The sequence below is a fragment of the Pseudophryne corroboree genome, chromosome 7, assembly GCF_028390025.1.
Source record: "Pseudophryne corroboree isolate aPseCor3 chromosome 7, aPseCor3.hap2, whole genome shotgun sequence".
NCBI classification, from domain to species: domain Eukaryota; kingdom Metazoa; phylum Chordata; class Amphibia; order Anura; family Myobatrachidae; genus Pseudophryne; species Pseudophryne corroboree.
The window spans coordinates 444,233,103-444,305,191 of NC_086450.1; the positions used below are offsets into that span (position 1 = coordinate 444,233,103).

General features: G+C 46.6%; 1 protein-coding gene across 6 annotated transcripts; it reads left to right on the forward strand.

Moving 5' to 3' along the window:
• Positions 1 to 22,784: 22,784 nt before the first annotated feature.
• Positions 22,785 to 48,731, forward strand: MSRB1 (methionine sulfoxide reductase B1). Of its 6 annotated transcripts, XM_063934955.1 has the most exons (6): positions 22,785 to 22,842; positions 23,001 to 23,045; positions 24,290 to 24,387; positions 29,125 to 29,267; positions 29,411 to 29,525; positions 45,377 to 48,731. In XM_063934955.1, exons 3-6 carry the CDS (start codon positions 24,333 to 24,335, stop codon positions 45,406 to 45,408), a joined length of 345 nt encoding a protein of 114 aa, XP_063791025.1. In that variant the 5' UTR covers positions 22,785 to 22,842; positions 23,001 to 23,045; positions 24,290 to 24,332; the 3' UTR covers positions 45,409 to 48,731. The 6 variants fall into 6 exon arrangements, with proteins under 6 accessions (XP_063791025.1, XP_063791029.1, XP_063791027.1 ...); XM_063934959.1 differs by lacking the exons at positions 22,785 to 22,842; positions 23,001 to 23,045 and adding an exon at positions 23,527 to 23,795; XM_063934957.1 differs by lacking the exons at positions 22,785 to 22,842; positions 23,001 to 23,045 and adding an exon at positions 23,528 to 23,789.
• The last annotated feature ends 23,358 nt before the right edge of the window (positions 48,732 to 72,089 follow it).

Genomic DNA, 72,089 nt, shown 5'->3' on the forward strand with positions numbered 1-72,089 from the left:
AAATTGCGCTACGACCTGACGTGCACACACACCTGGTCTTCTGATCGCCGACCATCATGAGTAGATCCAATACTAATGCTAAGAAAAAAGCTGGAGGGGACATCTCGCAACACTTTCATAAAAATGATAAGTCCTCCTCCTCTTCGGATCCCCCCTCGCCCTGTCTCTCCCAACTGGATAAAGACGTGGCTGCCCCGCCTACTCCGTCAACGAAAGAGGACTTTCTCGCCCTACGTTCTCTCATAATGGACTTTAAGGAATCCATGGAATCCAAATTAGATAAAGCGGTTGCCTCAATCAGGTCCGACCTCTCATCATTGTCTTCTAGAACCTCGAAACTGAAGTCCCGACAGGACTCCCTCCAAAAAGTCCAAACTGAGCTTATCCGAGACGTCGATCATATCATTCAAGACCTATCGGATCTGCGGACAAAAAACGAGGACCTGGAGAACCGGGAAAGGAGATGCAACCTCCGCATAAGCAACATACCAGAATCAGTCCCCCCGGCAGATCTGGAGGCATACCTTCACAGACTTTTCTCCTATGTCGTCCCCGATATCGGACCACGGCAACTAAATCTAGAAAGGGCTCATAGAGCTCTGAGACCTAAGCCACGTGCGAGCGACCCTCCTAGAGATGTCATTATACGCTTTCTCAGCTTCAAAGACAAAGAATTGGTTCTTCACCCGACAAGAGGAAAACCGCATATACTATTTGAAGATGCTAAACTGCAGTTCTATCAAGATTTGGCTCCATCCACGATCATTAAAAGAACTTAGGGACCCAGCGAGTGCCCTCCGCACTCGCGGTATCCGCTATCGCTGGGGCTTTCCCTTCAAACTGCTCATCGACCTCAATGGAAAGACGATAGTCATCAGGGATCCTACTGAAGGGAAAGACTTCTTGGCCCACTTAGAGGACTCTGGTCCCCCTCCCGCGAATCATACTAACCCGTAATTGAACGTTCTACTCTCATGGCCCGACACTGATCGGGTTCCTCTCCTGAGACTGTCTTTTTGATCTTGCAAGTATTCGTTTACACTTCATACCTTATTGCATTTGTAATGTCGAGCAATGTTGTGGCTGTTTTTTGGCCCGTTTTGCCCCCTTGGGCGCGCCCTGGGTACACGGATGGGGACCCCCCCCTTTTTTTTTCTTTCCCTCTCTCTCCCTCCCTCCCTCCGTGTGCCTGTATTTTCTTGACTACATTGAAGCGGCTACTTCTTGTTTTATGTGATGTATTCAATACTTTATGTATCTGCTAAGTAGGACCTCTGTCCTAATATATATATTTGTACGTGCACATGTACATGTATTTTTGTTTTTTATTTTTTTATTTTCCTTTTTCTTCCCCCTTTCTTCTCTCTTTTCTTCTTAAGAAACCACTGGTGGGACCTGGCCCCCACCACTCTAACTTTCTTTCCCTCACTTACTTGCTCTCCCTGCTTTATTGTTATAGGTGTTTTACCTTTACTCTCTCTCCCCAATCTCCCTTGAGGTGACCCGAGGGGAAATCGGTTTCACCTCAAATTGGACCACTTTGGTCCCGACATCTGTGTGCTTATTCCTCCGCTGGAGGTGAGGACTCTCCACGCAGACTCTCCCCGTTCTCACCCCCATATCTCTCAGTTTATATTCTATTCTTCCTAACCCCTGGCAGGTCAGGTGTTTTAATCCCCCCCCCCCCTTCCTTTTTTTTTCTTTTTTCTTCTTCTTCTTCTTTCCCCCTCTCTCTCTCTGAGTCTAGGACACCATGTCTCTAACTCTAGCGCCCCTGAACGCCAAGGGCTTAAATACTCCCCAAAAACGCTCCTCACTGTTCAGATCCTTACAAACCCTCCGCTCGGGTATAGTTTTTATTCAAGAGACACATTTCAAGGCCACTGCACACCCATCCCTAGAATCTAAACAGTTTCCTACTGCCTTTTACTCCTCTAGCCAAACTAAACATAATGGAGTGGCAATCATGCTCCCCAGTAAAATTCCGTTTACCCTTGACTCGGTTCACAGGGACTCCGATGGGCGTTATTTTATTCTGATTGGCAAATTGGGTTATCTGGAATGTACAATAGCTAACATATACACACCGAACGTTGGCCAAACTTCTTTTTTTAACTCTTTCTTCACAGAACTGACTAAGATTAGAAAGGGCTACCTACTTCTCGGTGGTGACTTTAATGCTGTCCTGGACAATTCTTTGGATAGATCCTCCTCCACGCCCCAAGCACAAACCAATCTTTCTAGCCGTTCTCTAAGTCAACATGTCACAGAGTCTGGTCTTTTCGACGTTTGGAGGGCCCTCAACCCCACATCTCGGGACTATACATTTTTTTCAACACCACACCACACTTATTCCCGAATAGATCTCCTTCTCTGTTGTGCCTCCGTAGCTAAACACATCGTAAACTCCACTATAGTTTCCAATCCGTGGTCGGATCACTCCATTGTGACTGCTTCCTTTGATTTTCTAGATATCCCTATCCCTCCGTGGCGTTTGAATGAAACGTTACTAAAAATCCTGCAATTTCAAGACAAGATTAACTCTGCCATAACGGACTATTTTTCTCTTAACAATGTTGACCCTCCTTGTTCTCCCTTAGTCTGGGAAGCACACAAGGCTGTTATTAGAGGCCACATAATTAGCTATGCCTCGCATAGAAATAGAGAACACAAATTAAAATTAAAGGCCCTCACGGATGAGGTTCACACTTTAGAGACCCAACATAAACGAAGCCCCACTCGAGTTCTATTTAAACAACTAACTACTGCTAGGGCAGCTCTGAATGCTTTGTTAGCGGAAAAAACAGAGAAATCTCTGCGCTGGCTCCAGCAAAAAATTTACGAAAAAAGCAACAAAGCCGATTCCCTCCTGGCTAATAGGCTTAAAGCTATTAAAGCCCTGAAAGATGATACAGGGACTCTTCAGTATAGCCCGTCCGTTATTAACTCCCTCTTTAAAATATACTATGAAAAACTGTATAACACCTCGACCTCCCCAAATACCTCACCCCCGGGTACTCCCTCGATCTCAGATTTTCTCACCTCCTGTGAACTCCCTCGTGTGGACTCGGAGACCTCGGTGGGCTTGGATAGGTCCATCACTAAGGATGAAATTAAACTAGCTCTTCAATCGCAAAAACCATCTAAAGCCCCGGGACCAGTTGGTTTTCCAATATCATATTATAAGACTTTTCAGTTGACTTTGGTCCCTTATCGCGCCCAAATGTTTACTCTGGTTCTGGAAGGGTCACCCTTTCATTACCAAACTACTAAGGCCACGATTACAGTCATTCCCAAACCTGGAAAAGACTCTCAATCTGTCACTAATTACCGCCCCATTTCACTCCTCAACACTGATTTGAAAATCTTTGCAAAAATCCTGGCCACTCGACTTTACCCAATTCTTCCTTCCCTGATTCACCCTGATCAAGTGGGTTTTGTCCCCTCCAGGCAAGCACTGGATAATACTAGACGAACCGTCGATGTTATCCATCACATTAACGTTCACAAACTACCTTCTCTAGTGCTTGCCCTGGACGCGGAGAAGGCCTTCGACAGGGTTTCCTGGCCATTTATGTACCAAACCCTTATGCAATTCGGTCTTCGAGGAAAATTCTTGCAAGCTATACAGGCCTTATATCATAACCCATCCCCTGCGGTCCACGCAGGTGGACTTTTATCAGACCCTTTCTCTATTACTAATGGGACCAGGCATGGGTGCCCTTTATCACCCCTCATATTTGCACTTATTATCGAACCTCTTGCTTCTCACATCCGCGCTAACCCCGACATATCAGGGGTATCAATCAATCACTCTCAATACACCCTCTCCTTATTCGCGGATGATATTCTCCTAACACTAACCAACCCACTCATCTCCCTTCCAAACCTTTTCCACGAACTCAATACCTATGGCTGTCTCTCAGGCTATAAAATAAACCATTCGAAATCTGAGGCGCTTTCTCTCCATATACCAGGTGCGGTTAAACAACTACTGCAATCTAATTTTTCATTCTCTTGGCGAAAAAAATCATTGCAATATCTAGGTGTTCAAATAACAAAAACATATGGTTCACTCTATCGTGCTAACTACCCCTCACTTTTCAGGTCGATTCATAGTGATCTTCAGCTTTGGCGGTCATATTTCCTGTCCTGGATCGGCCGCATCACCGCAATAAAAATGAACATGCTCCCAAAACTGCTTTATCTTTTTCAGACACTCCCAATAAGGGTCCCGTCTCTCCAATTGTCGTTCGGTAAATTTATTTGGGACCACAAAAAAGCACGGATAAGGCTTGATATTCTAGCTAAACACACACGAAACGGAGGACTTGGTCTTCCTATAATCCAACGTTACTATGATGCGGCCCGTCTTGGTCAGTTGATTGCTTGGCATTCTCCTTGGTACACTAAACGCTGGGTCGACCTGGAAAGTGATCTGGCTGCTGTCCCCTCGGTTTCTTACTTCCCATGGCTGCACTGCACACATCATGCCCAAGCTATCGCTTCCTCTCCCACAACAGGGCTAACTTTGCAACATTGGATGCTACTTAATAAGAGATTGAAGCTAGCCACCTCCCCGTCTCCTTTAACCCCCCTCTGGTTTAAGTCAGCCTTCTCACCGGGACATTCACCCTCGATGGCTCTCCCCTGGATCTCATTGGGGATCACGCGAATTCATCACATTGTGGATAGGCATGCTCCAAAGTCTTTTGCAGATTTACAAGAAAAGTTTGGAATCTCTAACTCTTTGCATTTTCAGTATTTACAAATTCGTCATTTTATTTTATCCCTCCACCTATCGTACCCACTGCAAATCCCGACCCCCCTAGAAAGATTTTGCATGTACCACTCCAACGATAAGGGGACCATCTAATTTTTATATAAATCTATATTGACTCCGGACCCCCCCCCCCCCCCCCTCCCCCTCCCCCTCCCCCCCCTCCTATTGAACCTCATGAACAGAATTGGGAAACAGATTTAGGGTTACATTTGGCTGCGGAGGAATGGGACTCAATACGTACAGCGATATCTAAATGTTCCATTAGTGTGGCCATACGTGAAAATGCATATAAGGTCTATACCAGATAATACTTAGTACCTGAGAAACTTCACCGTATTTATCCAAATACGTCCAATCTTTGCTGGAGACAGTGTGGGGAAGTGGGATCATTTTACCACATCTGGTTTGTCATGCCCAGTGATTACTCGTTATTGGGGTATGGTTAGGTCTCTTATTAATACCCTCACTGAACCCATGACACCCCCTTCTCCAATGAATTTACTATTATGTGCCCCCATAGACAATGTCTCTATAGAAACGAACAAACTGATTCTTCATATCTCAGGTGCGGCTAAATATCAAATAGCGCGTAATTGGAAAGTTGCTACAGCCCCTGACAAACGAGAGCTACTGAATAGAATATGGTTCATCTCAAGGATGGAATATATAACCAGTCTACAAAATAACACGATACTAAAGTTTCACTCCGTATGGCTCCCCTGGTATAGGCTTCACAATACCCCTCTTCCAGGTCTTGGTGGAGGCTCTGACCCCTTCCCATTCTCTCCCCCCTTTTTTTTTTTTTTTTTTTTAATTATTGCCCCGACCAGTTAGGGACCTTCGCTTTTCATCTCTCACCATTACCATTTCTTTCTTCTTCCCTACTCTCCTCTATTACCCCACTTCCCCGGTTTATAGTCTTTCTCTGATCTATGTCTTTAGTCGTTTCTCAACACACTTTCTAGACACCTTTTCTCTTCTTTTCTATAAGAACATATGCTAGTTGACAGTGTCTCTTTAAAGTTAGATCATCGTTGTATACCAGTTGAGTTCATCTTTTTGGCTCACTTTACTTGTACATTTTCTTTTTTTTAAACAGAGATGCCTTATTAGACAATGCAGGTGTGCATATTTATGTGGGCATATATGTGTGCGCAAGCGCGTGTACACATTCACCCTCTTTCTTTTTTCCTCTCTTTTCTTTCCCCATTATTGTATACCTGTATTGAACCGTTTACTCAACCTTTCCTGACATTTGGTTGCTACCATTTGATTATTCACTGTCATCTCTGTAACTGTTTGTATTTTCAATAAAAACTTTATGATTGGGAAAATTACCTTGTTTGCTATGGTCACTATAACAGTCAATAGTGGTAGGATCGAGGACCTATGGACCCCCAAATCCCAAGGAGAAAAACTGGCACAGAGCAGGGCAAGTGGATCAGATAAAAATTAGGATTTTGGTTACCTACCGGTAAATCCTTTTCTCGTAGTCCATAGAGGATGCTGGGGCCCATATTAGTACCATGGGGTATAGACGGGTCCACCAGGAGCCATTGGCACTTTTAAGAGTTTAATAGTGTGGGCTGGCTCCTCCCTCTATGCCCCTCCTACCAGACTCAGTCTAGAAACTGTGCCTGAGGAGACGACATACTTAGAGAGAAGGAATTACACAGATAGTGGCGAGATTCAAACCAGCTCACACAACAGGCAAATCCGGCTAACATGCCGAAACAACTCAGCAACAGCTGAAACAGTAAATAATGCAGAACTTACCTAGGAACCAGGGAGTACTGAACTAGAAAACCAATGCAGGAAAACGCAGCGCTGGGCGGGCACCCAGCATCCTCTACGGACTACGAGAAAAGGATTTTCCGGTAGGTAACCAAAATCCTATTTTCTCTTACGTCCTAGAGGATGCTGGGGTCCATATTATACCATGGGGATGTACCAAAGCTCCCAGTACGGAGGGAGAGCGTGGAGGCTCCTGCAAGACTGCTTGACCAAACTTGGTCATCAGAGGCCAAAGTGTCGAACTTGCAAAACTTGGCAAACGTGTTCGACCCAGACCAAGTAACTTCTCGGCAGAGTTGTACAGCCGAGACACCCTGGGCCGCCGTCCAGGAAGAGCCCACTTTACGAGTAGAGTGGGCCTTTACAGATCTTGGACGCGTCAACCCTGCCGTGGAATAAGCATGCTGGATAGTGAACCTGATCCAGCGTGAAATCGACTGCTTAGAAGCAGGACACCCAATTTTCTTGGGATCATAGAGGACAGAGAGTCACTTTTTCTATGACGAGCCATCCTCTTCACATAAATTTTCAAAGCCCTCACAACATCCAAGGCCTTTGAAGCAATTGAGGAGTCAGTAGCCACTGGCACCACAACAAGTTGGTTGATATGAAAAGCCGATACAACCTTAGGCAGGAACTGTGGACGAGTCCTAAGTTCCGTCCCGTCTTCATGGAAGATCAGATAGGGTCTTTTACAAGATAAAGCCCCTAATTCCGACACGTGTCGTGCAGAAGCCAAGGCCAACAAAGTGACCGCCTTCCACGTGAGAAATTTGATTTCAGCCTCCTGTAGAGGCTCAAACCAATCCGACTGCAGGAACTGCAACACCACATCAAGATCCCAGGGTGCCGTTGGCGGCACAAAGGGAGGCTGGATGTGCAAAACCCCTTTTAAAAAGGTCTGAACCTCAGGGAGGACAGCCAATTGTTTTTGGAAGAAGATGGACAAAGCAGAGATCTGGACCTTGATGGAGCCCAATCTCAGTCCCATATCCACCCCTGCTTGCAGGAAAAGGAGAAAACATCCAAGTTTAAACTCCACCGCAGGAAACTTCTTGGACTCACACCAAGAAACATTTTTTCCAAATGCGATGGTAATGTATAGACGTTACCCCCTTCCTAGCCTGTATCAGGGTAGGAATGACCTCACTCGGGATACCCTTCCGAGCTAAGATCTGGCGCTCAACCACCATGCCGTCAAACGTAGCCGTGGTAAGTCTTGATAAGCAAATGGCTCCTGCAGTAGCAGATCCTCCCGAAGAGGTAAAGGCCTTGGATCTTCCAGCAGAAGATCCAGTATATCCGCGTACCAAGCCCTCCTTGGCCAGTCCGGAACAATGAGGATTGCCAGAACCTTTGTTCTTCTTACCAGTTGAAGAACTTTTGGTATCAGAGGAAGTGGAGGGAACACATACACGGACGTGAACACCCACTGTGTTACCAGTGCGTCCACCGCCACTGCCTGTGGGTCTCTTGACCTGGAACAGTACCTCTGCAACTTCTTGTTGAGGCGGGAGGCCATCATGTCTATGTGAGGAACCCCCCACCAACCAGTTACCTCCTCGAACACCTCCGGATGGAGGCCCCACTCTCCTGGATGGAGATCGTGTCTGCTGAGAAAGCCTGCCCCCCAGCCGTCTACTCCCGGAATGAAGATTGCTGACAGCGCCATCGCGTGCCTTTCTGCCCAGAGGAGGATTCTTGACACCTCTGACATGGCAGCCCTGCTCTTCGTTCCGCCTTGTCGGTTTATGTAGGCCACTGTGGTCATGTTGTCCGACTGCACCTGAACAGCACAATCCTGTAGAAGGTGTGCTGCTTGCAGAAGGCCGTTGTACACGGCTCTTAGCTCCAGAATGTTTAATCGGGAGAAGGGATCCTTGATCCAACCACCTTCCTTGGAAGGTTTCCCCCTGAGCGACTGCTCCCCAACCTCTTAGACTTGCATCCGTGGTTAGAAGGATCCAGTCCTGAACTCCGAACCTTCGGCCTTCCAGAAGGTGTGGTAGTTGTAGCCACCAGAGGAGCGAAATCCTGGCTTTCGGTGACAGTCGTATCCTCTGGTGCATGTGTAGGTGAGATCCCGACCACTGGTCCAAGAGATCCAGCTGAGAGACCCGGGTAGGCTTTAAGACATCCCGGACCATTGATTGAATCACCAATGCTTTCTCCACCAGCAGAAACACCCTCTGCACTTCCGTGTCTAGGATCATCCCCAGGAAAGACAGCCTCCTTGTCGGCTCCAGATGAAACTTTGGAAAGTTTAGGATCCAACCGTGCTCCTTGAGCAGATGTGTCGTGTGAGCAATGGATCGCAACAACTTCTCCCTGGACGACGCCTTGATCAGGAGATCGTCCAGATACGGTATTATGTTCACCCCTTGCTTGCGCAGGAGAACCATCATCTCCACCATCACCTTGGTGAAGACCCTCGGTGCTGTGGAGGAGCCAAACGGCAGCGCCTGAAACTGATAGTGATCGTCCAACAGTGCAATCCTGCGATATGCCTGATGCGGAGCCCAGATGGAATGTGGAGGTACGCATCCTTGATGTCCAGGGACACCAGGAACTCCCCCTCCGTCAGACCTGAGATGACAGCTCTCAGAGTCTCCATCTTGAATTTGAACTCTCTGAGGTAGGGGTTCAAAGATTTTAAGTTCAGAATCGGCCGTACCGAACCATCCGGCTTCATTACCACGAAAAGGTTTGATTAGTAACCTTTGTTTCACTGATAAGGTTGAACTGGAACAATGACCCTGTAAACCACCAATTTTTGGATAGCTTCCAGAAGAATTGTTCTGTCTGCCAGCAGAGCTGGCAAGCCTGACTTGAAGAATCGGTGAGGTGGGAAATCTTGAAACTCCAGCCTGTACCCTCTGGACACTATATCCAGCACCCAGGGTTCCAGGCCAGACGACACCCAGACATGGCTGAAATGCCGGAGTCTTGCCCCCACCTGACCTTCCTCCAGGCCTAGTTGTCCACCGCCATGCGGAGGACTTTGGGGTATCAGAAGCAGGCTTCTGGTTCTGGGAGCAGGATTCATTCCTTTAGCACGACCACCTCTGAAGAAGGTGTTCGAAGGCTTGTTCTTTCTAGGCCTCGCGGGCCGAAAGGGCTGTGATGTGGCTGGTGTAAAAGGCTTCTTCGTAGCCGGTGCAGCTGAGGGGAGAAAAGGAGACTGTAGCCGTGGCAATCCACACATCTAGCGCCTCCCCAAAGAGAGCCTGACCTGTATATGGTAGGCCCTCCACACTCTTCTGGATTCCGCGTCCGCAGACCAATGGCGCAGCCGAAGATCCCTGCGAGCCGAGACGGACATGGAGGAGATTCCCGCAGCCATGGAACCCAGGTCCTTCATGGAATCTACCAGGAACCCTGCAGAATCCTGAATATTATGTAAAAATAAATCAACGTCACCTTTATCCATTGTAGCAGATTCCTCCTTCAGAGTGATCGACCACCTGGCAATAGCTTTAGAAATCCAAGCACAGGCTATAGTAGGCGGCAGTATAGCCCCTGAAGCCGTGTAAATGGATTTTAGCGTAGCATCCACCTCGCGATCTTCCGGGTCCTTCAATGCGGTAGATCCCGGGACTGGTAATACCACCTGTTTGGACAGCCTGGAAACAGAGGCGTCGACAATCGTCGGAGACTCACACTTTTTTCTATCTTCTTCTGGGAAGGGAAAAGCAACCAAGACCCTCTTAGGGATCTGGAATTTTCCCAGGCTTTTCCAAAGATAGTGTTTAATTCCTTAGATGCTGGGAAGGTGAGGGGGGGCTTTTTACTGTCCGTGAAAAAAGCCTCCTCAACCTGCTCAGGAGTTGTGTCAGTAATGTGTAACACATCCCTCATGGCTTCAATCATCAACTGCACCCCCTTAACAAGTGATGCCGTCTCCCTCGACACATCCCCATCTTCGTCTGCAGTGTCAGAATCGGTGTCCGTGTCATCCTGCATAATCTTTGCAAGTGCACGTTTGTGAGAATGTACCGCAGGGGACCCTGAGGAAGCAGTATCAGACCATACAACCATAGAGGATTGCAGCACCTGAGTGTCATGCTCAGTTCTAGCAACCCTATCTGAAATCTGAGAAATAGTCCCTCTAAGAGAGGCTAACCATTCCGGCTCTCTAGCTGGGATCTGCGCTTCAACAGTGCAATCCTGATTACATGGGATGGGATCTTCCTGGGAAGATAAATCCTCTGCAGCATATGAAACAGAGGGGCAGATGTATTAACCTGGAGAAGGCATAAGGAAGTGATAAACCAGTGATATGTGCAAGGTGATAAAGGCACCAGCCAATCAGATCCTAACTGTTCGTTTACATATTGGAGCTGATTGGCTGGTGTGTGTATCACCTTGCACATATCACTGGTTTATCACTTCCTTATGCCTTCTCCAGGTTAATACATCTGCCCCAGAGTCTCTAGACATGTTTGCAAATACACACCAATCACCCCACACACACACACACACACACACACACACACACACACACACACACACACACACACAGGGTACTGGGTAGACAGAGTTTCCCCCCCAAGAATGGCAGAGAGACACAGAGATTGGAGCCAACCCATACACAGCGCTAAGATAGGTATAGGGAGACCCTAAACCAGCACTGACTGTGTACCATAATAGGTGACAGTCTTTACACAGCCTCCCCTACCTTCTACAACCGGGTGGTCTTCAGTATGCCGGCTGTCGAGATCCCGGCGCACAGTATACCGGCGCCGGAATCCCGACAGCCGGCATAACGACCCCCCTGGAGGGAGAATTAAATAGCGTGGCTCGCGTAGCGCGCCACCGTGCCCGCAGCATGGCGAGCGCAGCAAGCCCGCAATGGGCTCATTTGCGCTCGCCACACAGCCCCCTGGTACCGTACAGATAGCTGGGGGTGCTCTGGACGGACTGCTCTTCCACTGGCAGTGAGCTGCAGACAGGAAAATGGCGCTAAACGCTGCTGGGTCCGCTCTGAGAAGCTCCGCCCCCTTAATGGCACTGTCTTCCCGCTCTACTGAGATTATACTGGCCTGAGGATTTTGTGCTGGCTGAGATCCGCAGACCCCGCAAGGTTTGATTTGGTCAGTGAAGGGTCAGGTGCTAGCTCAGGGCACCCCTCCCAGCACCGCACCGAAGTACCGCCCGGGAGCGCAGTTAATACTGCGCTCCTACCCTTAAACCGCCATCTTCACACTGACCCCCCGCTTGTGAGGGGGGACAGTGACTCACTCGCCACACTTCAGCTCTGCAAGGGGGTGGCGGCCTGCTGCTGGGGTGAGCGTTGCCAGCAGCCTCCTGTAAAACAATAAACTCTAAATAAACTTTTTCTAAGAAAGCTCTGTAGAGCTCCCCTAGCTGTGACCGGCTCCTCCGGGCACATTTTCTAAACTGAGTCTGGTAGGAGGGGCATAGAGGGAGGAGCCATCCCACACTATTAAACTCTTAAAGTGCCAATGGTTCCTGGTGGACCTGTCTATACCCCATGGTACTAATACGGACCCCAGCATCCTCTAGGACGTAACAGAAAGTGGAGTTAATATAATTGACAACCTTACCCCAAAATCTGCGTATCTTGGGGAACTGCCAGAAGTTATGAAGGGGGGGGGGGACTGTGACATCACTAAGCCCCGCCCCCACACCGGGAAATGCCGCGATTTGCGGGTCCGCGGGAAGGGGGCGGGGCTAAAATTACACGATTTGCGTCATTTTAACCCCTTCTCCACCCGACGGACCCGCGAATGCGGGAGGTTCTCTCTCCATCCTGCTCGCATCACTAGGGTGCGAGCAGGATGCGGGAGACCTGCCCACTCTTCCGGGGGTGCGGGGGGCTACCCCAAAAAACGGGAGCCTCCCGCAGCTTCCGGGAGAGTAGGTAAGTATGCATTAGGTGCGCTTGCACTTAAGACAATCACCAGACTCCCCCAATACCATGCGGCTTTGTCTTGCCTAAGAAATATAAACACGAGTGAGAGAGTCTTAACATGTGCTTCTTGTAACCACGAGCAGCGTAAGTACCTCACTGTAGAATCATAATGACTAAGCAGAGTGTCCGCATTAGTTATAGAGCGTATAACGCGTTTCCATGCTGACACGGTCTGTTCCGAAACCTGCGCAGCGCAGGAGTATGGCTCTACTAAGAAAGCCATTAAACAGTGTAACGGATCAGGAGAGCCTGTATCAGGTAACTCTCTAATGATAGCTCTTGAACTTGTAAATACATAAAAAATAGTTTATGGGGAATCTGATATTCATCATGGAGAACAGTAAAAGGAAAGATAACACCACTAGGTCAAATATATTTCTAATTTTGCCTCCGAGGCGGGTTTATTTCACCCCTACTCGTGGCAGCTTCACTCCATACAGGGCCGGACTGTCCATTTGGCAATTGTGTCATATGCAGGAAGGGCCGATGGACAGGTGGGCCGGGCCGGTCCCACAGAGAGCAGAGAAAATCCGCGCGCAGCCTCTGGCTGTCTGTTCCGTGTGGCTCCATGGAAATGGGAGAGTTTCGTAAGTCCACGCTCCTTGACTTGCGGCACGACCCCGTACGTCATGTCCACGCGCCCACCGGTACGTGCGTTTCCATGGTAATGGGGGCTTGTCACGAGTCCATGCCCCCCCTGACTCGTGGCACGCCCCCGTGCATCGTGTCTGCGCGCAAACATCCCGGGGGCACGTCACAAATGCCTGGGCTGAGTCAGAGCTCAAGTCTGTCCATCCCTGACTCCATACACCCAAACAGCTTATTCCTCCATATAATATATATAATAAGAATTTACTTACCGATAATTCTATTTCTCGTAGTCCGTAGTGGATGCTGGGAACTCCGTAAGGACCATGGGGAATAGCGGCTCCGCAGGAGACTGGGCACAAAAGTAAAGCTTTAGGACTACCTGGTGTGCACTGGCTCCTCCCCCTATGACCCTCCTCCAAGCCTCAGTTAGGATACTGTGCCCGGACGAGCGTACACTGGCCCTCATTCCGAGTTGATCGGTCGCAAGGCGAATTTAGCAGAGTTACACACGCTAAGCCTACGCCTACTGGGAGTGTATCTTAGCTTCTTAAAATTGCGACCAATGTATTCGCAATATTGCGATTACTAACTACTTAGCAGTTTCAGAGTAGCTCCAGACTTACTCTGCCTGTGCGATCAGTTCAGTGCTTGTCGTTCCTGGTTGACGTCACAAACACACCCAGCGTTCGCCCAGGCACTCCCACCGTTTCTCCGGCCACTCCTGCGTTTTTTCCGGAAACGGTAGCGTTTTCAGCCACACGCCCCTGAAACGCCGTGTTTCCGCCCAGTAACACCCATTTCCTGTCAATCACATTACGATCGCCGGAGCGAAGAAAAAGCCGTGAGTAAAAATACTTTCTTCATAGTAAAGTTACTTGGCGCAGTCGCAGTGCGAACTTTGCGCATGCGTACTAAGCGGATTTTCACTGCGATGCGATGAAAAAGAACGACCGATCAACTCGGAATGAGGGCCACAATAAGGAAGGATTTTGAATCCCGGGTAAGACTCATACCAGCCACACCAATCACACCGTACAACCTGTGATCTGAACCCAGTTAACAGCATGATTACAGAGGAGCCTCTGAAAAGATGGCTCACAACAACAATAACCCGATTTTTGTAACAATAACTATGTACAAGTATTGCAGACAATCCGCACTTGGGATGGGCGCCCAGCATCCACTACGGACTACGAGAAATAGAATTATCGGTAAGTAAATTCTTATTTTCTCTGACGTACTAGTGGATGCTGGGAACTCCGTAAGGACCATGGGGATTATACCAAAGCTCCCAAACGGGCGGGAGAGTGCGGATGACTCTGCAGCACCGAATGAGAGAACTCCAGGTCCTCCTCAGCCAGGGTATCAAATTTGTAGAATTTAGCAAACGTGTTTGCCCCTGACCAAGTAGCTGCTCGGCAAAGTTGTAAAGCCGAGACCCCTCGGGCAGCCGCCAAAGATGAGCCCACCTTCCTTGTGGAATGGGCTTTTACAGATTTTGGCTGTGGCAGGCCTGCCACAGAATGTGCAAGCTGAATTGTACTACAAATCCAACGAGCAATAGTCTGCTTAGAAGCAGGAGCACCCAGCTTGTTGGGTGCATACAGGATAAACAGCGAGTCAGATTTTCTGACTCCAGCCGTCCTGGAAACATATATTTTCAGGGCCCTGACTACGTCCAGCAACTTGGAGTCCTCCAAGTCCCCAGTAGCCGCAGGTACCACAATAGGCTGGTTCAGGTGAAACGCTGAAACCACCTTAGGGAGAAATTGAGGACGAGTCCTCAATTCTGCCCTATCCGTATGAAATATTAGGTAAGGGCTTTTATAGGACAAAGCCGCCAATTCTGACACGCGCCTGGCTGAAGCCAGGGCCAACAGCATTACCACTTTCCATGTGAGATATTTTAAATCCACAGTGATAAGGGGTTCGAACCAATGTGACTTTAGGAACCCCAAAACCACATTGAGATCCCAAGGTGCCACCGGAGGCACAAAAGGAGGCTGTATATGCAGTACCCCTTTGACAAACGTCTGAACTTCAGGAACTGAAGCCAGCTCTTTTTGGAAGAAAATCGACAGGGCCGAAATTTGAACCTTAATGGACCCTAATTTTAGGCCCATAGACAGTCCTGTTTGCAGGAAATGCAGGAAACGACCCAGTTGAAATTCCTCTGTAGGGGCCTTCCTGGCCTCGCACCACGCAACATATTTACGCCAAATACGATGATAATGTTGTGCGGTTACTTCCTTCCTGGCTTTGATCAGGGTAGGTTTAACTTCATCCGGAATGCCTTTTTCCTTCAGGATCCGGCGTTCAACCGCCATGCCGTCAAACGCAGCCGCGGTAAGTCTTGGAACAGACAGGGTCCCTGCTGGAGCAGGTCCCTTCTTAGAGGTAGAGGCCACGGGTCCTCTGTGAGCATCTCTTGAAGTTCCGGGTACCAAGTCCTTCTTGGCCAATCCGGAGCCACGAGTATAGTTCTTACTCCTCTACGTCTTATAATTCTCAGTACCTTGGGTATGAGAGGCAGAGGAGGGAACACATACACTGACTGGTACACCCACGGTGTTACCAGAGCGTCCACCGCTATTGCCTGAGTGTCTTTTGACCTGGCGCAATACCTGTCGAGTTTTTTGTTGAGACGGGACGCCATCATGTCCACCTTTGGTTTTTCCCAACGGTTTACAATCATGTGGAAGACTTCTGGATGAAGTCCCCACTCTCCCGGGTGGAGGTCGTGTCTGCTGAGGAAGTCTGCTTCCCAGTTGTCCACTCCCGGAATGAACACTGCTGACAGTGCTATCACATGATTTTCCGCCCAGCGAAGAATCCTTGCAGCTTCTGCCATTGCCCTCCTGCTTCTCGTGCCGCCCTGTCTGTTTACGTGGGCGACTGCCGTGATGTTGTCCGACTGGATCAACACCGGCTGACCCTGAAGCAGAGGTCTTGCTTGGCTTAGAGCATTGTAAATGGCCCTTAGTTCCAGGATATTTATGTGAAGTGACGTTTCCAGGCTTGACCACAAGCCCTGGAAATTTCTTCCCTGTGTGACTGCTCCCCAGCCTCTCAGGCTGGCATCCGTGGTCACCAGGATCCAGTCCTGAATGCCGAATCTGCGGCCCTCTAGAAGATGAGCACTCTGCAACCACCACAGGAGAGACACCCTTGTCCTTGGGGACAGGGTTATCCGCTGATGCATGTGAAGATGCGATCCGGACCATTTGTCCAGCAGATCCCACTGAAATGTTCTTGCGTGGAATCTGCCGAATGGAATCGCTTCGTAGGAAGCCACCATTTTTCCCAGGACCCTTGTGCATTGATGCACTGAGACCCGGTCTGGTTTCAGGAGGTTTCTGACTAACTCGGATAACTCCCTGGCTTTTTCTTCCTGAAAAAACACCTTTTTCTGGACTGTGTCCAGAATCATCCCTAGGAACAGCAGACGTGTCGTCGGAATCAGCTGTGATTTTGGGATATTTAGAATCCACCCGTGCTGTTGTAACACTACTTGAGATAGTGCTACTCCGACTACTAACCGTTCCTTGGATCTTGCCCTTATCAGGAGATCGTCCAAGTAAGGGATAATTAAGACGCCTTCTCTTCGAAGAAGTATCATCATTTCGGCCATTACCTTGGTAAAGACCCGGGGTGCCGTGGACAATCCAAACGGCAGCGTCTGAAACTGATAGTGACAGTTCTGTACCACAAACCTGAGGTACCCTTGGTGAGAAGGGTAAATTGGGACATGGAGGTAAGCATCCTTGATGTCCAGAGACACCATATAGTCCCCTTCTTCCAGGTTCGCGATCACTGCTCTGAGTGACTCCATCTTGAACTTGAACCTTTGTATGTAAGTGTTCAAAGATTTCAGATTTAAAATAGGTCTCACCGAGCCGTCCGGCTTCGGTACCACAAATAGCGTTGAATAATACCCCTTGCCCTGTTGCAGGAGGGGTACCTTGATTATCACCTGCTGAGAATACAGCTTGTGAATGGCCTCCAATACCGCCTCCCTGTCGGAGGGAGACGTCGGTAAAGCAGACTTTAGGAACCGGCGAGGGGGAGGTGTCTCGAATTCCAATTTGTACCCCTGAGATACCACCTGAAGGACCCAGGGGTCTACCTGCGAGTGAGCCCACTGCGCGCTGAAATTCTTGAGACGTGCCCCCACCGTGCCTAAGTCCGCTTGTAAAGCCCCAGCGTCATGCTGAGGACTTGGCAGAAGCGGGAGAGGGCTTCTGTTCTTGGGGATTGGCTGTCTGTTGCAGCCTTTTTCCCCTTCCTCTGCCCCGGGCCTTTCGCTCGCTTGCCCTTATGGGGACGAAAGGACTGCGCCTGATAATACGGCGTCTTCTTATGTTGAGAGGCGACCTGGGGTAAAAATGTGGATTTCCCAGCTGTTGCCGTGGCCACCAGATCTGACAGACCTACCCCAAATAACTCCTCCCCTTTATAAGGCAATACTTCCATATGCCGTTTGGAATCCGCATCACCTGACCACTGTCGCGTCCATAACCCTCTTCTGGCAGAAATGGACAGCGCACTTACTCTTGATGCCAGTCGGCAAATATCCCGCTGTGCATCACGCATATATAGAAATGCATCTTTTAAATGCTCTATAGTCAGTAATATACTGTCCCTGTCTAGGGTATCAATATTTTCAGTCAGGGAATCCGACCAAGCCAAACCAGCACTGCACATCCAGGCTGAGGCGATTGCTGGTCGCAGTATAACACCAGTATGTGTGTAAATACATTTTAGGATACCTTCCTGCTTTCTATCAGCAGGATCCTTAAGGGCGGCCGTCTCAGGAGAGGGTAGAGCCACCTGTTTTGATAAGCGTGTGAGTGCTTTATCCACCCTAGGGGGTGTTTCCCAACGCGCCCTAATCTCTGGCGGGAAAGGATATAATGCCAATAATTTTTTAGGAATTATCAGTTTTTTATCGGGGGAAACCCACGCTTCATCACACACCTCATTTAATTCCTCAGATTCAGGAAAAACTACAGGTAGTTTTTTCTCACCGAACATAATACCCCTTTTTAGTGGTACTCGTATTATCAGAAATGTGTAAAACATTTTTCATTGCCTCAATCATGTAACGTGTGGCCCTACTGGAAGTCACGTTTGTCTCTTCCCCGTCGACACTGGAGTCAGTATCCGTGTCGACGTCTGTATCTACCATCTGAGGTAACGGGCGTTTTAGAGCCCCTGATGGCTTTTGAGACGCCTGGACAGGCACAAGCTGAGTAGCCGGCTGTCTTATGTCGTCAACTGTCTATTGCAAAGAGCTGACACTGTCACGTAATTCCTTCCATAAGATCATCCACTCAGGTGTCGACTCCCTAGGGGGTGACATCTCTATTATAGGCAATTGCCCCGCCTCCACATCATTTTCCTCCTCATACATGTCGACACAACGTACCGACACACAGCACACACACAGGGAATGCTCTGACAGAGGACAGGACCCCACTAGCCCTTTGGGGAGACAGAGGGAGAGTATGCCAGCACACACCAGAGCGCTATATATATACAGGGATAACCTTAAATAAGTGTTTTTCCCCCTTATAGCTGCTATTTGTAATTATTACGCCAATTAGTGCCCCCCTCTCTTTTTTGCCCTGTTTCTGTAGTGCAGGACTGCAGGGGAGAGTCAGGGAGACGTCCTTCCAGGGACGCCTGTGTGCTGAGGAGATAGGTGTGCTGAGGAGATAGGCTCCGCCCCCTTCTCGGCAGCCTTTTCTCCCGCTTTTATGTGGAATCTGGCAGGGGTTAAAATTCATCCATATAGCCCTGGGGGCTATATGTGATGTATTTTCGCCAGCCAAGGTGTTTGTATTGCTGCTCAGGGCGCCCCCCCCTAGCGCCCTGCACCCTCAGTGACCGGAGTGTGAAGTGTGCTGAGGAGCAATGGCGCACAGCTGCAGTGCTGTGCGCTACCTTGGTGAAGACAGGATGTCTTCTGCCGCCGATTTTCCGGACCTCTTCTTGCTTCTGGCTCTGTAAGGGGGCCGGCGGCGCGGCTCTGGGACCAGACTCCGAGGCTGGGCCTGTGTTCGGTCCCTCTGGAGCTAATGGTGTCCAGTAGCCTAAGAAGCCCAATCCACTCTGCACGCAGGTGAGTTCGCTTCTTCTCCCCTTAGTCCCTCGATGCAGTGAGCCTGTTGCCAGCAGGTCTCACTGAAAATAAAAAACCTAAAACTAAACTTTCACTAAGAGCTCAGGAGAGCCCCTAGTGTGCACCCTTCTCGGTCGGGCACAAAAATCTAACTGAGGCTTGGAGGAGGGTCATAGGGGGAGGAGCCAGTGCACACCAGGTAGTCCTAAAGCTTTACTTTTGTGCCCAGTCTCCTGCGGAGCCGCTATTCCCCATGGTCCTTACGGAGTTCCCAGCATCCACTAGGACGTCAGAGAAATATATATATATAATCTTCCAAGACACGTATTTAGCTTGGAAATCAATTTGCTCCAAACTGTCCCGTCCTTACCATGTTTATCACATTCTGGGGTAATCTACTCTTGCCTCCTAACCTTGATAACTCCACTTCCCTAACTTGGAAAGAGAAGGATATTTAAAAAAAAAAAAAAAAAAAAAAAAAAAAATGTATATTATAATATATAATATATATATATATATATATATATATATATATATTCCGCACTCTCCCGCCCGTACTGGAGCTTTGGTATAGACCCCATGGTCTTGATGTCATTCCCAGCATCCTCTAGGACGTATGAGAAAATAGGATTTGGATACCTACCGGTAAATCCTTTTCTCCTAGTCCGTAGAGGATGCTGGGCGCCCGTTCCAGTGCGTACTTTACCTGCAGTTTAGTTATTAGAATTACACAAGTTTTGTTATCTTAGTTTTCAGCATGTTGCTGCAATTGATTCATGCCTGTTGGCGTGTGTTATGTTGAATGCCATGTGTGCGGCATGGTTGAGGGTGTGAGTTGGTAGATATCTCACCACTAGTTTAAGTAATTCTCTCCCTCGAAAATGTCAGTCTCCCTGGGCACAGTTCCTACCACTGAGGTCTGGAGGAGGGGACGTAGAGGGAGGAGCCAGTTCACACCCAATGAAAAGTCTTTAGAGTGCCCATGTCTCCTGCGGATCCAGTCTATACCCCATGGTCTTGATGTCGTCCCCAGCATCCTCTACGGACTAGGAGAAAAGGATTTACCGGTAGGTATCAAAATCCTATTTTATCACTTCTCCAGGCTTAATACATCCGCCCCGATGTTACTATTTACAGAAACACAGCATACTAGTATAATATAGTATATGACCCTTGTTAAGAGAAGTACATCTATAACATAACCATGTTCCACCAAGACAGAAATGTATTAAAGCAGTATGACACCCCGGCATTAGACTGGGGGAGGGGGTTTGAGGAGGGAACAAGAATGAACGATAGAGACATAAAAGAGGACAAACATCGACAAACATTTCCAATGCAGGGACAGGAGACCCCTGCAAGCCATCAGGCAAATGTATGAACTTCCGGTTGTAAAAATGAAAACAATAAAAAAACAACAACACATAAATGCAATGATGCACCTCAAATGTAATGAGAGACTGGCTCCAAGGAGCCGCAGCAGCAAATGAACATCACACTGTAACAGTAAATGTGAGTAAAAACTAACATGAGAGCTCGATACCATGAGATGTGTATAAACTGGAAATAGCCGGACCAGAACCACCAGCAAAAACGTGAATAAACAGTAAAGTATTAATTCTGCATCATAAAAGAAATAGAGAACAATACGGTATACCACAACCTAGAGAGTGTAAAGGATCATAAAATAAACATACAATATCATATCTTCGCAGGGGATAAGACGACAACAACAGACTGTGTGGATGTGGTTTGTTCAATATGAGTGTTTATATAGCCGATATATAAAATAATAAAAATTGTTCTGTGTCTACCAGTTGTAAGTATCCAACATCCTTGTGACTGAAAAACAATACACAGAGGATCCTGGTGAGCAACACACAGTATGAAAAGCATCCTTGATAGTCACACAATACAGAGGGGTATGGGTCGTTGGGTCGACTCAACTTAGGTCGACATGTACTAGGTAGACGTGAGATTTTGGACTTTTTTTTGTGTCGTGTTCTTTGTAAAGTGAAGGGGAACCCCAATTAGGGCACCGCTTCGCTCGCCATGCTTCGGGCAAGGTTACCGTTCCCAATTGTAGCCGACGTGGATCGTAAAGTATGAAAAAGTCCAAAAATTTGAACTTTTTTTTTTTTAAAACTCATGTCGATCTTTTGCCCTGTCGACCTAGCACATGTCGACTTCAGTGGTCGACCTAATGACTGTCAACCTAAGTGTCGACCCAACAACCGTATCCCATACAGAGAACATCCGTGTGAGCACCACACAATACAGAGACCATCACTCTGAATGCCACACAATTGAGTGCTAATACTACACACTATAAACAGCATCTTTGTGACAGTACACAATACAGAGAACATCCTTGTGAGCACCACACAATACAGAGACCATCACTGTGAACGCTACATAATAGAGTGTGAATACCACCCATTAGAAAAATTAACTTTGTGACAGCCACACAATACAGAGAACATCCGTGTGAGCACCACACACAATACAGCGACCATGACTCTAAATGCCACAATAGTGTGAAAACCACACACTACAAAAAGCACCTTTGTGACAACCACGCAATACAGAGAACATCCTTGTGAGCACCACACAATACAGAGAGTATCATTGTGACAGCCACATAATACAAAGAGGATTATAGTGAAAGCCACACAACAGAGAGAGTATAACTGAAAACCACACAATACAGACTGATAACTGGGTCACCACGCAATGTCCGCTATATTCACAATGATGATTGCCACAGATAATTAACATGCTGTTGTTATCCTTACACCAGATTCCGTATAACTATAACATCAGTGCTGCTGTGAAAGTGGCAGGATAAATTTGGACAATATTTCCATTTTACGAAAGTAGCTGAGGGAAGAAATGCAAACCTTCTTGCCCCATATGATGCCTGCAATTGTAAAATGTTAACATGACTGCGTAGTACCAAAAGAAAGCCTTATCTCTTCTAAAAAAAAATATAAAATCTAAAGAAAAGTTATTGTAAAGAAACAGATATGTTACGTTCCTTGCGTTGGTACACATACATCTCCAAATTATCCCAAATTAGTTCTCTCTACCCAGCTATAATCACAGCAAATGGCAATAAATTTAAAGGACAAGCCTATTGTACATTCAGGAGCCAAAGTGGCCCTTGTAGAAGTCCATGGAGAAATTGCAGCACGAGTTATTACATGAAATTGTACAATATGTCCAACAAGGTCTTTGACATTGCACACAGTTGTTACACGAGGGCCGGGAACTACATGACGAAATTTGCTAATAACATTGCAAAGCACACCAGCTTGCATAACTAATAATGCCTATTAGTGCAGAAGCCACTTCCTGCAAAGCAACAACACTTCCTTCCCCTATGTCACAATTGTGCATAAAAGCAATAATCCAAACTGCCACATATAAAAACAATTTTATAGCTCAGCTGTCTACATAATAAGCACGCTTTGCCCCAACCAATATGGCCGCCTCGGGCTGTTATAATACGTGCTATAAGGAACAATGGGCACGCCCCCGCCCCTCCCCTGGACACCTTATACAATCTGTTGTCGCCAGCCGCTGTTCAGCAGTCGGAGCTGGTGGCCGGCAAGGGTCAGTTTTAGCACAGTGATGCCGAGTCTGCTTATAATAACAAGTGGATTTGGGGCTTTTATTTTTTTCTTTCTATTTTGTAAACTTGCTTTTTATTTCTGATGGTTGTTTGTTTTGGGCTTGTTTTATTTTTACTATTTTTTTTTTTTTTTTTACAGTTGGAGGAGGGGAGTCATCGCTGCAGGAAAGAAGATTCAGCACGGGTAAATTGTATAAAGTGTGATCTGGAGAGGGTGGGGTTAACAGGGTGTAAATACTAGAGCATGTATGGGGTGTGAATGGAGGGGAGGTGGGTTTACTGGGTATGTGTTAGGGCAGTTTATAATAGTGTGAACTAGAGGAAAGGGAGGGTCAATATAATAATGGTCAGGGTGATAAAAAAAATAACATAAATAAATATATTATATATAACCACCCCTTTCTCTGGTCACATAAGAGTACCCCATAGGTAAGTATAGGTGGGATAACACACACCATACCTCCCAACATGACTCTCCAAGAGCTACAGAATGCTCTGCTCCTGGACTTCCCTCTTAATGTATGATTACCATCACCTGTGCTGAAACACCTTTCTAAACCTGTTCAAAACAGGTGCCGGCAATCATAAATTAATAGAAAAGTCCAGGAACAGAGCATTGTGTCCCTTCTGGAGAGGGTCACATACATTATTAGTATTGTAATGCATTGCATTATACTGCTTTACTATGGAGCTCTAACCACTGCACTAGACTGGGCTTCAGGGCCTGAAGGAGTTAATGCAACCAGGAAGGGGGAGAGAGGCTCTGCCTAAACTCATAATGGAGGACATGGATTGGACAGTGTGTGGAGCCTGAAGGGAAAGGAGGAGTGTGCATAACCAGCCGGTGTGTGCCTGGAGAGACAGGCAGGAGTGAGGACGAGTACGCGGAGAGACGAGCAGGGGTGAGGACGAGTGCGCGGAGTGACGGGTAGGGGTGAGGACGAGTGCCAGGAGAGACAGGCAGGAGTGAGGACGAGTGCGTGGAGAGACGAGCAGGGGTGAGGACGAGTGCGTGGAGAGACGGGCAGGGGTGAGGATGAGTGCGTGGAGAGACGAGCAGGGGTGAGGATGAGTGCGCGGAGTGACGGGTAGGGGTGAGGACGAGTGCCAGGAGAGACAGGCAGGAGTGAGGACGAGTGCGTGGAGAGACGAGCAGGGGTGAGGACGAGTGCGTGGAGAGACGGGCAGGGGTGAGGATGAGTGCGTGGAGAGACGAGCAGGGGTGAGGATGAGTGCGTGGAGTGACGAGCAGGGGTGAGGATGAGTGCGTGGAGTGACGAGCAGGGGTGAGGATGAGTGCGTGGAGTGACGAGCAGGGGTGAGGATGAGTGCGTGGAGAGACGAGCAGGGGTGAGGATGAGTGCGTGGAGTGAGGACGCTTGTGCTGCACTTATTTTTCACTCATCTGTTGCTTGTTTTTTATTTTAGTTGGCCACACTGTTTGGCAGGTGCTGTCTGGACAAGAAACGCCATGTCTTTCTGCTCGTTCTTTGGTGGAGAGATTTACAAAGATCACTTTGATAACGGTAACCGTGTGCTGCCGGCTGTGTGTGGGGACTGTGAGCGAGTGTACCACGGGCTCCGGGTGATACAGTGCTGTGATTGGATACAGGGCAGTCCTATGGACTGTTAGTAAAAGTTACTCTGTTGCCTGGGGAACTACTCACAAGCTGTAGCTAAGTGTAACCAGCGTCGGTAGCTGAGAACAGAGTGTCCAGTAATCAGCAGATGGGGGCAGGCAAGGTCCTGTAGCAAAATGTGTGCAGGAACCGGGTGATGCCTGCAGGAATGGGGTAATATCTGCAGGGAGCTCACTGAATGGTATTGGTATATTATTTTGGTAATGACCATATTGACACTGCCGTAATGACAGCAATCTAAAACCCTAACACTAATGTCGACACTTTAAATGACATTCTGGTATCGACATAGTGACTGATGACTGGCATACCCAGTAAATACATATGTTCTGTTATAATGAATCACAACTAATACCCCTTTCAGACCGCCAGAAATGACCCAGGTTATTGCATGTGAATACGAAGCAAACCGGCGGCGCAGTCTGAAAGGGGCCAGTTGAAATAACCCGGGTCGAGTAGCGAGCAGGGGTTAAACCTGACTCGCAGTGCAGTGTAAACTGGGTCTATGCGCGATCATCTCATCACCAAACGCCACCTCCGCACGCATCGGTGGTAACATCACCAATCTGGCAATAAGCCGGGACAGGCCGCCAGTCTGAAAGGGGTCTTAGCCAGAATCGGCCGGGATTGGAGCTTCCAATCCCGGGATTAGCCAGCGAATGCTTTTTTTTTTTAATGCAGCGCTGCGCACCTACAGCAGACAGATCAGCCGCTGCCCGGCTCCCCCTGCTCCCGTCTTTGCAGCTGTGTGGCTCTGCGCAGCGTGATATGATGTCAGAGGTCACGCTGCGCAGCCCGTCGCCAACCGCGCCGCCGGCCAGATCGCCCGCACTCGCAGTTCACAGCCAGACTTTCCTCCCACCCACCCAGGGAGAAGGGTGAGTCACTGTGGGGGCTGGGCAAGGGGCATTAAATAATATTTTTTTTTCCGCCAACCCAGTCCGTTTTTCAATCCCGAAACCCAGGATCGAAAAAAACGGTCCTGGCGTTTGACCTCCCTATTGTTGTACTTCTATTTTGTAAATATCGATTATCTAATTTGAAATAATGAAACCAGTATTTATTTTTTAATTCACCACTGGCTAAAGTTCACATTTAAAATCTGCTCATACAGTATGTGTCGGTTTAAGGTCGTGTGTGGCCGGGACACTCAGTCATTAGGGGGGAATGTAATGGGGTGTGAGAATCGGGAAGTGAGAGTTCTCCTGTTTTTTTATTTATTTATTGTTTTAAAGTGGCAAAATCAACCCGATTGCCACTTTACTCTTACAAAGTCTCTCGCTTCCTGATTGTCACACCCTATTACATTCCCCCCCATTGTTGGGCCTGTTTGACTTGTCACATTGAGCTCAAGGGTGTGTTTGTATTTTTTTGTTTTTTTGTTTCCTCTTTCCTCTAAATTCAGGGGAATTTAAAAATGTCTCCACCGCTTTGACGCAGCAGTGCGCGTGTTTCCACTTTGCTGTATATCTAAACTACTGGGCCGCATTACTAATACCCCTTTGTAAGATCCCCTGGGACAAGGAGTGATGACAGAGGCTAAATATTCTCTGTAAAGCGCTGCGGTATATGTGTGCGCTATATGGGGGGGTTCACATATTTTTTCAGCTTGTGCTTGGTTTGCCATCCACGTGGACTACTATTGGGAATAGTAACCTTGCCCAAAGCGTGGGAAACGATGCGACTCCACCAGAGTCTACATTACCACTAACTGGGGTCACAGGTAATGAAACATACAAAATTACACAATTTTTTTTGAAAAACTTGTGTTGACTTTTTGACCCTGTCGGCCATATGGTGTCGACCTATTGATTGTCTAATAACTATACTACACCTGATGCCTCCTAGCTTCATCCTCGCGTAGTCACTTCAAGAAATCCCACGACCTGTCACGCGTAGCAGACTTCTCATGTGGAACCACAAACTGCGACTCCTCTGGTGACACAAATACTCCGATGTCCACGATTGCAACGTTGAGACTTTGGGGCGGAACCCCGGAAGCCCCCCCCTTACGCCGCTGTAATAATCACATGGCAGAAGTGTTCAGCGGGGCACTGCCACTGCTGTGATAGCCCCTTATCGGATACGATGAATCGACATGACTTCATCGATGAATCGCTCCTTTTATTTCATCTGTTATCGCTGCGAATAACGTCAGTAACAGATGTTAATTAACATTGCAAAAATGCATGACTGATAAATGGCATCCCTAGTGAAGGCCAAATAATAAATGGCATCTCTGGCCTGAACGGGGACCTATGTCTGTGATACCCTGATTACCGTTAGTAACTGAAAAATGTTTCATATAAACAATATATTGCACTGGGGTGGGCCAGTGACGGGGGGAGTGAAGTTTCTTCACTCCCCCCGTCACCCTGCTGCATTGAAGTGCAGGCAAATATGGACGAGATCGTCCATATTGGTCTGCATGTACAGCCGACGGGGGACGAGCGCGGGGCCGCACATCGTTCATCGCTGGAGCCTCCACACTGCACGATATGAACGGTATCTCGTTCATATCGTGCAGTCATGTCGGCCAGTGTGTAGGGCCCCTTTGGGGGACATGTACTAAGTAGTGATAAAAGTGGAGAAGTGAGCCAGTGGAGAAGTTGCACATGTCAACCAATCAGCTGCTCTGTATACTGTTATAGTATGCAACTTATAAATGTTACGTCAATGATGATTGGTTGCCATGGGCAACTTCTCCACTGGCTCACTTCTCCACGTTTATCACTGCTTAGTAAATGTCCCCCTTAATCCCTTACATTAAGGTGCGTGCTGTGGTCCGGATGTATTTGTTTATTGGTTACCGTTGGATATAATGGCGGAGAGGCTTTGGTCTGTGCACTGGCTGCAATTGCATCGGTACAGCAAATCTCTAGTCTTGTCTTATGCTGGCTACTTGGCCATACCTGTCAGATTTGGCCATACATGTAAGCAGAATGATTAACACCTGCATCCGGGCGTTTCAAATGCAGATCTTGGGTTTTTACAATAGGTCATGTTTTCAGGATTTCTGTATGTGGAAACTGACAGAATTCTTACTGACCCAGCAAAGCAGATTAATGCTAAAGAAATCCTGAAAACATGACCTGTTCAGGCACTTGAAGTAAAAACACGTGGTAAGAGGCAATCCTCTTTTGTTTCGGCAGACATAAGATGGAGTGGGGGGGGGGGGGGGGGATGTCATAGGGTGTGAGAATCAGAAAGTGAGAGATTTTGGTAAAAAGAGATAATTTTACCAAAATCTCTCACTTTCTGATTCTCACTCCCTATTACATTCCCCCATGATGTTGATTGGGAGGGCCAGTTGCGAGCTTCGCCAATTGGCAAGTAATGAGATGTCGGCGAATTTGCATTCTGGTTTTCCCTTTTAAAAAAATTAAAAATATATGCTGCAAAATCATCGACCTCTCCACTTGCCGCAGCTCAGGCTGTTACATGTGGCCTGAAAACTGCCTGATTAGCCATAATAACTACAGCATGTACAGGCTCCTTTCATGAGGTGCGGGAATCTGTCTAGATGACAAAAAAAAAATATTTGAAGGAGATTTAACTTTAAAGGAATGACATTAAAGAAAGCAATGACCTAAAGTGCCGCGTTCATGGGGCTTTGACCTAAGAAATGCACCTAAAGGGGGTTTTGCCCCTGAACAAAACATGCTGATTTGCAAACTCTATAAATAACAGGTTTCATGCACACGCCATGGGACATTCATAATAATTACACCGTGATAGTTACTCATTAACACAGGAAGGCTAAGTGGGTCCAGTGCACAGAGTTTGTCCTGGATATTGCACGGTGACAGCTGTAATTCTATGTGATTGTTGTCACGCTGTCTGATGTAAGGAGATGATAAGGGAAGTGCAAAACTTCTGCATCTTTTAGGTCAGAGCCGGCCCTAACCAATATGATGCCCTAGGCAAGATTTTGGCTGGTGCCACCTAGCACCGCCGCTAGTTCTGCAGAAGATGCCTGGCATGAGTCAGCTGGCAGCTCTGCTAACGTCGGGTGCCTTTTGTTTATGAAAATACATCTTATTTGTGTTACTATGTGGCTAGGATGCACAACCATCTTCTGCTGATTAAAATGATATGCAGCATGCCTATATTCTGTGTGCGACTGCGGCTGTATCTGCATATGAAATGCTACATTACAATAATATCCAGGAATACACTACAACGTAGCATTTCGTGGGAGAGGCGATACCCTCTTGCTAGCGGTGTGTATTAGGCATCACGTGGCTGGTTGAAGGTGCCATATTGGGAACAGAGGTTGGCTGAAGATCATTACATGGACCGTTTTCTCCTCTCTGTGTTATTAGGATTCAGATTATTTCATCCAAATTAAGGCCCAGATTTATCAAGCATCAGAGAGTGATAAATAGCATAGTGATTAATTACCAGCCAATCAGCTCCTAACTGTCATTTTTCAAACACACCCTGTAACATGACAGTTAGGGGCTGATTGGTTGGTAATTTATCACCGTGCTATGTATCGCTCTTCAAGGCTTGATAAATGGGGGGCCTAAGACTCTTCTGCTGCCCTACAACACGAATGTTACACAGCAGTTACTTAGCACCCACTGGTAATCTGTTGTCTATTTCCCGCTTTGTCACCAGGAGTATATGTGTGTGCCAAGTGTGGCTATGAGCTCTTCTCCAGCCGCACCAAATTCGAGCACTCTTCACCCTGGCCGGCCTTCACCGAGACCGTTCATGAGGACAGCGTGTCCAAGCACGTGGAGAGGCCCAACGCTCTCAAAGTAAGAGACCGTTCATACAGTCTATAGGTTTCCTGTCTTCATTTCCTTATAGCCTATGATAGTCTGCTGATGTCAATATCCAAATCCTCGGCTGTACGGGGGGCTCTCTGTTTTGCCATTAATGGGTTTTGTATATTCTGCAGGTTCTCTGTGGCAAGTGTGGTAATGGGCTAGGCCACGAGTTCTTAAACGATGGGCCGAAGAAGGGCCAGTCCCGCTTCTGAATATTCAGCAGCTCGATAAAGTTCGTCCCCAAAGGTAACCAGTCACATGTCCGTCCATAATAAGGAAAAACGTAATCATGTGGTTGAGTACTGTGAAGTTATAATAACTGGGCCCTTGTGTTATTCTTATTTACTTATTCTTCAGGTTCCTCGTGTCCGTTATGTAGTCATTATATAGACCGTGACAATGTTGGCATTACAGGGTTACGGTTAAGTTAAGAGGTATGGTTAGGGCTCTAAGGGGGCTATTCAATTGTAGTATTGGGCGCCCATCGGAGCAATTCAATTGTTGCTCTTATTGGTTCACACTACTTTTGATGTGCCAAAACACCAGATTTAGTCACACAAAGCGGCTAAACCTGACTAAAATAGTGCCCGCAACACAAAAGTACCGGTTGGGCGCCCCACTGAGGAAACCCCTACCGAAGGTAAAACCTATATTGTATTGTGCCAGCGGTAGGGTCCTCTCACTTCTTGCGATTTCCTCCTGGTAAATGAAATACCTAATAAAAATCTAGTATAAAATATCTGACTTCGTTCACTGTTTAAAATGAAATGTAATGTTCTAATAGGGTCTGATTTGCAGTGTTCTAATAGGGTCTGGTTTGCAGTGTTCTAATAGGGTCTGATTTGCAGTGTTCTAATAGGGTCTGATTTGCAGTACACGTCTCTGTACAACTTGTGACATTGGTCGGATACATTCTCTAGCAGAGTATATCTAGCGATATATGAATGTACGCTGAAGCTGCAGAGTCGTCTTTCTTCATTGGTGGGAAAGTATTACCAGTGATGTGTTCTCTACTGGTCTTTGTGAACTTGGGAACAAAATCTATTCCCAATGCAGAAGGCACAAAACACAATAGGCCTTATCATGTGTATACGCTATGGGGGACTTTCACGCAACAGAGCGATTACTGTCAGACTGCACATGTACTGCGATCGCAATTTGCGATCGCCAAGGTGCCGCTGTGATCCCACTTGCAAGGAGGATTTCATGGGAAAGCGATTGACAGGAAGTGACCGTTTGGAAGTGTTAATGGGGAGTGGTCGCAAAATCTCAGGCGTGTCATTGCCATTATCATGGCGTGTATCTGCCGTCAGCAACGACCTTGTACGAACAAAAACATGGCTCCTGCGTCGCTACTGCAATGTCCAGTCTGCATAGGGATACCCTAGCAGTCGATGATCCTCGTTTTTGCGTATAGGCTGCGAATGCTTACGCAACTGTGAATGAGTGTGCGATGGTTCCTGGGCGGCAGCTTTACTTGCTAATATTAGCAGCTCCGAAGCCGAAAAACTCACACTTGCTAAAGCGCGTGTGCGTATAAACATGAATCAGGCCCAATGTACACTCCTCCTCGTAGATTAAAACTGCTCCGATGTAAAGAGGTTTATGTGGTACGGCTTCATCTGTGTTCAGACTTCTGAAACAAGAGCAGTGCCCAGGAGGTCTGCAGTAGTCACCGACTAAAGCTGGGTACCCACTGGAGTGACGTCACACCAAAATGCCGCTTTGGTGTGACCTATCCCTTACATTGCACAGTGTGTACCCAGGATTGGGCGCTCCCACGGTCGCATGCAACAAACGCTTGGTTTGATGTGCTGCATTAAAATCCTTCCCCAGTGTGTACTGGCAATTCGGGCTGACGGGGATTCGTTCCTATGTCGGAACGAATCCCCGTCGCTCCAGTGTGTACCCAGCCTAGATTTACCACAGCAGCTGCAGCATTTTGAATGAATACTCCTGTAGCAGACGTCTCTCCTCAGCCTGTGTATGTTTTATGGCTCCAGGTGACCTTGCGCTCCCTGCCCTGCATATCACTGTATAGGTTGATGGATAACTTGATCATCCTGTAGTAAACTGGTCCATCATTGCTGAACTTTATACAGGTGGAGAGAGTCCCCTGAACAGCATTATTCAATGTCCGCTGCATACATTGAATCCAACGCTCTTCGCTAGACTGGGCCCTCCTGGATTCTGACTTATTGTCACAGACTGACGTTAGCTGTCTGGACGTCTATATAAGGGACATCTGCGAATACATGAAATGATGGGTCTCTGCATCACCCGTACTGGCATACTCCTAGGTCTGGAACATGGTGGGGAATGACGCTAGATACTCTTTGCAAACAGGTGCACGTTCACTCTGAGTAGATCCCCTTCATTTCAGTGCAGTGCTTCCCACATGTGGTCTTTGTAACCCCCTTGCAGTCCAGGTTTTAAGACTATCCATTCTTGAGCACACTTGACTTAATTAGTACTTCAGTCATTTTGATTTTACCATCTGTGCCCAAGCTTGGATATCTTTAAAACATGGACTGTAAGGTGGCTTTGAGGACCACATTTGGGAAACCCTGTACTTAAATGAATAGGAACGATTCGGAGTTGAATGTGCACCTATTGGCGAAGCGTATCTTGGATGTTTACCCGCTTTGCATGCTCCAGAAGCGTGAACAGCTACTATTGGTGCAGTGCCAACGCATTTTCGCTCTTCCTCTTATGACTGGAGAAGTGTAACAGGAAGTTCTCATGCGGTTAAGGGAGTGATGGCGTAACTGCAGGATGTTGGATACAAGAGTTAATATTCCTGTTTCCAGGTGCTTCTTTTGCACCAAGTTTAGGGTAGGTGCAAGTATGCACAGATGATGATGATGAATACAAACCAAGTACATATATTGGCTCATGCACTGCACAAGGTATACGGAAGAATATACACATTTACTTCTGTGCAGGAGCAGTTAGACCAGATTTCCCTGCCTCAGTGACTGGGAACAGCATAACAAGGGGGCCTGTTTACACGTGTCTGCTGCTTGGGGCCTATTACATGCACGTGCTATTTGTTTGGAATACAGAGTAAACCTGTGTATAACTGGCTGTGTCTTATGATCGCGTGAGAGCACGCCAGCCATGGTAAATAGTATTTCTTTAAGGGCAAGTAAAGGTTGTGTATTATTGAGACTTTAGTATTATACAATAGCGACAATTGTAATATTTAATGCCAATGACCACAATATTTATTTTACATGTTTACAAGGGGCTTAAGTTGTAATAATTATAGTTGCTTTATCCGGGCTTCACCCACTCTGTTGAACGCCCTCCCATGCACAATGGTGCTAATTCAGACTTGATTGCTGCTGTGCGTGTTCGCGCCGGCGCATGCCAGGCAGCTGACGGCTGTCTTAACTCTGCGAACGCCTCTGCCTGATTGACAGGCAGAGACGGGAGGGAGCGGGCCGGCGATGTTTGGCTGCCATTTAGGGGACACGATCCGGGCAACGCAGGCTTTCCTGGACCACTGGGGGGGGGCGGGCCGCGGCGGCTGCGTAACGTCGCACACAGCTGCTGTGACCCGAACAGCGACAAGTAGCTCCCTGCCAGCGCGCAGGAGCTGCGCTGGTGGGCAGCTACTCTACCAGTACAAAAGCGCGATGCTTTCGTACTTGTGCAACGGGGCAGGGCCTGACATGCGGGGCGGATTAACCCTACGCTGGGTGTCCCCCCGCATGTCGGGGAAGCTGATCGAAGATGTGCTAAATTTACCACATCTACAATCAGGTATGAATCGCCCCCAATAAGACTCACCTCTAGTCTCCAAACCTTTAAACGTTTCCTGAAAACTCACCTCTTCAGACAAGCCTATCAAATCAAAATCAGACCCACCCACATAACCTTCAATGCTTCCTTCTCTACTTACATCCTCTCCGTACAGTACATACAACCTCCCATATTTTGTCTTTCTTTGCTCTCACACCCTCCTGACCCTTGGCCAACATTGCTGGGGGATCATATCATACAACCCATTAAGAACCCAGCAATCTGGGGGACCATTATGCAATAGGTAGCATCTATCCTTGTGTATCAATGCCTATTTCTCCATAGATTGTAAGCTTGCGAGCAGGGCCTTCCTACCTCTATGTCTGTCTGTTTTTACCCAGTTTTGTTTTATTACTGTTGTTCTAATTGTAAAGCGCAATGGAATATTCTGCGCTATATAAAAACTGTTAATAAATAAGAAATAATAATTGCTCGTACCTGCACCAGGCCTTTACGGCAAATGTAAAAGGCCCTATGATTGGACAAGGCTTCCCTAGACAAAAGAAAGCCAATTAAAGTTGATTTATTGCGTAATGTGATAGGTGTTACCGGTTAATGACTTCTGTACTTATGAAGCGGTCCTTTGATGTTGCCTTTTTGCAGCCATAGGAATACGAGTGACCATATCCAGTGGTGAGCAGGTCATGTGTGGCAGTCTGGGCAATTGCTAATGTGTAAAATAACGTATTGCCATAACAATATATATCTATATCCGGTCTTCAGTCAGGTGTTGTGCGCCTGTGTGCCGGCACGATAGGGACAATCCCCGCTCCTTACCCCAGAGGTGATCACGAAGGCTTCTTAGTGATCCATTATACCCGCGGAAAACGTCTGTGTCTTTCAGAGCAACTTAAGCCTCATTAGTTTTCTCTTACGTCCTAGAGGATGCTGGGGACTCTGTAAGGACCATGGGGATAGACGGGCTCCGCAGGAGACATGGGCACTTTAAGAAAGACTTTAGGTATGGGTGTGCACTGGCTCCTCCCTCTATGCCCCTCCTCCAGACCTCCGTTTACTACGGTGCCCAGAGGAGACTGGGTGCATTACAGGGAGCTCTCCTGAGTTTCCTGAAAGAAAGTATTTTGTTAGGTTTTTTATTTTCAGGGAGCCTGCTGGCAACAGACTCTCTGCATCGTGGGACTGAGGAGAGAGAATCAGACCTACTTCTGTGAGTTTCAAGGCTCTGCTTCTTAGGCTACTGGACACCATTAGCTCCAGAGGGATCGGTACGCAGGTCTCACCCTCGCCGTCCGTCCCAGAGCCGCACCGCCGTCCTCCTCGCAGAGCCGGAAGATAGAAGCCGGGTGAGTATGAGAAGTAAGAAGACTTCAGAGGCGGCAGAAGACTTCAGATCTTCACTGAGGTAACGCACAGCAGTAAAGCTGTGCGCCATTGCTCCCACACAGCACACACAGGCAGACACTGTAAGGGTGCAGGGCGCAGGGGGGGCGCCCTGGGCAGCAATAAACCTAATTTCTCTATCGTCCTAAGTGGATGCTGGGGTTCCTGAAAGGACCATGGGGAATAGCGGCTCCGCAGGAGACAGGGCACAAAAAAGTAAAGCTTTACTAGGTCAGGTGGTGTGCACTGGCTCCTCCCCCTATGACCCTCCTCCAGACTCCAGTTAGATTTTGTGCCCGAACGAGAAGGGTGCAATCTAGGTGGCTCTCCTAAAGAGCTGCTTAGAGAAAGTTTAGTTTAGGTTTTTTTTCTTTACAGTGAGTCCTGCTGGCAACAGGATCACTGCAACGTGGGACTTAGGGGGAAAGTAGTAAACTCACCTGCATGCAGAGTGGATTTGCTGCTTGGCTACTGGACACCATTAGCTCCAGAGGGATCGAACACAGGCCCAGCCGTGGAGTCCGGTCCCGGAGCCGCGCCGCCGACCCCCTTGCAGATGCTGAAGCGTGAAGAGGTCCGGAAACCGGCGGCTGAAGACTCCTCAGTCTTCATAAGGTAGCGCACAGCACTGCAGCTGTGCGCCATTTTCCTCTCAGCACACTTCACTGGGCAGTCACTGAGGGTGCAGAGCGCTGGGGGGGGGCGCTCTGAGAGGCAAATATAAACCTTATACAAGGCTAAAAATACCTCACATATAGCCCATAGGGGCTATATGGAGATATTTAACCCCTGCCTGACTGGAAAAATAGCGGGAGAAGAACCCGCCGAAAAAGGGGCGGGGCCTATCTCCTCAGCACACGGCGCCATTTTCTGTCACAGCTCCGCTGGTCAGAACGGCTCCCAGGTCTCTCCCCTGCACTGCACTACAGAAACAGGGTAAAACAGAGAGGGGGGGCACATTAATGGCTATATATATATATATTAAAGCAGCTATAAGGGAGCACTTAATATAAGGATATCCCTTGTATATATAGCGCTTTGTGGTGTGTGCTGGCAGACTCTCCCTCTGTCTCCCCAAAAGGGCTAGTGGGTCCTGTCTTCATTAGAGCATTCCCTGTGAGTTTGCGGTGTGTGTCGGTACGTGGTGTCGACATGTATGAGGACGATATTGGTGTGGAGGCGGAGCAATTGCCAAATATGCAGATGTCACCCCCCAGGGGGTCGACACCAGAATGGATGCCTTTATTTGTGGAATTACGTGATGGTTTATCTTCCCTTAAACAGTCAGTTGAGGACATGAGGCGGCCGGACAATCAATTAATGCCTGTCCAGGCGCCTCAAACACCGTCAGGGGCTGTAAAACGCCCTTTGCCTCAGTCGGTCGACACAGACCCAGACACGGGCACTGATTCCAGTGACGACGGTAGAAATTCAAACGTATTTTCCAGTAGGGCCACACGTTATATGATTTTGGCAATGAAGGAGACGTTACATTTAGCTGATACTACAGATACCGTAAAACAGGGTATTATGTATGGTGTGAAAAAACTACAAACAGTTTTTCCTGAATCAGAAGAATTAAATGACGTGTGTGATGAAGCGTGGGTTGCTCCTGATAAAAAGTTGATAATTTCAAAAAAGTTATTGGCATTATACCCTTTCCCGCCAGAGGTTAGGGCGCGCTGGGAAACACCCCCTAAGGTGGACAAGGCGCTCACACGCTTATCCAAACAAGTGGCGTTACCCTCTCCTGAGACGGCCGCACTTAAGGATCCATCAGATAGAAAGATGGAAGTTATTCAAAAGAATATATACACACATGCAGGTGTTATACTACGACCAGCTATAGCAACTGCCTGGATGTGCAGTGCTGGAGTAGTTTGGTCAGAATCCCTGATTGAAAATATTGATACCCTAGATAGGGACAATGTTTTACTGTCGTTAGAACAAATAAAGGATGCATTTATCTATATGCGTGATGCACAGAGGGATATTTGCACACTGGCATCTCGGGTGAGTGCTATGTCCATTTCAGCCAGAAGAGCCTTATGGACACGACAGTGGACAGGCGATGCGGATTCAAAACGTCACATGGAGGTTTTGCCGTATAAAGGGGAGGAGTTATTTGGAGTTGGTCTATCAGACTTGGTGGCCACGGCTACTGCCGGGAAATCCACTTTTTTACCTCAAGTCACTCCCCAACAGAGAAAGGCACCGACCTTTCAACCGCAGCCTTTTCGCTCCTACAAAAATAAGAGAGCAAAGGGCTTGTCGTACCTGCCACGAGGCAGAGGAAGAGGGAAGAGACACCAACAGGCAGCTCCTTCCCAGGAACAGAAGCCCTCCCCGGCTCCTGCAAAAACCTCAGCATGACGCTGGGGCCTCTCAAGCGGACTCGGGGACAGTGGGGGGCCGTCTCAAAAATTACAGCGCGCAGTGGGCTCACTCGCAGGTAGACCCCTGGATCCTGCAGATAATATCTCAGGGGTACAGGTTGGAATTAGAGACGGATCCTCCTCATCGTTTCCTGAAGTCTGCCTTACCAACCGTCTCTTCCGAAAGGGAGAGGGTGTTGGAAGCCATTCACAAGCTGTACGCTCAGCAGGTGATAGTCAAAGTACCCCTATTACAACAAGGAAAGGGGTATTATTCCACTCTATTTGTGGTACCGAAGCCGGATGGCTCGGTAAGGCCTATTCTAAATCTGAAGTCCTTGAACCTCTACATAAAAAAGTTCAAGTTCAAGATGGAGTCACTCAGAGCAGTGATAGCGAACCTGGAAGAAGGGGACTTTATGGTATCCTTGGACATCAAGGATGCGTATCTACACGTTCCGATTTACCCCGCACACCAGGGGTACCTCAGGTTCATTGTTCAAAACTGTCACTATCAGTTTCAGACGCTGCCGTTCGGATTGTCCACGGCGCCTCGGGTCTTTACCAAGGTAATGGCCGAGATGATGATTCTTCTTCGAAGAAAAGGCGTATTAGTTATCCCATACTTGGACGATCTCCTAATAAGGGCAAGGTCCAGAGAACAGCTGGAGACAGCTTTAGCACTATCTCAAGAGGTGCTAAGACAACACGGGTGGATTCTGAATATTCCAAAATCCCATTTAATCCCGACAACTCGTCTGCTGTTCCTAGGAATGATTCTGGACACGGTTCAGAAAAAGGTTTTCCTTCCAGAGGAAAAAGCCAAGGAGTTATCCGATCTGGTCAGGAACCTCCTAAAACCAGGAAAAGTGTCAGTACATCAATGCACAAGAGTCCTGGGAAAAATGGTGGCTTCTTACGAAGCAATTCCATTCGGCAGATTCCATGCAAGAATATTCCAAAGGGATCTGTTGGACAAATGGTCAGGGTCGCATCTGCAGATGCACCTGCGAATAACCCTGTCACCAAAGACAAGGGTGTCACTTCTGTGGTGGTTGCAGAAGGCTCACCTATTAGAAGGCCGCAGATTCGGCATTCAGGATTGGATCCTGGTGACCACGGACGCCAGCCTGAGAGGCTGGGGAGCAGTCACACAAGGAAGAAACTTCCAGGGAGTATGGACGAGTCTGGAAAAGTCTCTTCACATAAACATTCTGGAACTAAGAGCAATCTACAATGCTCTAAGCCAGGCGGAACTTCTCCTGCAAGGAAAGCCGGTGTTGATTCAGTCGGACAACATCACGGCGGTCGCCCATGTAAACAGGCAGGGCGGCACAAGAAGCAGGAGTGCAATGGCAGAAGCTGCCAAGATTCTTCGCTGGGCGGAGAATCACGTGATAGCACTGTCAGCAGTGTTCATCCCGGGCGTGGACAACTGGGAAGCAGACTTCCTCAGCAGACACGATCTTCATCCGGGAGAGTGGGGTCTACATCCAGAAGTCTTCAACATGTTAATAGACCGTTGGGAAAGACCAATTGTAGACATGATGGCGTCTCGCCTCAACAAGAAACTGGACAAATATTGCGCCAGGTCAAGAGATCCACAGGCAATAGCTGTGGACGCACTGGTAACTCCTTGGGTGTACCAGTCAGTGTATGTGTTTCCTCCTCTGCCGCTCATACCAAAGGTATTGAAGATCATACGGCAAAGAAGAGTAAGAACAATACTAGTGGTTCCGGATTGGCCGAGAAGGACTTGGTATCCGGAACTTCAAGAGATGCTCACGGACGAACCGTGGCCTCTACCTCTGAGAAGGGACCTGCTACAGCAGGGTCCCTGTCTTTTTCAAGACTTACCGCGGCTGCGTTTGACGGCATGGCGGTTGAACGCCAGATCCTAAAAGGGAAAGGCATTCCAGAAGAAGTCATTCCTACCTTGATTAAGGCACGGAAGGAAGTCACCGTGAAACATTATCACCGCATTTGGCGAAAATATGTAGCGTGGTGCGAGGATCGGAGGGTTCCGACGGAGGAATTCCAACTGGGTCGTTTCCTACATTTCCTGCAATCAGGATTATCTATGGGTCTCAAATTGGGATCCATTAAGGTTCAAATTTCGGCCCTGTCAATATTCTTCCAAAAAGAATTGGCCTCTGTCCCTGAGGTCCAGACTTTTGTCAAGGGAGTACTGCATATACAGCCTCCTGTGGTGCCTCCGGTGGCACCGTGGGATCTAAATGTAGTTTTAGATTTCCTCAAATCCCATTGGTTTGAACCATTGAAAAAGGTGGATTTGAAATATCTCACATTGAAAGTGACTATGTTACTAGCCCTGGCCTCTGCCAGGAGAGTATCTGAATTGGCGGCTTTATCTTATAAAAGTCCTTATCTAATCTTCCATTCGGATAGGGCAGAACTGCGGACTCGTCCGCATTTTCTCCCTAAAGTGGTATCAGCATTTCATCTGAACCAACCTATTGTGGTGCCTGCGGCCACTAGCGACTTGGAGGACTCCAAGTTGTTGGACGTTGTCAGAGCCTTAAAAATATACATTGCAAGGACGGCTGGAGTCAGAAAATCTGACTCGCTGTTTATATTGTATGCACCCAACAAGTTGGGCGCACCTGCTTCTAAGCAGTCGATTGCTCGTTGGATTTGTAACACAATTCAACTTGCACATTCTGTGGCAGGCCTGCCACAGCCTAAAACTGTAAAAGCCCACTCCACAAGGAAGGTGGGCTCATCTTGGGCGGCTGCCCGAGGGGTCTCGGCATTACAACTCTGCCGAGCAGCTACGTGGTCGGGGGAGAACACGTTTGTAAAATTTTACAAATTTGATACCCTGGCAAAGGAGGACCTGGAGTTCTCTCATTCGGTGCTGCAGAGTCATCCGCACTCTCCCGCCCGTTTGGGAGCTTTGGTATAATCCCCATGGTCCTTTCAGGAACCCCAGCATCCACTTAGGACGATAGAGAAAATAAGAATTTACTTACCGATAATTCTATTTCTCGGAGTCCGTAGTGGATGCTGGGCGCCCATCCCAAGTGCGGATTATCTGCAATACTTGTACATAGTTATTGTTAACTAATTCGGGTTATTGTTAAGGAGCCATCTTTAAGAGGCCCTTTCTGTTGTCATACTGTTAACTGGGTTTAGATCACAAGTTGTACGGTGTGATTGGTGTGGCTGGTATGAGTCTTACCCGGGATTCAAAATGCCTCCCTTATTGTGTATGCTCGTCCGGGCACAGTACCTAACTGGAGTCTGGAGGAGGGTCATAGGGGGAGGAGCCAGTGCACACCACCTGACCTAGTAAAGCTTTACTTTTTTGTGCCCTGTCTCCTGCGGAGCCGCTATTCCCCATGGTCCTTTCAGGAACCCCAGCATCCACTACGGACTCCGAGAAATAGAATTATCGGTAAGTAAATTCTTATTTTTTCTGGCAAAAGTATATATATACAGCTGGCCACTGTATATATAAAGAGCCCCAGCCAGGTTTTTTACATATTTGAGCGGGACAGAAGCTCCATTTTCTCCACAGCACAGCGCTGAGAGGAAGCTCCCCGGACTCTCCCCTGCTTATCCACGGTGAAAGAGGGTTTTAAAGAAGGGGGGGCACATATTGGCGCAATATACAAATTACAGCGCTATCTGGGTAAACATATTGTGTGTTTTTTCCTGGGTCATATAGGTCTGGGTGTGTGCTGGCATACTCTCTCTCTGTCTCTCCAAAGTGCCTTGTGGGGGAACTGTCTTCAGATAAGAGGATTCCCTGAGTGTGTGGTGTGTCGGTACGCGTGTGTCGACATGTCTGAGGTAGAAGGCTTTCAGGGGAGGAGGAGGAGAAAATGAATGTGGTGTCTCCGTCGACAACGCCGACACCTGACCGGATGGATATGTGGAATGTTTTAAGTGCTAATGTAAATTTATTGCACAAAAGATTAGACAAAGCAGAAGCTAGGGAACAGCCAGGGAGTCACCCCATGTCTGTCCATATGTCGCAGGGACCTTCGGGGTCTCAAAAGCGCCCACTATCCCATATAGTAGACACAGATACCGACACGGATTCTGACTCCAGTGTCGACTACGATGATGCAACGTTACAGCCAAAATTGGCTAAATGTATTCGATATATGATTATTGCAATAAAAGATGTTTTGCATATCACAGAGGAACCCCCTGTCCCTGACACGAGGGTACACATGTATAAGGGAAAGAAACCTGAGGTAACCTTTCCCCCCTCACATGACTTGAACAAATTATGTGAAAAAGCTTGGGAATCTCCAGACAAAAAACTGCAGATTCCCAAAAGGATTCTTATGGCGTATCCTTTCCCGCCAACGGACAGGATACGGTGGGAATCCTCCCCTAGAGTGGACAAAGCATTGACACGCTTATCCAAAAAGGTAGCGCTGCCATCTCAAGATACGGCTACCCTCAGGGATCCTGCTGACCGCAAGCAGGAGGTTACCTTGAAGTCCATTTACACACATTCTGGTACCTTACTCAGACCGGCGAATGCGTCGGCCTGGGTTTGTAGCGCTGTAATAGCGTGGACAGATACCTTATCAGCGGAAATTGAGACCCTAGATAAGGATACCATTTTATTGACCCTAGGGCATATAAAAGATGCTGTCTTATATATGAGGGATGCTCAAAGAGACATTAGTCTACTGGGTTCTAGAATCAACGCTATATCGATTTCTGCTAGACGAGTCCTATGGACCCGGCAATGGACAGGTGATGCCGACTCAAAAAGGCATATGGAGGTTTTACCTTACAAGGGTGAGGAATTGTTTGGAGAAGGTCTCTCGGACCTGGTCTCCACAGCTACAGCTGGTAAATCCAATTTTTTGCCTTATATTCCCTCACAGCCTAAGAAAGCGCCACATTATTAGATGCAGTCCTTTCGGTCACAGAGAAACAAGAAAGTACGAGGTGCGTCCTTTCTTGCCAGAGGTAAGGGTAGAGGAAAGAAGCTGCACAACACAGCTAGTTCCCAGGAACAGAAGTCCTCCCCGGCCTCTACAAAATCCACCGCATGACGCTGGGGCTCCGCTAAGGGAGTCCGCCCCAGTGGGGGCACATCTTCAACTTTTCAGCCACATCTGGGTTCACTCACAGGTGGATCCCTGGGCAATAGAAATTGTTTCAAGCTGGAATTCGAAGAGGTGCCTCCTCGCCGGTTTTTCAAATCGGCCCTGCCGACTTCTCTCCCAGAAAGGGAGGTAGTGTTAAATGCAATTCACAAATTGTATCTTCAACAGGTGGTGGTCAAGGTTCCCCTACTTCAACAAGGGAGGGGATATTATTCAACCCTGTTTGTAGTCCCGAAACCGGACGGTTCGGTCAGACCCATTTTAAATTTAAAATCCCTGAACCTATACTTGAAAAGGTTCAAGATGGAATCGCTCAGGGCGGTCATCGCCAGCCTGGAAGGGGGGGATTTTATGGTATCCCTGGACATAAAGGATGCGTACCTTCATGTTCCCATATATCCACCTCATCAGACGTATCTGAGATTTGCGGTACAGGATTGTCATTACCAATTTCAGACGTTGCCGTTTGGGCTTTCCACGGCCCCGAGAATTTTCACCGAGGTAATGGCGGAAATGATGGTGCTCCTGCGCAAGCAGGGTGTCACAATTATCCCGTACTTGGACGATCTCCTCATAAAAGCGAGATCACGAGAGCAGTTACTGAACAGCGTGTCACTTTCACTGAAGGTGTTAGAGCAACACGGCTGGATTCTCAATATCCCGAAGTCGCAGCTGGTTCCTACGACTCGTCTGACCTTCTTGGGCATGATTCTGGATACGAACCAGAAAAGGATTTATCTTCCAACAGAAAAGGCTCAAGAACTCATGACTCTGGTCAGAAACCTCTTGAAACCAAAACAGGTGTCAGTGCATCACTGCACTCGAGTCCTGGGAAAGATGGTGGCATCTTACGAGGCCATTCCGTTCGGCAGGTTCCATGCGAGGACTTTCCAATGGGACCTGCTGGAAAAGTGGTCCGGGTCACATCTACAGATTCATCAGTTGATCACACTGTCCCCCAGGGCCAGGGTATCTCTCCTGTGGTGGCTGCAAAGTGCTCACCTTTTAGAGGGCCGCAGGTTCGGCATTCAGGACTGGGTTCTGGTGACCACGGACGCGAGCCTCCGAGGTTGGGGAGCAGTCACACAAGGAAGAAACTTCCAGGGTCTTTGGTCAAGTCAAGAGACTTGTCTTCACATCAACGTCCTGGAGCTGAGGGCCATATACAACGCCCTTCGTCAAGCGGAGAGTTTGCTTCGCGACTTACCAGTTCTGATCCAGTCAGACAACATCACCGCAGTGGCTCATGTAAACCACCAGGGCGGCACAAGGAGCAGAGTGGCAATGGCGGAAGCCACCAGGATTCTTTGCTGGGCGAAAATCATGTAAGCGCACTGTCAGCAGTGTTCATTCCGGGAGTGGACAACTGGGAAGCAGACTTCCTCAGCAGGCACGACCTGCATCCAGGAGAGTGGGGACTTCATCAGGAAGTCTTCGCACAGATTGCAAGTCAGTGGGGGCTGCCCCAGATAGACATTATGGCGTCCCGCCTCAACAAAAAGCCGCAGAGGTATTGCGCCAGGTCAAGAGACCCTCAGGCGGTAGCTGTGGACGCCCTAGTGACACCGTGGGTGTTCCAGTCGGTCTATGTGTTTCTTCCTCTCATCCCAAAGGTGTTGAGAATAATAAGAAAAAGAGGAGTACAGACAATTCTCATTGTTCCAGATTGGCCACGAAAGGCCTGGTATCCTGATCTGCAGGAGATGCTCACAGTAGATTCGTGGCCTCTTCCTCTAAGACAGGACCTGTTGCAACAGGGGCCCTGTCTGTTCCAAGACTTACCGCGGCTGCGTTTGACGGCATGGCGGTTGAACGCCGGATCCTAGCGGAAAAGGGCATTCCGGATGAGGTCATTCCTACTTTGATAAAGGCTAGGAAGGACGTGACAGCTAAACATTATCACCGTATATGGCGAAAATATGTTGCTTGGTGTGAGGCCAGGAATGCTCCTACGGAAGAATTCCATCTGGGCCGTTTCCTTCACTTCCTACAAACTCGAGTGAATTTGGGACTAAAATTAGGCTCCATTAAGGTTCAGATTTCGGCCTTATCCATTTTCTTTCAAAAAGAATTGGCTTTTCTTCCATAAGTACAGACTTTTGTGAAGGGAGTGCTGCATATTCAGCCTCCTTTTGTGCCTCCGGTGGCGCCTTGGGACCTTAACGTGGTGTTGAGTTTCCTTAAGTCGCACTGGTTTGAACCACTTAAAACGGTAGAGTTAAAATATCTCACTTGGAAAGTGGTCATGTTGTTAGCCTTGGCTTCGGCTAGGCGAGTGTCGGAATTGGCGGCTTTGTCTCATAAAAGCCCCCATCTAGTTTTCCATATGGATAGAGCGGAATTGCGGACCCGTCCTCAATTTTTGCCTAAGGTGGTGTCATCTTTTCATATGAACCAACCTATTGTGGTGCCTGTGGCTACACGAGACTTGGAGGACTCCGAGTCCCTTGATGTGGTCAGGGCTTTGAAAATTTACGTGGCCAGAACGGCTAGAGTCAGAAAAACAGAAGCACTGTTTGTCCTGTATGCAGCCAACAAGGTTGGCGCTCCTGCTTCATAGCAGACTATTGCTCGCTGGATCTGTAACACGATTCAGCAGGCACATGCGACGGCTGGATTGCCGTTACCAAAATCGGTCAAGGCCCATTCCACTAGGAAGGTGGGCTCGTCTTGGGCGGCTGCCCGAGGGGTCTCGGCACTACAGCTGTGCCGAGCTGCTACTTGGTCGGGTTCAAACACCTTTGCAAAGTTCTATAAGTTTGATACCCTGGCTGAGGAGGACCTCCTGTTTGCTCAATCGGTGCTGCAGAGTCATCCGCACTCTCCCGCCCGTTTGGGAGCTTTGGTATAATCCCCATGGTCCTTACGGAGTCCCCAGCATCCTCTAGGACGTAAGAGAAAAAAAGATTTTAAACCTACCGGTAAATCTTTTTCTCGTAGTCCGTAGAGGATGCTGGGCGCCCGTCCCAAGTGCGGACTACTTCTGCAAGACTTGTATATAGTTTTGCTTACATAAGGGTTATGTTATAGTTTCATCGGTCTCCGACTGATGCTATGTTGTTTTTCATACTGTTAACTGGTTAGTTTATCACAAGTTATACGGTGTGAATGGTGTGGGCTGGTATGAATCTTGCCCTTGGTTTAACAAAAATCCTTTCCTCGTACTGTCCGTCTCCTCTGGGCACAGTTTCTCTAACTGAGGTCTGGAGGAGGGGCATAGAGGGAGGAGCCAGTGCACACCCATACCTAAAGTCTTTCTTAAAGTGCCCATGTCTCCTGCGGAGCCCGTCTATCCCCATGGTCCTTACGGAGTCCCCAGCATCCTCTACGGACTACGAGAAAAAGATTTACCGGTAGGTTTAAAATCTTATTTTTTATGTGTCTGGAAAATGTTTTGTTCGCTAAGTCCCCACTAAGAATAGATTAGTTATCTGGTATCAATCACAAAACCTGTCCATTCTCTCTCCTTGTACAGACAAAGTCGGCGGGGGAGCCAATCGAGCATAAAGAAGAAAAGAAGGGTCTGATCTCTTTGACGTACAGACCCTCCCCTGATGCCCCACCACCGGATGAATTAGCTGAGGTAAAACCTTCCTGGATGCCTCGGCTGATGAGAACTACGTGCTGGCGTCGGATGTGGTTCTGTACGTCTCGCTGGAGCATCTTCTTATGCACTTACACTATGATCGCACCAATTTCCACGCACAGCCTTCCTCCACGCATCCTCGTGCAACGGTTTCCCAAGATCCAATATCCCGGGTCAGAACAAGATATTGTATAAGGACAATGGTACTTTGGGGTGATGGTAAATGGTTAAACACAACGGGCTAACATAAGCTGTAAAACCGTCGTTACCACGTCCTTGGCCTTTACCAACACTCCTTTCGTGCAACACGGCAGCCATATTGTTCAGTTTCCTTAAAGCGAGTGATTATTGATTCATCATCGATCCTAATAAGATGGCTGGTTTGCTGAAGCCCCGTCTCCTCCCCGCCAACGGTTTGCACTTCAGTATTGCTCATTGGTATGAATCAGCTCGCATGGTTTTGTACATTGTAAACCTCTGTATCTGATTCCGGTGCTGTCACCAAGGCTGCAGCAATTTAGAGGTTGATTCAATTGCCCGTGGTAAACCGAGATTTTGCCAAAGGTCAATTTAACGCACCCTTTGCGGGCTATTTCAGCATGCGTACTCCCACGACCCTAGCTATTCAATTAGAAAATGCTTACTGCGGTAATCCTACAGTGCGCAACCTGGGGGGAGTGCATGATAAATGCCCCCGAACCTTAGTAATGCCATAAGCAAAAGTATTTTAAGTTCTTAAAAGGAGTCAAATGGCTGATTTTTTTTTTTTTACTACTTTTATTAACAGTAGTACGGAAAATTGTAATGACCTTTTTGAAATTATTTTTTGAATATTTTTTTTTAAGCACGTTTCCAAAAATATTGAGAAAAAATACTTGTAACTCCCACCTGCAAGTTCAAAAATTAATTTCCCATCTATATGCCATATTTTCCACAAAATACATGTCCTACATAGTCCAATCCTTTTTTTGTGTGTTTTTTTAGAGAAAATCACCAACAAAAATAACCTGTCGTTATTTGCTAGATTTTGCTATTTAAATGCCTCCAAGTGCATGATTACCCATTAGGAGGGGTGTGCCACAGCTTCTCCACTGTGTCCCGACATTTTTACCTCCCATATAAAGATTTTTTTTCTCTACTTTTCAACTACTCGGAGGCTGTGAACTAAATCCCGTGTCATTTCCTACTGATGCCCGCTTTCAAGTAAATTTTCTAATTGAATAGGAAAAAACCACGGCAGCAGACTTCCAATGCTCCGGTAATGTAACCTGCAGCTAATTGAATTCGGGCCTTAGTCTTTTTTTTTTACATGTCCTAAATAAGGCCTGTGCGGCGGCTCCAAAACCCAAGGTCAGGTTTTCTGAATGTTATTAGATGTATTTGTATGTGCTACACTGCTGCTAACAAATGTATACGGATTAGAACATTGGGGGTAATTCCGAGTTGATTGCAGCAGGAACTTTGTTAGCAGTTGGGCAAAACCATGTGCACTGCAGGGGGGCAGATATAATATGTGCAGAGAGAGTTAGATTTGGGTGTGGTGTGTTCAATCTGCAATCTAAATTGCAGTGTAAAAATAAAGCAGCCAGTATTTACCCTGCACAGAAACAAAATAACCCACCCAAATCTAACTCTCTCTGCACATGTTATATCTGCCCCCCCTGCAGTGCACATGGTTTTGCCCAACTGCTAACAAAGTTCCTGCTGCAATCAACTTGGAATTACCCCCCTCGGGTACTATATAAGGTTAAAGACTTCCACAGTTTGGAGCGGTTCAGAGTCCGCTATGTCAAATAGAACATTAGACAAGTGAGACACGCCCGCGTGTGAGGGATCTATATAGCTCAGTAATTATATACTGTATGTCACACTGCGGTCACATTACAGCGTGGGGCATGGTGTGCTCTGGAAATATTTTCAGATTCCTCCACGTTATAATTCAGAATATTATGTATTTAGTGTGTAAAATTTTTTCCTATAGATTAAAGTATTTTTATTCTTTCATAATAAAGGTTTTTATCGTCATCCACGGTGGCAGAGTGGTTAGTATTGCTGGGGTGATTCTACATCAAGCAGGCTACTATCTGTGTGCAGTTTGCATATTCTCCCCATGTGTTTGCATGAGTTTCCACGCTCGCCTTAAAAGACGTACTGGTAGGTTAGTTAAAGAATATCACCTTTATGCGTGCATTCTTGTGGTAGAGAATTTAGCCTGTGGTCTCTGCTGGGAAAGGAGCTGACAGCAATAATGAAATATTTTCTGTATAGCGCTGTGTAATATGTGGACGCTATATGAAGGATAGTAATAATGTCTTCAGTCGGGCTGATTTACAGTTGTTTTTTGTGGCGAGGGGGAATTTGCATAAACTGCATAACATTGTATTCTATAAAGTGACCTTTTTATTGTGGCAATAACTAAGCCGGTTCTGCGCTGTACTCTAGAAGAGGTGGAGAGGTTAATAGAAATCATGATGATGTAATTTTCTAGAATAAGAGTACCAATAACAGGAATCCTACTAGAGAACAACAAATCAGATACTAGCTTACACTAGATAAATGATAGCTAGAATTTGATTGGATGTTCTGGGAGACGCCTCCACTTTTTCATATCTAGAAGTTGTAATCTACCTCCAGGTGGTTTAATTAATTGCTGTGTGTTTATGATTTTAAGCCACATGCCTGACGGGTGCCGTCTCAGCTGACACACGTGTGATCCGTAAGTCCTCAGTTGTACATATGATCTATCACTGAGACCCTGGGGTATATTTACTGTGTCTGTTTGTCAAAGCTACCAGTCAGTCTAGCCCAGAGGTTCTCAAACGCGGTCCCGAAGGCTCCCCAACAGTCCGGGTTTTAGGTATATCCATGGCTCAGCACACATGGTTAAATCAAATTGACTAAGGTGCTAAGTCACCTGTGGCCAAGCATGGATATGCTTAAAACCGGGACCCAAAGTTGTGCATCCCTGTGTTACAATGCTGTCTGCATGATCTGTACTTCTATCATTGCATTTCAAGATGGTTTTCCACATACAGATACAGGTTTCTTTTTCTAAAACCTGTTAGAAAATCCTCTTAAACAGTTGATAATTCTGTTGCAATAACGCCGCCCAAGATAGTCACACATGTGATGTTTTTCTCTGTCACATCCGAAACTGTTGGAACGACTTGTCAAAAGCACCTAAATGTGACCTGTAACTTTTATTTTTCTTGGAATTAAATAAACGGTCTGAATTTATTTTCAACACTTACTCTCTTGTTCTCTTTACGTCTTATGGGCATATTATGGGAGTGTCGCTGAACTGGGTGTATACACAGAGGCTTATCACTTACACTATAGGCCGCACAATGACAGACAATCTGCACCTAGAATGGCTCGTGTGCAAGTTTCATTGGTGCTACCGATGGTTCCATCTAAAGATGCACAAAGTGGTATTTCAGCATCTGGATGTGCGGCTGTACACCAGGGTTGGGCTTATACTGATATCAAGGGGGATATTCAGTTAGCCCCGAAGAGACATCGATGTTTCTTCGGGTTTTGTGGTCGGGCTATTCGATTTGTTCGTCCGTTAAAAGGTGCATCTTCACCCGAAAACACACAGATTCAGTGAAACCTGTGTGTTTTCGGGTGAAATAGCCCCGTTTGTGGATGAAAACGGGGCAGTTATCTGGGATTCTGCTTCGCCTGCCGGTGACAGGTGAAAAAAAAATCCCAGATAAGCCACGGCATGTGCCGGCTTATTGGGGCTAATTAGATAGCCCCCCGGCGATACTTTTACACCCGCAGTCGGTGCGGGTAATTGGATATCCCTCTAGTGTTAGATCCCAAACACGTCTATCGGATATGACGCTAAAGCGGTCACAGAGAAGTGCGACTGAATCAGCCATGAAATGTAACTTTATTTACAAAATACATTACATACAAAATGCAAATACCCTTTAAGAATGCCTTTGTCAAAAGAAGAAATCATTCTGGTGGGTGGAGCAGGAAGCTGTCGCAAGGTTGTAAAGCACTTCAACAGTAAACAGGACAAAGCACATCACACACAGCTCTGATGCCAGGCTTCTTGAGAAGCAGAAGAAGATGGAACGTGTGACAGACCAACCGAGAAATGGCTGTACATATACAGCAATTGATGAATGTTAATGACGTCATTTTCCCTGTGTGTGGAGACTTTTGGAATAAACACACTAAAAATGGGCAAGGAACAAAACATAAAACTATGCAAGGGGAAAAAATACATTTATATTGTTCCTGTGCAGGGAAAATACCGGTTGCTATTACATGTAGCACACAAATGGACAACTTTATTTCTACCCTGCAATTTAGATTCCAGTTTGAACACACCCCACCCAAATCTAGTGTCTCTGCACGTTACATCTGCCCCCCCCCCCCTGCAGTGCACATGGTTTTGCCCAGATGTGCAGTTACTTGCTTATTCGCATTACTTACAAACATGAATCAGGGGCAATGTGTGATTAATATCTGGTGAGAGTTATACAATGGAAGGAATCACACAACCACACCGGGTTTAGACGTATAATCACATATATTAAAATATAAATAAATAGCAAATTATCATTATGCTGGGGGGTTTCCATCTCTAGTAATAATGACTTAAGTCCTGTTCTATCACAGGACTCCTCCTAAAATAAATATATATACAGTATTTCTCCTTCATCCACTAGGGGCCACTGGAGTGCAGATACAATGGGGATATAGTAGGCAGTAACTGGGAGCTGGCACTTTAAATTTATGAAAAGAAACAAAGTTACCACCTGCGCTCCTTGCAATGCTGGTAAACCGGCTGCTGGAACTAGAAGTGACTGCACCCATCACAAGAATACAATACAAATAAAGAAAACGTTCCTGCGCACTTAAGAGGGTATATGACACTCCTTATTCGGTGTCTTAAGGATATGAAGCCAATCCTTATAGTTGTAAATGGATGGAATCGTACTAAATTTTAAAATAAATTCTTCCAGAAACTTTTCTCAAAGCAGAAATCTCTCAATTATAGAACATGAATGTCCCAATAGTCAATCAGTCAAGAATTGGATAAATCTCTTATCTGGTCTCCTCCTGAATCCTCCAACCACTGGAAATACCCGATGGTGATAAAGCTTGTAATAAGTCGTCCCCACCGTTTGCAATCCTCTGTCAAGGTCCTCAATTAAGGTACATGCAAGACAAATAAAGGGGAATCATAGTGCAGACTTATACAAGTTTATTCTTGAAACAGTATTTTTACACTTAAAATGCGTACCCAAAATGACCTTCCAGGAAGGCACAGTAAACAACATACAGGGTATTTATGAAGCCCCCCCTATTGAGCTGTACCTTCACCGAATCCATGTGACTAGCTCCTTCCCTACTATGTCCCCCCTCCAAGCAAGTCTTAGTTTAGTGCCCAAGGGAGCTGGTCACTTGGGTCTTCTCTGAAGATTTTTTTTTTTAAATTTATTATTTTTCTTTTTCTTTCTTGCACTCACAGACTGGCAGCTTTGCCACTGCCAGTGTGCACCGTGGGAGCTGCCAGCGGGGTCCCATCGCAGCTGCTTGCGGCTCGGGATGGGCCCTGGCTGAAGGAGACACTAGCTCTCCGGAGCTGGCCGGACACTGCTGCGCGCGGCGCGTGTCGGGGCCGCTCCGTCGGCAGAAGATTCTGGCAGCAAGGCATCGGTGAGTATAAGTGGCCGGACACCGCTGCGTTCGGCGCGTGTCGGGCCACTCCATCAATCAACAGCAGCAACAACACATTTTTTATTTGCCCACCCGCTCCCTCCACTCCCAGCTCTGAACGCTGTCCATGGGTGGATCACTGCTTCACAGAGGCGCCCTTACAGTTTTAAGTCGGCACCATTAAGCTTAATGCCGCTCTACGTAGCGGGCTCAGCTCCATGCCTTTATTTCAGTGCGGCTCATAGAGTCGGCGCAGGGAACCACTGGAGGCGCTCTGTTATTTTAAATTTGGCGCCATTATGGGGGGCGGAACTAACTCCCACTCTGTGCAGCGGGCTCAGCGCTACCTTGCTCCCCGTCCGCGGCACGCATTGCCGGCGGGGGATGCGGGGTGTCTTTAGAGAATGTATGCTGCTGTGTTCATTTGGACGTGCCCCCGCCCACTCGCCCGCTTCTGCCCGCTCCACGCGGGGCCGTCTTAACAGCAGTGTAGGCCCCTGGGCACAGCAATGCACTGGGGCCCCTACCCATCCTCCAGCGGTAGGGGTGGGGGGTGCCATCAGCGGCAGCTTTGATGTCTCGCGGGCGGAAGGGGGTGTTCTATCTTCCGCTCAGCATGTAGGACCTGGAGCAGTAATTTCTACTATTTACTCCTTTACTGCACAGATGGGGCTAAACTGTAGAAGAGGGCATTGGGCTGAATGAAGAAGCCCTGGTACATGACTTCCAGAGTGGTAGGGGGTGTTTAATACGTAGGGGAGGGGTGAATAGTGGAGTGGGCTTAATATTTATCATTTTCCGGTGGGAGGGCTGCTTGCTTGACTGCAGATATCTCAAGTTCTTGAAAATGTATTTCCTAGCTTTGAATTGTATAAAAATACTAGAGAGTCCCACCTTTCAGAAGGTTCTGGGGACTTGGGGATCAGAGTTCAGGAGCCAGAGCAATTCACCAACGAAAATCTAAAACTGCATATTAGGCGTGTGGAGCTGGAGCAGGGTCCAGCTGCTTAAAGGCTGATATCTCTGGTTCTGGGTATAGTAGAGACAAGCTACCAGTGTCCACCAAAAGCGGAGGGTCCCAGCTTTTGGATTATACCCTCTGAAAAACTCTAAGTCAGACAGAACTCGAGATATCTGGCTGGGAAGAGCAATTAACAGGCTAGGATGGGTCCCACTGCTTTCAAGTCAGATATCTCCGGTTCCCCAGGTCCGATTTTCAAAAATCTGGTACCCCTGGAAAGAGGAGACCCTCAGCTATCAGCATAGAGCCCTTATACTACTGGGGCCCTTGGGCAAGAGCCCATTGAGCCCATACGAAAAGACGGCCCTGGCTCCACTCTCGGCGCGGCTTGTGGAGCCGGCATGGGGAACCGCTGGAGGCGCTCGTTAATTTTAAATTTGGCGCTGTACCAGGGGGGAGGAGCTAACTCCCGCTATGTGCAGCGGGATCAGCGCTCCCCCGGGCCGCGGCACGCATTGCCGGCGTGGGATGCGGGGTGACTTTAGAAACCCGCTGTATTCATTTAATCATGCCCCTCCCTCCCTCCCGCTCATCAGCCCGCTCCACTCAGTGCGGTTCGTGGAGCCGGCGCGGGGATCCGCTGGAGGCGCTCAGTAATTTTACATTTGGCGCCATTACGGGGGGCGGAGCTAACTCCCGCTTTGTGCAGCGGGATCAGCGCTCTCCGGCCGCAGTTGCCGGAGGTGGATGCAGGGCGCTCACAGCTGCAGTTGCAGAAGCGGACACCGGGGGAAACGTCAGTGAAGGTGATAGTAGATGTATCCAAGTGTCTCTATGTAAGAGCTAATTACTGTACCCAGAAACGCAGGTAGCGCGGCGCCGGCCACGCCAACAGGTGGCTCATTCTCAGAATGCTCATTAGGGTAATCCCGCTTTGCTCAGCGGGCTCCTCGCGCCGCGGCTCGTATTGCAGGAGGGGGATGCAGGCGCTCGCCGCTTGGTTGGCGCTGAGGCTACTCGGGCTCACTATATAGGTTCACGTATATAGCGGATAGAACTATAAGCTTCCAGCGCAAATTTATTATAATAACGACTTGACGCATAACATATTTCCCCTGGCTTTTGTCACAGGCTAACCGTCATTTGGTACAGCCAGCGGAGCTTCCGAGAAACTTGTATTGCACCTGTTCTTCCTAATTTAGCAGTACACTACATGCAGGGCGGGAATTGCCTTCCCTTTATTATTCTCTTGTTTCACTTGGTACTAATGCTGTTTGTAATGATAAAGCTAAATATTTATCGTATATAATACCCTTTATGAGGTCTAAGAACACTGTACGCTATCTACGTATGAAGTACCGTAAGGGTACGCTAGTTGCGTAACAATCGCTTTGCCGTGATCGAGACGCTCAAGCGTCACGTTCACTCACGGCCAAGAGATCACAGGCAGGCACGTTATTGGCTGTTAACTAACGTAATGATTCGCTATAGCGTAGCGGACGCTCGGGACCACGAGGAGATCACCAGCGGCGCTGACGCTCACTATATTAAACCTTTGTATCTAAACCATAAACAGTGTATTGTGCAGTAAAACCTTAGTGTAATGTTAGAGTGTAAATGCAACACAGTATAACCTTATTACCTTTAAAGCTGTTCGAGCGTCACCGACGCTCTGAGAATACTTAATACTATAAGAAACACTCAGATACCGTACTCAGGGTCCAACGCCTAAAATATATATTATGAACGCTATACTTGCAAAAGAGTTAAACACAATACAAGTCATACACTACAATATAACATAGACTACCTAACCAGATAACTACACAGGAAATACAATACAATACAATTTAAGGGAAAATGAGAGAGAAAGAGAAGGAGAGAGAGAGAGAGAAATTGAGAGAGATTGGCTCGGAATAACAAGAAGATCAATATGATTGCGGAGAAACACTTACGCACAAGGGGAAACGATCGCATGCGCCTCGATATCCAGCTCCCGATTATCAGCAATGAGAACCGTTGAAGAGAGTGAACTGGATATGGTCGGCCTGCCTATTTATGCCCCACACACAATACAATTCAATGGTCCCTACAATCTCATTGTTCATTGGACACAGGAATTAGGCTTCGCATTATAACAAAAGGTCATAGGTTGATTCATACAGGTGGGCTGTGACTGCTTCCAACTGTTCAGGTGGGTGGGATACTGAGTTTCCCGCCGCATGACTAAATAAGAACAAATAATAGTAAATGGACATAAACTTCTTATGTCCATAACTATTCGCATGAGCGATTAATCCGCTCCAAACCAACACCGGAATATTGCTATTTAAATACTCTTCCGATGGGTACCAAACACCACTGTATGACCCCTGTTAGACCCTTCGTACAATACAAAGAGGGATCTCTCTGTTCAGGAACATGCTATATTAACTAAACTTTCAGAATCTATCAAAGGGACCATGATCTACAAAATACATTATTACTGAAAATATGTAACGATTGAGTCGCACGCTACGATCACATAAACTCTACCGTAAATACGCATACCGTGCGCCTGCGGGTGCCCGCGACTGTGAGTATGCGCACGCACGGGAGAGCGCACGCATGCGCAGCGCGGACCAGAATGAGGTGCAAATATGGCAGTGTGTATAGAGATATTTTTCTGACTTTGACAGTCCACCCTTTGGCAGTCAATAATAACTGCCACCTTCTAAAACATTTCAAAAGAGAAAAATATATGTCAGGGGTTAATACATTTACATGGTTGGGTAGGGGAGGAGAGGAGAAGGTAGGAAAAGGGTATGACCTAGTGAGATAGCAGAAGCATGTGTGTATGAATCCGTGCTTGGGGGTCATGTATCATCGTGCCGTACGTGTTTTAAATCAAGCTTCGAGGTATTGCGAAGTATACATGTGAATTCCTTCTTATCCCGTGGTACGGGTCTGTGGATGGGCTGTCAAACTTTACCGAGCTCTTTTCGGCTTTGGTTGTAACAAAATGGGGGAGCACATTTTAGTTGATGATACATGAATGGGGGAGATATGTGATTGCTGATATCTGTGCCTGTATTCCCTATCGACTATGTGTGTCATTACCTGAGGGTTGTAGAAATGAAGAAAAGACATAATTACGGTAAATGCGGTGGTATTCTATGTCAGGTAAATGTACAGTCGTCGATTGAGGTCTTGTTTGGTGTCTGTTGAATGCAGTCTTCTTTGTGCTTTTGCTCATAAGGTGCGAGCAAAGCTGTCAATGTCCATAGATTTACAAAAGTGTTGGGCTAGCGTAATTTTAAAATTTCTAGGGAAACTGGGGATCCATGGCATAGTTCATCAAAAATCTGTGTATCAGGTTGTCAAACTTCTTCTTTAATCCCTCTGTTGTCTGTATATCGGCTCATCAAATTCCTCGTCCAAGTGGGTCTTGTTACCTTGGAGAAAACGGAAAAACAGGTGAAAGAAACGGACCGTAGAAATCGCATTTTCATCACATCATTGTTTCTACATTTGGGTCGTAAATCAAGTCCATTGGAATTACAGTTTCCTCACTCCTCAAACTCATTACCCTTGTACGATGTTTGCACTTCATTAAAGCCTGACCGCATCTAAATATCAATCCAATCGATATGACAACACCTAAGATACATAGGAGAAACTTCCCAACATCCATTATGACTCCTTGAGCCCATTCTCCTAAACCAGAAAACCAATTTCGCGGGTTCAACCATGACACCCAACCAGTCAGCTCATTACCTACAGCAGCAAGAGTGAGATTGTGTCTCCTGCGAAATTCCCACTTCAATTGGAGAATATCGTCCATCTTTTGGTCTATGACCTCGACCGGATCCTCGGTGCTATTCGTAATATATGTGCAGCATTTCACGCCGTATTGTGTTGCCAGTGTGACACAATATCCGCCTGTCACTGCTGTGAGGTAGTTGAGAACCATTCTATGCTGTACCAGTTCTGTTTTGTAAGCCTGAAGTTCTCTTCCAGTATACCTAAACGTGTCATCATACATTTCAGTGATATTATCTAACAAATTTGCGAGCGCAGATATGTATTTATAATTCAGCACTCCTCTGGCGGTGCGGGTGAAATCTAACGCGATTAAGAATTGAATCCCGGTGGATTCACTTATCAGATCAGAGGCCGGATGCTCTGTCTTCTCTATCAGGTGCCTTTTAACAACGTGCTCGTAATGGGTGTGAGTATAAGGAGCTTGGGCACCACGGTGTATGTCTTTCATTTTGTCATGTGATACAGTCATTACTTCAGGCAGTACTTTTCCAATATAACACAATCCTTCAGAGTTTGGGGCAAGCCACTTGTACGCCTTTCTCCCGCATATGAAATATGCATCATCGGGGAGAACATATGGGACGGAGTAGGACATAACCATATTACACACCTTCCATGTGAAATCTCCTAACCCTAATTCTTCCATCTGCTTAGTACACGTATCCGGTTGTACGATATGTGCACAGTATCCTGGTGATACCTCTCCAACTCTAGTAATCCTATTTCCTAAGGTATACCTATACCGGAAAGATTTTCCTCTACTGGCTATGTGGCGTACAAGCTCTGTATCTGTAGGCATTCTATCTGCTCTATGCGAAAAGGTCATGGTGTGGTTACTCCATGACACTTCCCAATTTCCCGGCTTTCGGGGATTGGAGATGTTGAAACATAATAGGGACCTATCCACATGGTATTGGTGGAGCTTCAAACTAGGAGGGCTGGAGATATTAAACCTCCGGTCCACCGGTCTCCCACCATTTAACTCAAGTACCTCCTCTATCGTTAAAGGAAATGGTACTAGCCCTGATTTGCTATGACCCTGAGGTACTTGAGAGCATACCCAACAATCCGTTTTGTTTAACACATTACCCACTAAGGAGTGATAGTCACTCAATGGATGCCGGTCCATATGGATATTAAAACTGGATTGGCATTTCTTAATGCACCCATCCTCAATGACATTGTTACAGAGCCTACAGATACAGTTTTCTTCAGCTAACAATCCTTCACAATTCCTTCTATGGTCAATGCTATCGGATCGTTTTCTGATACTCGCCTTTACTTGTTGGTTAAGTTGTTCTTGGAAAACTACGCCTCCATCTTTATCATCAGAACCCATTCCAGAACCTCTCTCGACCTCCATGGTACTCTCGCCGGAACAGACTGCTCTGGTCAACATCATGGTCAACAGGAAAATCCGGATCACAGTCTCTTGGGGCAAGTCCATCTTAGGAGGAGACGAAGAAGAATGAGAAGGGGGGAAAAATAATTTGAGGGAGAGGGGATGGGAAGTGGAGAAAAACAAAAAAAAAAGGGGAACAGGGGATCGACAACTGCTTTTGATCTTGTGGTTCTCGATGCTCAGGTGCCGCCTTAGTCCTCCTGGAACAGACACTCTAGTGATACAACCTCTACCGTCTGTTCCTTATCACAGGACTTCTCTGGATCAACGACCTTCTTACAGTGGGACGAATGAACCCAAGTCTCTCTCTCAGCAACCTTCAATGCTGTAGTGCTAGTCAATAGGACCTGGTATGGTCCTTCCCATCTGTCAATAAGGCAACCTGAGCGTAGAAAATTCCGTATCATTACATAATCCCCAGGTTCAATGTCATGACAATTACTATCTGGTAAATCAGGAATCACTAACTTCAGATTATCATTTTGATTCCTTAACTGTTTACTCATGTTAATCAAGTATTTTACAGTCACTTCATTGTTACACTTCAAATCATCCTGAGGGTTAATCATAACATGCGGTTGTCGACCAAACAAGATTTCAAAGGGAGACAGATTAAGAGGGGACCTGGGAGTGGTTCTGATGCTGTACAGTACAATGGGTAAAGCTTCTGGCCATGTCAATCCTGTCTCTGCCATCACTTTACTCAGTTTATTTTTAATAGTGCTGTTCACTCTTTCCACTTTCGCACTCGCCTGTGGACGGTATGGAGTGTGCAGCTTGCTATCAATTCCCATCAATTTACACATTCCTTGAAAGACATCACCTGTAAAATGGGTACCCCTATCACTTTCGATAATTCTAGGGATACCATATCTACATACAAATTCCTGCACAATTTTCTTAGCAGTAAACATAGCGGTATTTGTGGCCGCCGGAAATGCTTCGACCCAATTTGAAAAAACATCTATACAAACAAGTACATATTTCAAATTTCGACAAGGGGGTAATTGAATGAAGTCAATCTGTATTACCTGGAAAGGGCCGCCGGCAGGTGGGATATGGGATGGTTCTGTAGGTATTGCCTTTCCAATATTCTTTCTCAAACAGGTAAGGCATGACATGGCTCTTTTACTCGCATGAGAGGAGAATCCTGGGGCGCACCAATATGCTCTTACCAACTTGCACATCCCTTCCTTGCCTAGATGAGTCAGCCCGTGAGCTGCTTCAGCCAAACATGGAAGGTATGCTCTGGGGGCCACCGGTTTACCTTGTCCATCCGTCCAGAGTCCTGAGGACTCCTGGCCATATCCCTTTGCCCTCCAGACTGCCTTTTCCTGTGTGGAACACAAATTTTGCATTTCACACAACTTCTGTGTGTTGATGGTATTAAATACCATCAGTTGTGTGGTGTCTGTCTGTCTGGGGGTAGCAGCTGCTAACTTAGCTGCTTCGTCAGCTCGGCTGTTACCAAGCGATACTGGGTCTTGGCTATATGTTGACAATGCTAAATTCCTTTGTCGTATAAACAACCCTTATGAAGCTAAGAACACTGTACGCTGTTTACTTAAGAAGTACCGTAATGGTACGCTATCTGCGTAGCGATCGCTCAGCCGTAGGCGAGACGCTCAAGCGTCACGTTCGCTCACGGCCCAGTGATCACAGGACACGTTATTGGTTATGTCTAGGGGAATGATTCGCTGTAGCGTAGCGTACGCTCGAGACCACGAGGAGGTCTCCAGCGGTGCAGGCGCTCACAGCACAATACCTTTATATTTAAACCTTATACCGATGAAACACACAGAATACCTTAATGTGAGTACAGGGTGTAAATGCAACCTTGTGTAACCTGACTATCTACAAAGCTGTTTGAGCGTCACCGACGCTCAAGTGAACACTTAATACTATAGTAAATACACTGATACTGGTTTAGGGTTCCAAAGCCTATAATCTGTATTATATCTAGTATACTTGTAAAAGAGTAACACAGTACAAATGATACACTACAATATAACAAAGACTTCCTAACCAAACACCTAACTAAGGGATAAACTACAATACTATCCTGATCTAATACAATACAATACAATACAATAAAGTTTAGTCTAGGGGAGATATGAGAGAAAAGAGAAAATAGAGAGAGAGAAATAGACACAGAGGGAGAGAGAGAAATTGGCTCACAGAAAGACAATGATTACGGAGAGAACTTACGCACAAAGGGTATGATCGCCAGCGCCTCGATATCCAGCTCCCGATTATCAGCAGATAACCGTTGATGAGAGAGTGAGAGCTGGATGTGGTCGGCCTGCCTATTTATGCTCCACACACAATGCAATCTCCTGGTCCTACAATCCCATTGTCCATTGGCCGAAGGAATTCGGCCCTGCATCATAACAAAAGGTCATAGGGTGATTCATACAGGTGGGCTGTGACGATTTCCAACAGCTCAGGTGGGTGGGAAACTGGGTTTCCCGCCGCATACCTGAGTATGTGCAAATCATAGAAATGGACATAAACTTCTTATGTCCATAACTATTCGCACGAGCGATTAATACGCTCCAAACCAACACCGGAATATTGCTAATTAAATACTCTTCCGATGGGTACCAAACACTGCAGTATGATTCCTGTTAAACCCTTCGTACGATGCAAAGAGGGATTCCTCAGCTCTGGGACATTATACTTTAACCAAACTTACAGAAACTATCAAAGGGATCATGATCTATAAACTACATTAATTGTGAACTTTTGTAACGAATGAGTCGCACGCTACGATCACATAAACTCTACCGTAAATGCGCATACTGCGCGTGCGAGTGCACGCTATTGCGGGTATGCGCTTCCACGGGAGAGCGTACGCATGCGCAGCACGGACCAGTGTGCGGTGCAAATATGGCAGTGTGCACTAAGACATTTTTCTGACTTTGACAGTCCACCCTTTGGCAGTCAATAATAACTGCCACAAAATATTTAAGGAGAAAAATGTAAGTCAGGGGTTAATTGATTTCCATGGTGGGGAAAGGAAGAAGAATGGAGTAGGTGTGAAGAGGGTATGACCTAGTGAGAAAGTAGAAGCATGTGTGTATGAGTCCATGTTTGGAGGGTCATGTATCATCGTGCCGTACGTGTGGTAAATCAAGCTTCGAGGTATTGCGAAGTATACATTTGAATTCCTTCTTATCCTGTGGTACAGGTCTGTGGATGGGCTGTCAAACTCTACCGAGCTCATTTCGGCTGTGGTTGTAACACAATGGGGATGCACATTTTAGTTGATGATACATGAATTGGGGGGGTATGTGGTTGCTGCTATCTGTGCCTGTATTCCCTATCGACTATGTGTGTTATTGCCTGAGGGTTGCAGAGATGAAGATAAAGAACACTTACGAAAAATGCAATGATATTCTATGTCAGGTTAATGTACGTTCGTCGATTGGGGTCTTGATTGGTGTCGGTTGATTGGAGTCTTCTTCTTTGTGCTTTTGCTCATAAATCGTGAGTAAAACATACAACGTCCATGGATTTACAAAAAATGTTGGGCTAGCGTGATTTTAAAGTTCCTAGGGAAACTGGGGTACCCATGGCATTGTCCATCAAAATCTTGTATATCAGGTCGTCTGCTCTTCTTCTTTCCATCTTTCCGTTGTCGGCCCCTTGGCTCATCAAATCCTTCGTCTACGTGGGTCTTTGTACCTCGGAGGAAAACATAGAAATGGGTGAAAGGCGGACCGTATACTCATTACATCATTACGTCATGGTTTCTAGCATTGGGTCATAAATCAAATCCAGGTTAATTACAGTTTCCTCACTCCTTAAGCTCATCACTTTCGTACTTTGCTTGCACCTCATCAAAGCCTGCCCGCATCTAAATATCAATCCAATAGATATAACGACACCCAAAATACATAGGAGAAACTTTCCAACATCCATTATGACTCCTTGAGCCCAGTCTCCTAAACCGGAGAACCAATTTCGCGGGTTCAACCATGACACCCAACCAGTCAGCTCATTACCTACAGCAGCAAGGGTGAGATTGTGTTTTCGACGAAATTCCCACTTTAATTGCAGAATATCGTCCATCTTTTGGTCTATGACCTCTACCGGATCCTCGGTGCTATTTGTGATATACGTGCAACACTTTATGCCGTACTGTGTTGCCAATGTAACACAATATCCGCCTGTTACTGCTGTAAGATAATTAAGAACCATCCTATGCTGAACTAGTTCTGTTTTGTAAGCTTGAAGTTCTCTTCCAGTGTATCTAAACGTGTCATCATACATTTCAGTGATATTATCTAACAAATTGGCGAGTGCGGAAATGTATCTATAATTCATCACACCTCGAGCGGTGCGAGTGAAATCTAACGCTACCAGAACCTGAATCCCGGTGGATTCATGGATAAGATCAGAGGCCGGATGCTCTAACCTTTCTGACAGTTGTCTTTTAACAAGGTGCTCGTAGTGAGTGTGAGTATAAGGAGTTTGGGCACCACGGTGTATGTCCTTCATTTTGTCATGTGTAACAGTCATTACTTCAGGCAATACTTTTCCAATATAACACAATCCTTCAGAGTTTGGGGCAAGCCACTTGTACGCCTTTCTCCCGCATATGAAATATGCATCATCGGGGAGAACATAAGGGACGGAGAAGGACATGACCATGTTACAAACCTTCCAGGTGAAATCTCCTGACCCTAATTCTTCCATCTGCCTAATGCACGTATCGGTTTGTACGATATGTGCACAGTATCCTGGTGATACCTCTCCAACTCTAGTAATCCTATTTCCTAAGGTATATCGATACCGGAAAGATTTTCCTCTACTGACTATGTGGCGTACGAGCTCTGTATCTGTAGGCATTCTATCTGCTCTGTGTGAAAAGGTCATGGTAAGGTTGCTCCATGACACTTCCCAATTTCCCGGTTTTCTGGGATTGGAGATGTTAAAACATAAGAGGGACCTATCCACATGGTATTGGTGGAGCTTCAAACTAGGAGGGCTGGAGATGTTAAACCTCCGGTCCACCGGTCTCCCACCACTTAGCTCAAGTACCTCCCCTAACGTTAAAGGAAATGGTACTAGCCCTGATTTGCTGTGTCCCTGAGGTACTTGAGAGCATACCCAACAATCGGTCTTATTTAACACGTTACCCACTAGAGAGTGATAGTCACTCAATGGATGCCGGTCCATATGGATATTAAAACTGGATTGGCATTACTTTGTTACAGAGCCTACAGATACAACTTTCTTTTTGAACTAACATTCCTTCACAGTTGTTTACAAATAACATGGTTGTTAGATCGTGCCCGGTACTCGCCTTTGCTTGGTGATTGGGTTGCTATTGGAAATTTACACCTCCGTCTCAGTCATCAGGACCTTTCTGGATCCTTTCTCGACCTCACTGGTACTCTCACCGAAACAGACTGCTCTGGTCAACATCATGGTTAACGGGAAAATCCATATCACAGTCTCTTGGGGCAAGTCCATCTTACAGGAGGAGAAAAGAAGAAATTTGTAAAGGGGGTATAAGAAAACAGTTTGAGGGGGAGAGAACTTGTTACGATAATAAGTTCTCTCGTCTTGTTGTTCTTCTTGTTCTGCTGTCCTCTCAAAGGTGCTGTCTCTCAGTCTTCCAAACGAACATTCTGGTGATGCAATATTCCTTCCTAACCGGCGATCTTTCTGTAAGGAGAAAAAATCTGGCATTACCATTGGTCCAACTGAGGGATGACATACCATCTTTAAACCATGGAAACATGAGTGGGAAGAGAGAGACAACAAAAAAACAAAAGAGATAGAGAACAATTCATGTGCATATATACATTACATAACTCGACAATAACCATCAATAAGAAAAGAGAAACAAAGCATTTTTAAACATTGTAAGAAAACATTGTTAGTATTAGAAAAACATTGTCAGACTTATTAGGCTGTCGTATCTACGTGTCTAATGGTCTCCTTGAGCAGTCCCTCCCCACCAGCACTTGCATTATTCCACTGTCTGTATCTGGCCAGAATACATTGTGGTGGATAGGTCATGCTGGGGTTTGGTAGACTTCTGCAAGGACCAGGCGAATATGCAATGTTTGAATTCTTACCAATAATCGTCAGAGATGGGGATAGAGAGTGAGAAAAGGGAAAAACATTTTTCACAAATACATTTACAACGTTTAACCTGGTCATTCCCGTGTCTTCAGTGAATGACCTCCCACTTCATTAACCGTTACCTCAGGCTTGCCTCCATTCCTAACAATCACCTTTCCTGCCTATGTGATTCTTGATTATAATGGTGTGTGTTGTAATTTTGCTCATTTCTTGGTCTAGGGGGTCTAACTTTATGTGGGCTGTTGCAGTTGTGGGCATAATGCCCTTCTCTCCTACAATGGTAACAAATCCTGGGCTTCCTCCAAGTGTCAGTGAAATGGGGTCTTGGCTGATTTGATGCCTCCTCAAACGCTCGGATGCTCATCATCATCAATCGTTTCCCCTGTGCTTCCCTGGTTCCTTGGTTTTTATGATTATGGTGTTGTCTTTCTCGTGATCTACAATCTCTTGCAATGTGTCCCTTTCTATGACAATGGTAACAGACTACCATATCTGGATTTCTCGCAGGGGTGTGGGGCTTTTGTTGGGGTGGTCTTGTGGTTTGGGCCTGTATTTTTGCTGCCATTAACTTATCTCTTTGTGACCCTCTGTATCTGGTGATATTCTGATCCTGATTGATGACGGCCTCTCTTAGTGCAGTCACCGAGATATCTCTCCAGTTTGGGTTGGTGGTCTGTACCCTTGTTTTTAATTCATCTTTTAAACCATTCATTAATACCTTAACCGCTATTCTTCTATGTTGTGCATTTGTCTTGATGTCCGTGATCCCAGTGTTTCCAGCCATTATTTGCAGTGCTCGATTGAAATAATTAGAAACATTTTCCCTTTCGTTTTGTCTTATGGAGAAAATTTCATTCCACTTGACAGCAGCTGGGAAATATATTCCTAACTGTCGGTTAATCTGCCTAATACATTCCTGATTGTGTTCCTCCGTACTAGGTACCTCTGTGTTTAATTTACAATCAGCAATGAACTTTTCAGGGTCAACCCTGGAGGGCAAACATGCCCTCAGCACTGTCCGCCACTCTTTGTTGGTGGGTTCTGTGGCGTTTCCTAGTTCTTTTATAAACCTTTGACATTTGGCTAGATTTTTCCTAGGATCAGGAAATTCAGACACAATTGATCTCAATTCGGTCCGGGACAAGAGACAGCGCATTGCACTGTCCTTGACGGGAATGATTCCCTGATCGTCAGTCTTCCCATTGGGGACTGAGATCACCCTGGCCAGATTGAGCTCAGTTCCATCATCTTGTGTTGGCCTTACAATATGGGGTACATCTGTTTGTGCGTGATATGAAACATTGTACGTACCTGTGGACACGACCTCACCTGACCCTCCGTTAGGGGGTTCGATTATTGCCTTTACCCATTTGGTCGTGTCCACCTGGATGGCTTCTGTGATGGTTGTTGGAAGAGGTGCTGACATCGTTCTGGGCTCACTGTCTTGTTTGTATTCCTGAGGGAGGTTTGACATGGGGTGCAACTGGCACAGGTTAATAGTTGTACATTCAACAGTATTACAATAATCATTGTTACATTTATTACACTTATTCTTATAATCTATATTACAGTTGCTAAGAGCGTTTTTATTGTTCCACCCTTGTGCTTTTCTCTCCGCAATCAACTCCTCTCCCGATGCCATGTCTCTCCTCTCAAGATAAGAGTCAGAAAAGTCAATAGACTCTCTTTGTAATTCACTTTCCTGTTGCCATAACTGTAAATATTCATAATGTTTATTTTGTCTCTTCGTTAGTTCAACGAGACTTATCCTCCTCCTTAAATTTTGTAACACTTCTGGACTGAAGCTACCTATTCTTGGGAACTTGTCCCTGTCTTGTACAGTCATTCTTTGCCATTCATCACATAAAACCTCTGTGTGACTACCGTATTTTTCACACATAATGTATCTTGCCGACCCAACTGGTCGGTCCTCCGAATCAACCTGAACCTGGGTTGATCGCCCCCTACCGGAACAAATGGCCCCCATAATCTGTAGGCGTTGCTTATTCCTCCTTGGATCTTTTATCTCAAGGTTTTCAGCGAACCCTTACAAACAAACCAAGATGTCCTTGGGCAGGCCGGCGGTGGTGGTTTATCAAGTACCCCACTTACTTCTCGCCCACGTTGGCCTATGCCGCAATCACTGTAACCAGAGCTGTGGTACCCAACCCAGGGCCCCTGTAAACCTTTACTTACTGGGGCGTGCTGGACCTACCAGTCCCCAGCAAGTATCGGTTGTTGGATAGTTCCTGAGTGACCAGCGAACTTCCCTTCCAAAAATAAAAAATTACACAAATCACGTCAGAATGTACAAATAGCGTTTGTGACCAGTTTACTCTAATGGTATTAGGTCAGGTTACTAACTACTGCACACAATTACGTGCGGTCCAATCGTTCAGTTCACGAACACTACTTGTCATGTACTGAAAGATTAATGGAATCGATGTTTCCGGCCGCGATTCCTTCAGCAAGAGCTTATATGGCCTATATGGGTTCTGCACCAACACCCCAGGCGTTGTGCCACTGGACTTTTATAGCGGACCTCTTTGTCTATTTACCTGTTACCTTACGACCTCCTGGTCTGTTTACCTTATGACCTCCTGGTCTTGTTACCTTATGACCTCCTGGTCTTGATACCTTATGGTCCGCTATACTCTAATGCTCAAATATTATTTTAACCAGGGATGCCTCCCTAGCCACCGTATATGTCACTTACACGTATGTTCCTCGACGAGTACCCGACTTTCCTTTTGGTTCCACCTTTAAAATTGTATAAACTTTTGTATACAAAACACACTCACTCAACACATGTACACTTTTGTTTCTATATCTATTTCTGCGCAGAAATTGTCTTCAGGCCAAGAGTGTTACCAATTAGGAGCAGGATCTGTTAAACTAAATTTTAGATTTTCCAAAAATAGATTTGCGTTATTTACCGCTTCGCGTTATCTACCGCTGTGCGTTACTTATCGCTTTTGCGCTAATTATCGCTTTGCGCTAATTATCGCTTTGCGCTAATTCAACTTTTCGTGACTTGAGCTACGTGGGCGTAACCAGACGCTACGTTGCGTAATGAACGCTGCGTGCGTCTGCCTTTTGGATTGCGTACGCTAGTCTTTGTTAGCGACACGTGTACGCAATGCAAAGGATCCACCGTAACACAATATATATACTTTTATCAATGTAAATGATCCCTGATCATCTACCGCAATCCACACTGACTGCCTTGTATCTCAGACAACCCGTGTGTTGTTCTATACTTTAACTATTACCTCTACTATTAAATAACAGCAAATCTCCTTTTAGCCCTTTCTATCAACTATAAAATTTGGCAAACAGGAATAGTGATATACGAAAAAATGAAATAGAAATGCAGATATATGCGTGCGTACGCAAGACAAAAGAAAAATAAACAGTTTTAAAAGACACAAGCGTTTTGTTCTTACTTCCGGTTACCGGATTCCTTCAGCACTCTTTACCTAAGCGAAGCAGACGCTTATCCCGTCAGCAACTGCGAGACAACCTCCCACCCTTTTGCTGGGGGATAATGTCTGCTGATCTACCTAGTGCAGATATGAGAAGGACCGGACGAGCCCGCAATTGACAATGCTAAATTCCTTTGTCGTATAAACAACCCTTATGAAGCTAAGAACACTGTACGCTGTTTACTTAAGAAGTACCGTAATGGTACGCTATCTGCGTAGCGATCGCTCAGCCGTAGGCGAGACGCTCAAGCGTCACGTTCGCTCACGGCCCAGTGATCACAGGACACGTTATTGGTTATGTCTAGGGGAATGATTCGCTGTAGCGTAGCGTACGCTCGAGACCACGAGGAGGTCTCCAGCGGTGCAGGCGCTCACAGCACAATACCTTTATATTTAAACCTTATACCGATGAAACACACAGAATACCTTAATGTGAGTACAGGGTGTAAATGCAACCTTGTGTAACCTGACTATCTACAAAGCTGTTTGAGCGTCACCGACGCTCAAGTGAACACTTAATACTATAGTAAATACACTGATACTGGTTTAGGGTTCCAAAGCCTATAATCTGTATTATATCTAGTATACTTGTAAAAGAGTAACACAGTACAAATGATACACTACAATATAACAAAGACTTCCTAACCAAACACCTAACTAAGGGATAAACTACAATACTATCCTGATCTAATACAATACAATACAATACAATAAAGTTTAGTCTAGGGGAGATATGAGAGAAAAGAGAAAATAGAGAGAGAGAAATAGACACAGAGGGAGAGAGAGAAATTGGCTCACAGAAAGACAATGATTACGGAGAGAACTTACGCACAAAGGGTATGATCGCCAGCGCCTCGATATCCAGCTCCCGATTATCAGCAGATAACCGTTGATGAGAGAGTGAGAGCTGGATGTGGTCGGCCTGCCTATTTATGCTCCACACACAATGCAATCTCCTGGTCCTACAATCCCATTGTCCATTGGCCGAAGGAATTCGGCCCTGCATCATAACAAAAGGTCATAGGGTGATTCATACAGGTGGGCTGTGACGATTTCCAACAGCTCAGGTGGGTGGGAAACTGGGTTTCCCGCCGCATACCTGAGTATGTGCAAATCATAGAAATGGACATAAACTTCTTATGTCCATAACTATTCGCACGAGCGATTAATACGCTCCAAACCAACACCGGAATATTGCTAATTAAATACTCTTCCGATGGGTACCAAACACTGCAGTATGATTCCTGTTAAACCCTTCGTACGATGCAAAGAGGGATTCCTCAGCTCTGGGACATTATACTTTAACCAAACTTACAGAAACTATCAAAGGGATCATGATCTATAAACTACATTAATTGTGAACTTTTGTAACGAATGAGTCGCACGCTACGATCACATAAACTCTACCGTAAATGCGCATACTGCGCGTGCAAGTGCACGCTATTGCGGGTATGCGCTTCCACGGGAGAGCGTACGCATGCGCAGCACGGACCAGTGTGCGGTGCAAATATGGCAGTGTGCACTAAGACATTTTTCTGACTTTGACAATGTATGTGCTTTACATTTGATAACAGCCACTCTGTCGGGTTCCTGTATCGCTGTTAGAAGCCTTTTTATGTGAGCTGCATGCGCTACCGGTGTACCAGCTGCCGTCATGAAATTTCGGAGGCGCCATAGGGCTCCGAAATCATGGACTACCCCGAATGCGTATCTAGAATCGGTGTAGATATTGGCTGATTTGCCCTTAGCCAATTCACATGCTCTGGTTAGGGCGACCAGTTCAGCAACCTGGGCTGAGTGAGGTGGGCCTAGCGGTTCCGCTTCTATGGTGCCTTGGTCATCTACGACTGCGTATCCAGTACACAAGTCTCCCGAGTCTGACTGTCTATGACAACTACCGTCCGTGTAGAACGTAAGTTCTGCATCTTTCAGTGGGTTGTCACTGATGTCAGGCCTTGCGGTAAAATTTTGGGTCAAATATTCCATACAATCATGAGTGTCTTCCTTTGTATTAAATCCTCTTTCCCCAGTACTCTCATCCTCCACCCTTTGGGTCTGTCCAGACACACTTGGGAGATATGTTGCAGGATTTAATGCACTGCATCTCCTTATGGTGATGTTTACGGGGGCCATTAGTGCCAATTCCCATCTTGTAAACCGCGCTGATGAGACGTGCCTGGTTTGGGCAGAATTTAACAAGGCTGACACTGCATGTGGTGTATGAATTGTGAGGTTGTGACCTAGCACGACGTCTTCGTTTTTCGTTACTAGCAATGCTATCGCAGCAACGCTTCGCAAGCATGTGGGGAGGGATCGCGCTACCGTGTCTAGCTGAGCGCTGTAATATGCTACTGGCCTGCTGGCATCACCGTGCTTTTGGGTTAGTACGCCTGCCGCGCAACCAGCACTTTCTGTTCCGTATAGTTCAAAGGGTTTCCCATAGTCCGGCATACCTAATGCTGGTGCCTGCGTTAGGCACTGTTTAAGTCTCTCAAATGCTGCCTCAGACTCGTCTGTATGCGAAATCCGATCAGGTTTGTTTGAGGAGACCATTTCCTGCAAGGGTAACGCTAGGATGGAAAACCCTGGGATCCAGTTACGGCAATACCCACACATTCCTAAAAATGTTCTGATCTGTTGCTGGGTTTGTGGCAGAGTCATGTCTCTAATTGCTTGAATTCTATCAGCGGTCAGGTGTCTCAGTCCTTGTGTTAAACAGTGTCCCAAATATTTTACCTTAGTTTGGCATAATTGCAACTTGTCTTTGGAAACCTTGTGTCCTGTGTCTGAAAGATGAAACAGGAGCTGTTTCGTATCCTTCAGGGATGCCTCCAATGAATCAGAACACAGTAGTAGATCATCGACGTACTGTATTAATACTGATCCACTCACTGGTTGGAAAGACTGTAAACAATCATGCAAAGCCTGAGAAAATATACTTGGGCTATCTATGAATCCTTGTGGTAATCGAGTCCAGGTGTATTGGACTCCTCTGTATGTAAATGCAAACAAATATTGACTGTCAGGGTGCAGAGGTACCGAAAAGAAAGCGGAGCAGAGGTCAATAACAGTGAAAAATTTCGCAGTGGGAGGGATTTGCATTAGGATGACAGCTGGATTTGGCACTACGGGGAACTGACTCTCAACTATTTTGTTAATCCCCCTTAGATCCTGCACTAGCCGGTAACCCCTCCCCCCACTCTTTTTCACAGGGAAGATGGGACTATTAGCAGTGCTGGACGTTCTTACCAGAATGCCCTGTTGTAGCAAGCGCTCTATTACTGGGTAAACTCCTAACTCCACCTCTGGCTTCAGAGGGTACTGTGGGATTTTTGGAGCTATCCTACCATCTTTTACTTGTACAACTACCGGAGCTACGTTTGCCATTAATCCAGTGTCCTGTCCATCTTTAGTCCAAAGTGACTCTGGTATCTGAGATGTAATTTCTTCTACTTGGGAGGGAGTCCTATTTGTCATAGTGGTATGTGACATTAATTTTGACGGGGAGTCTAACATGTCTCGTACTTCCTGAGCGTGATTCTCAGGTATGTCCAAGAATACACCTTCAGGAGTACAATAAATGACGCACCCCATTTTACACAGTAAGTCTCTTCCCAGGAGATTGGTCGGTGCCGATGCAGCCAGCAAAAAGGAATGCTTGGTATGTAAAGGCCCTATTGTAATCTCTGCTGGTTTGCTAACAGGGTAATGCTGGACTACTCCTGTTACTCCCACGGCTGGAATTGTCCTACCAGTGGTCCTCATGCCAACTGTCGAATTTATCACTGATTTGGCCGCCCCTGTGTCTACAAGAAAGTTTAATGATTTACCAGCTACATTGATTGCAATTTCTGGTTCACTTCCAAGACTTGCAATCAATTTTACTGGCTGCAGATTACAGGTATGGCCACACCCCTATTGGGTATGGTGACCTCTCTGAATCCCGCTGGCAGCAACTACTTGTGATGGAGTTAATTGGGAGCTACCAGAGGCTTGCCAGTCTCTGTTCGGGGGGTATCTTTTTGTTTCCCCTGCATGTGGCTCATAACTCCGTTTCTGCGGACCCTGATCCCAATGTCGTGTGTCGTGTCGTTGTCTAGGGGGTTGGTATGAGTTTCGTACATTCTTTACTCTACAATCTCGTGCCATGTGTCCCTGTTTATGACAAGAATAACAAGTAACCACACTTGACTTACCCACAGGGTTTGGTGATACAATCAAAGGCTGCCTTGTGGTCAGGGCCTGTATACTTACGGCCATTAACTTATCACTTTGTTGTTCCCTGTGTCTGGTGATGTTCCTATCGTGATCAATAGCAGCCTCTCTCAAAGTAGCCACAGACAGACCTCGCCAACATGGTTGTGTGGTCTGTACCCTAGTCTTTAATGATTCTTTTAAACCATCCATCAGTACCGATACTGCTACTTCTCGATGGTTTATGTTTGTTTTAATGTCCTCTATGCCTGTGTATTTTGCCATTTCTGATAATGCTCTGTGAAAATACTCTGCAGCTGTCTCTGACTCCTTCTGTTTAATGGAGAATATCTTGTTCCATCTGACTACCGCTGGGAAATACTCTTTTAACTGTAAATTTATTCTTTTTACATTATCTTTGTTGTACACATCTGTAAGAGGTACATCCTGATCTAATCCGCAATCAGCTAAAAATTGAGTTGCGTCAACATTGGAGGGTAAACATGCTCTCAGCAATATCTGCCAGTCTTTATTGTTGGGATCTACAGTGTTACCTAAGTCTCTGATGTATTTTTGACTGGCAACTAAGTCTTTTCTAGGGTCAGGGAATTCAGACACTATGGTCCTTAATTCCATTCGGGAAAATGGGGTGTACATGGCAATGTTCCTCACAGGGGTGACTCCTGATGTGTCAGTTTTCCCATTTGGAACAGCTATTACCCTAACAGGAGTAACTCTAACAACATCACTCTGTGTGGGTTCTACAGCCTGTGGTGAAATGGCTTCAGCATAGTGTATGGTGCCGTACTTACCTGTAGATACGACCTCACCTATCCCTCCGCTAGGGGCCTTTGTTACTAATCTCGTGGGTGGAGCTGTGCCTACTGTGGTCTCTGCTATGGTGGCTGCTAGAGAGAGCGCTGAAATTGTTGCCGATTCGTCTTCTTGATCACACTCCTGAGGAAAGTTCAAAAC